This window comes from Haemaphysalis longicornis, unplaced genomic scaffold (genome assembly GCF_048455015.1).
Source record: "Haemaphysalis longicornis isolate Haplotype H1 unplaced genomic scaffold, Haemaphysalis longicornis Haplotype H1 scaffold_9, whole genome shotgun sequence".
NCBI classification, from domain to species: domain Eukaryota; kingdom Metazoa; phylum Arthropoda; class Arachnida; order Ixodida; family Ixodidae; genus Haemaphysalis; species Haemaphysalis longicornis.
In genome coordinates, this window is record NW_027526460.1 from 119,507,769 (window position 1) to 119,579,857 (window position 72,089).

A 72,089-nucleotide genomic window follows, 5' to 3' on the forward strand; every position below is an offset into this window, starting at 1 on the left:
TAGACGCTAACTTGACACTTTCTTGGCAGTGATTAAAAATTGCAATTGTAGTTCTCCAGTAATCAACAGAAGATATAAATTTTTTGTTGGTTGGCTTGAAAGAGGGACTGGCGCATAGGAGAATCGCGCCCATCACCTAGCGATAGTCATCAGAGGCGTCACGTGTGGTGCGGCTGAGCCCGCATTTTGAAATGCTACAAAACGTAAGAGTGAAATATGCTTTAGGCGGTATCCGAGGTAGGTTGCAATTAGTGTGCTTGATATGGAGAAGGAGAAAGAGGGGAAGAGTAGGAATAAACGTGTATCTAAAGTTGTCAGCCCTGAGGAGAAAGGGTCATCATTTTAGGATCCCTTGAGTTCATCCAGCTTCTTAAGCTCACTTCACCAGCCAAAGCACCGGTAGCGGCCGAGCATTAATTCGGCGAGCAGTGTCTAGCTCGGACCCTGCTCGTTATGGCCACAGAGTGCTACAAACGGGTATATCTCTAGTAGTGAAAAATAATTGTGGGTTTCTAATAAATTTGTATATTAAGTGCGAATGCACTTTATGAGCGACCCCAAACCATCCACCGCCGGCTGCGTTGGCGTCCGCAGTGCTCCTCTATATTTGAAAAAGAAACAGCATCCGGCGCCAGGTTTCGATCCGAGGACTTTGCGGCCGCAGCGCGACGCTCTACCGACCAAGCCACGTACTTTTTTTTTTTATTAACGACCAAGCCACGGACGCGACGGTGATATCAGTGTTAGACGCGCCTTATATCTTTAACGCATTCAAACTACGTCGTCAGCGGCGTGCGTTGGCGACTCAGCGGCGTTATAGCGGCTTGATAACTGCGTGGTGTACACGTGATACTACAAACCCGATGGAAGAGATGGAAGAGAAGGCGGCGAGGCGGTGGGCTGCGGGGGCCGAGCGCAAGCGCCGCAAGCGGGCCGACAACCGTGCATTCGCACTTTCACATTCTCCCCCTCGGGGAAATGCGGGGGAATTTTTTTTGGCTCTTAATGTCCACTTTGCTTTTACCAATCGTGTTCGCCCCTAATCATTGTTCAGAATTGATACTCGGCCGCTACAGGTTACAAAGGTAACACCCCTGCTTGGGATACAAGGTGTTCTTTCTGCAACTTCCATGTTTTCAACAAATACTTCCTTGTTTCCTTGTGTGTTTACTTTTTCGTCTTATTGAAGCAAGTTTGCTAGAAGGCTTCTAATCAATGAGTGCGAAAGTTCATTTGTAATGCCTTGTTTTTGTAATTGCCTGCAATAATACTTAACTTTGCCCCCCCCCTCCCTCCTACCGCCGTGTGGGAAGGACGACCTGGAGAGCAATTCGCATAACTCCACTAAAATGAAGACATAGGGATGGCTTGGTTTTTAAGTGCTCAAGGGCCTTGGTGTATTTAAGCTTTACTAAGTTGAAAGTGATTGGTGGAGAGGTCTTCTTTGTAGCGATTTCACTGCGAGTTCACGGGAGACCCACAACGAACGCCTCAAGCTATGGCTTACTATGTGCAAATGAAGCTATGGCATCCTATGCCACAACGACAAAAGAGCGCGTTTTCGCTCTTTTGTCGTTATGCGCTTTAGTAGCAGGCTCATTTTCCAGTATACCGCAGAAACTTAGGACCGTCAATTTGAAGTCATTGCGGTGCGCGAAGACACTCCAAGGCTGGCCTTATAGGTAAGGACGTATTTTAGCTCTGCGCCCACCCAGACTTCCAGTAATTCATGTAAGAGGACAAATAGGGCTAATGATCAACTCAGAGCAACAATGCAGCCGTAACGTTTACTCCGATGATCGCCCTGTAGGCCGTATTGGTTCTACCAGGAATGTCACATTTGTCGGTCAGACGCTTCCCTACGAATCGTTCCGGCAGTGACAAAGTTGCTATGAGCGCCTGGAAAAAGCCCCTGGATGATTTCAAGGTGGGCATTCTTTACCGTGCGTAACGTACAGGCATTCTCGCCTACCCCTGTGGGGGGTAATTTATGATATGTGGCTATATTTATAGCTGTCGCAGAAACCTCCGCGCTCTCCCAAGGAGGTAGAAAAACTACAAGGGGCTTCATAGAAGAAAAGAACCATGGGCTAAAGGTGTTTCTATACTACAAAAATGTGTTCTCATAATATGGCTGCGGAGAACATCTAGGAGAGAAGTGGGTTTGAGTTCGATATTGCCTGAGGGGTGCATGTCTGCTGTGGCTTTAAAGGGGCCATGAAGAAAAAGCACAACTTTTTTCATTCGAACGATTCTAGGTTTTATATTGCCCAAAAGGTTTGTCTCGAACCAAACGGTGCTTTATTCACTGATAAATTGCACGATTTGAGCCGAAAGTTCAATTCCCTCGCTATATCGTGGGTATTATGAGGTGAGCTTTGACGTACTCAGGGAAGGTATTTTAAACGACTATTAAGTATGGTGCACCAGAGGCTTAACGTCTTTTGGCATTTCGTTTGCTGTCCTTCCTCTATATGGCGTTACAGTACCGGTGAGGCCTACTGAACGCACTCGCTTTGTTTCTGACCGGATTTGCACTTGACCTATTTTTTGTTACCGTTGATAGTAGCCGTTTCGGGAAACAGTGGTTATGCTGTAGAGACAGGGTCACATGAGACCATATTGCTTGCGTGAACTGGACAGTGTCGTTGGACAACCCTAGAACGCCGGACTGGTGTGCAGCTACATCAAGCATAGTGCGAGGAGTACGCACTGTTACTTCTACGTTCCCGTGACCGTTTGTAACTTGCATTTTTCACACCACCATTCTCCATCATCATTACCATCAACAATCTATATATGTTCACTGCAGGACAAAAGCCTCTTCCACAGAACTCCACCCACTTCGGTCTTGCACTGCCCAAGTCCATTGCTTGCCTCCGATATAAACAATTTCATCTTCCATCCACGTAATGGCCTTCCCCTTCTTGTAGTCTCGTCTCTTGATCTCCATTTAAAGTGCGAATGCACTTCTTAAGCGACCCTGAATCACGCGTCCACCGCCGTCCGTCCATCCCCACCAAAACCCACTTAGGGCGATTGGCCTAGAAGAGTTCCTAATTTCTTTAGCACATACTCACTAAGGGCGATTGGCCTAGTCCTCCAGCGCGCCACCGCGCCCGCCGCCCCGCCCCGAGCCTGCCCCCAGGCCACCGACGCCATCGACGACTGCTGCTTCGCCAGGAGCGGAAGTCGGGGCGAGTACTGCGGCGTCTACCTCGTCGGTCACGTCTACGCGAACCTCGTGTCGCACGCCGTGTCCACCTCGTCGGTCAGGGACGAGTCGCCGTACAGTGCCGTCTACACCGACGCGTACTCGGGAGACGGAATCGTGGTCGTCACCCTCTACCTCGCGCCAAACATCTCGCGCGACGACGTCGTCGAGTACGTGGACGCGGCGATGGAGAGTGTGGCCAGGCGCGTAAAGCCCTCGGACCCGGTCGTGGTTGTTGGGGACTTTAACGTGGACGTGCGAAAGGGCGGCGAGTGGTTGATGGAATACATGCTCGCCAACCACTCCTTGACGTGCCTACCGCTAGAGGCTCCCACCACCATCAACGGCAGGTACATCGACCTGGCCTTTGCGAGGAACTGTCTGATACGCGCGGTCTTGCAACAACTCTTGACCGTACATTTCAGTGACCACAAGGCGGTCATAATGACCGTCAACTACAACGACAACCCCAACAAGTGCTGAATAAAGAATACTGTCGTTTCACTTTACTTGCGTGTGTGCGTGATCTCCTCGAACATACACTTTAATTCACCAAGATTTCCAGACAACGACTAACGGGGTGTGTGAATCCCCACTTGATCACGCGGGGGTGTTAAATGCAACTAACGGGCGAATGCCAACACAGTTCAACATAACTCCCCCTCATAGCATCACCCGTGCATTCGCACTTCCCCATGCTCCCCTTCGGGGAAATGCGGGTGAATTTTTTTGTTTCCCTCGCGGCCACTTGTTGAAAATTCGTCGTACTACATGGCCAGCCCAAGTACATTTCTTTTTCTTAATTTGAACTATTACTGCTTCTATTAGAGCTTGCTGCCAAAATCTAGGTTGTTAGTTTTCTGTACCTCAAGGTTACCCCAATAATCACTCGCTCATTGATGCGGTACGTGGATCTAATATTTCTTTGCAGTTTTTAAGTTAGGCGCCAAGTTTTCGTTCCGTATGTCATCACCAGCACGATTTAGTCATTTATTACCGTCGTGTTCAGGGGTTGAGGCAGCCTATTTTTCCACATACCCAGCTTTCTCGCTCAAATGTACAACCTCTCGGGAACCTAGAAAAACCACTTTAGGAAAATTATATTTGGCATAAAGCTAGAAGTAAACGTGAAGAATAAAACGCTAAAAGAAGATTTTAGGTTTATGAATATTTTTCTGTGTAATTCGCTCTCAAATCTCATTCCCCATGCATTTCTATGGGATAGTTCCCATGGCTCAGGAACTCAGTCGCGCAATGTGCGCGACTTGAAACTGTGCAAAAAGCAAGTATTCACCCCAAATATTAGCTGTGCAAAAGAAGTTTTCATTTCGCCAAAAAATTGCAGAGTAATCACTGTTGAAAGAACTGCCATGAGCGGGAAAGCTGCACATGATTAGTTGCGAGTGCTTGCCGAGTGCACCGCAACCCATTTCTATTCTGCTCCGGATTTCTGTCCCGTTGCTGATAGCAGCACTGACCATGTTGCCAAAGTACTGATGTTCTTCCATGCGTTCCCGTGTTTCGTTACCTAGGCTGGAACAGACGCGTTCAGCACATTTATTTATGTATACTTTAGATTTGTGCATATTGTCGCGAAGACAAGGACGATGCAGTTGTCTTGAATGAGAAACACGTTTATTGGAGCGAACTTGTGCTCCCCTAACAACTCAAAAGAATACAGAGGCGGCGAAGAAGCGGTCAACAAAGTGGCTTGCACAGGCGAGTGTCGTCGAATCGAATGCCCCGGCGTCCGCACTGCAGGTTTTTATCTTTCGGCGCGCGTGGTTCTCGAAACGTCGATTCACATCGAGAACATAGTAGATCCAAGAAGATTATTCTGGGCTGTTCACGTAAGATCGGAATGCTCTCCCTAATCACGACAGATAACACATGCGGCACAGAAAGAAAGAATGGAACACGGGCTTCCCTTGGCGCAGAGATAACACAGACCGGCGCAGCCGGGCGGTAAAAGCAATCAACAAATAAACAAACCCAATGTATGGTTCGCGGCATTACCCCCCCTCTAAGAGTGCATCGACCCGATGCTAACATAAGCGACAGTCCGAAAATAAAAATAAAATTCTTTATCGACCGTAGAAAGGTTTTAAGCGAACCACGTGGACGACTTCGGGCCGCGTGCGTCGGCGTGATGTTCCGGAATTACCATCGGGGATCACCTCGTAGGTAAGTTGGCCGACACGTCGTAGAATCTGGTAGGGTCCGAAATACCGTCGCAGGAGCTTCTCACTGAGTCCGCGTCGTCGGATGGGAGTCCAAACCCACACACGATCCCCTGGTTGGTACTCGGCGTCTCGGCGTCGGAGGTTGTAGCGGCCCGCATCCACCAGCCGCTGGTCCGTTATACGAACTCGAGCGAGCTGGCGGGCCTCCTCCGCACGTTGAAGATATCCGTGGACGTCGGCGTTGAGGTCGTCGTCTTCTACATGCGGAAGCATGGCGTCGAGCATCGTAGTCGGCCTTCTACCGTAGACAAGCTCGAACGGCGTCAGCTGCGTCGTCTCCTGGATAGCCGTGTTGTACGCAAACGTGACATACGGGAGCACTTCGTCCCAAGTCTTATGTTCAACGTCAACGTACATTGACAGCATATCTGCGATTGTCTTGTTCAGACGTTCTGTTAGTCCGTTCGTTTGGGGGTGGTACGCCGTCGTTCTTCGGTGATCCGTGTTGCTGTAGCGTAATACTCCTTGCATCAGCTCCGCAGTAAATGCCGTTCCGCGATCGGTGATTAGGACTTCCGGGGCTCCATGTCGCAGCACAACTTGGCTTATAAAGAACTTTGCCACTTCTTGTGCAGTCCCCCTCGGAAGAGCGGCGGTCTCTGCGTAGCGCGTCATGTAGTCTGTCGCTACGACAATCCATTTGTTCTGTGATCGTGACGTAGGGAACGGGCCTAAAAGGTCCATTCCAATCTGTTGAAATGGTCTCGAAGGGACGGCGATCGGTTGCAGAAGTCCGGCGGGTCTTGTCGGCGGCGTTTTTCGTCGCTGGCAGTCACGGCAGCTCCGGACGTAGTGGGTGACGTCAGAGGTAAGGCCGGGCCAGTAGTACCTCGCCTTGATTTTTCCAATAGTGCGGGCTGTGCCGAGATGTCCGGAAGACGGGTCGTCGTGGCAAGCTTCCAAAATTTCGTCACGAAGGTCCGCGGGGATGACGAGAAGGTAATTCGCTCTTGTTCCGGGGCTGAAATTCTTCTTCACGAGGACGGAGTTTCTGAGGCTGAATGCTGGTAAGCTGCGTTTGAAGGTCCTAGGAACGGCAACGTTGCATCCCTCGAGGTACTCGATTATGACGCGTAAATCGGGGTCGGCACGCTGCTGGGCGGCTAGGTCGCTCTCCGTCACGATCCCGAAGAACGCGTTGTCTTCATCAGCGTCTTGTGGTGGTGGGTAGACGGGGGCGCGAGACAGGCAGTCGGCGTCGGAGTGTGTCCTGCCGGATTTATAAACGACTGTAACGTAGAACTCCTGCAAGCAAGCTCCACCGCCCAAGACGGCCAGAGGGGTCCTTCAAATTGGCGAGCCAACACAGCGCATGGTGGTCTGTTACAACCTTGAATGGCCTTCCATACACGTATGGGCGAAATTTTGAAATCGCCCATATAATAGCCAGGCACTCTTTCTCAGAGGCGAATAGTTTTTCTCCTCCTTCGACAGACCACGGCTGGCATAGGCGATTACCCTTTCGCAGCCGCTTTGCTTTTGGACAAGGACGGCACAGAAGCCTACATCACTGGCGTCCGTGTGCATTTCCGTTTCGGCATTTTCGTCGAAATGAGCGAGCACGGGCGGGCTTTGCAGGCGTTTTTGCAGCTCGCAGAATGCTTTTTCTTGGTCGTTTTTCCAGCTGAAAGAGGTGCTATCTTTCGTCAAGCGCGTGAGTGGCTCTGCAATGCGTGCGAAGTTTGCGACGAAGCGCCGGTAGTATGCGCACAGCCCGAGAAATCTTCGCACGCCCTTCTTGTCTTTCGGCCTTGGGAAGTTCGCAATGGCTGAAGTTTTTGCCGGGTCAGGTAGGACTCCCGCGGCGTTGACGACGTGGCCCAAGAACTTGAGTTCCCCGTATGCGAAACGGCACTTTTCAGGCTTCAGCGTGAACCCCGACGTACGAATGGCCTCGAGTACAGACTCCAACCTTGCAAGGTGTTCGTCGAAAGTCCGGGCGAATACCACTACGTCGTCGAGGTATACGAGGCAGGTGTGCCACTTAGGGCCAGCTAGCACAGTGTCCATGACTCTTTGAAACGTCGCTGGTGCTGTGCACAGCCCAAACGGCATCACCTTGAACTCGTATAGGCCGTCTGGGGTTATAAATGCAGTCTTCTCTCGGTCTCTCTCGTCCACTTCAATTTGCCAGTAGCCGGTCTTCAGGTCCATCGATGAGAAGTACTTCGCGTGGCAGAGGTGGTCGAGGGCGTCGTGGATTCGGGGGAGAGGGTACACGTCCTTTTTCGTGATTTTGTTCAGTCGCCGGTAGTCAACACAAAACCTTAATGTGCCGTCTTTTTTCTTTACGAGTACGACGGGCGCAGCCCAGGGGCTTTTCGATGGCTGTATAATGTCGTCGCTGAGCATGTCGTCGACTTCAGTCCGGATGGCTTCCCGTTCGTGTGAAGAGACGCGGTACGGTGACTGTCGGGTAGGTTGGGCTCCATCTTCGGTTATTATTCAGTGCTTCGCTAGAGGGGTCTGACCTAGTTTTGCGCTCGACGAAAAACATTCGCTATAGCGACGCAGCAAAGCCAATAATTTGTTCCGTTGTTCTTGCGGTAGCGCCGGATTCACGTCGAAGGGCTGCGGGAGCTTGAAGGTTTCTACGGGTGTGCGTTCAAAGTCGGCGACCGCGATCACGTCACTTGCTTCTTGCGCTTCTTCGAGGAATGCAATTGCCGCGCCCTTGTTTAAATGCTGGTACTCCTCGGTCAAATTAGTAACCAAAATGTGGGATTGGTGTTCCTTGAAGCGCGCAATGCCTCTTGCGACCGACACACCACGGTCGAGAAGCACCCTTTGATCAGTGTCTACGATAGCGTCGACGTCAGGAGCAGCATCTTCACAGTAGACTGCGACCATCAAACTTGCGCGGGGTGGCAGGGTGACATGATCATCGGCAATCCTTACAACAGCCCGTCGTTCGGGGTTCGGTTCTGGCGTCATGGAGTGATTGGGGGAAAAAGTTATTGACTTGGTCTGCAGATCGATTATTGCACCGTTGTCCATCAAAAAGTCCATTCCAAGAATTACGTCGCGGGAGCAGTTAGGCAGAATGACGAACGCCGCAGGGTACGTTGTGCCGTCTATGGTGACGCGCGATGTGCACGTTCCACTTGGCGTCACGAGGTGGCCTCCTGCTGTGCGTATGTGCGGACCGTCCCATCTGGTCATAACTTTCTTCAGTTTAGACGCAAATGGTTCGCTCATTACCGAATAGTCAGTTCCCGTGTCTACGAGGGCGACTACGTCGTAGCCGTCGATGGACACCTTGACGTCAGATGCAGTCTTCCTCGAGTTCCGGGTTTGTCGGGGCGTCGTATCTCTGCTTGTACGTGTTGACGGTCGGGCAGTGTGCATCGTCGTTGTCGTCGTCTTCTCAACGGACGTCTCGTCAGGTCGGGTACGCGTCGCGCCGTGTAGCTGTCGTCGTGTTCAGGAGTCTCGTTAGGGCTAGGTCGGGTCGTCGGGATGAGGGCATGTCGTGAATGATGGTCTTCAGCGAGTCGCTGCGTCGTTGGAGGGTTTTCATTTTTCGGCCATTGTGCAACTTTACCTCCCGAAGTTGCTGCTTTAGTTTCCCCCGCGTGGGCTGGGGGACCTTCCACGTGAGAAGTCAGCAGTGCTGCGGCGGTTCGGTGACTGAGACGGGTAGGGCGACGGTGAACGGTTGAAGCGGGCTGGTCCTCGGTTGGTGTTGGAGAGGTATTCTTCGATCTCGGCAGGGCGCTGGCCGTATCGGGGGCGTGGGGCGTCGACGGAGAACCCTCGCAAACCGAGCCTCTTGTAGGGACAGCGACGGTAGATGTGGTCGGCCTCTCCGCAGTGGTAGCACAGCGGGCGATTATCGGGCGTTCGCCACACGTCGGTCTTCCTTGGCGTCTGGTATTGGTCTACAGGGCGTCGGGCGGGCGGCATTGGACGGCGGTATGGCTCGGCGTCTTGACGACGGGTTGGAGCAGGGAGGGGTTGACGAACAGCCGAGGAGTAGGTCATGGCTTGTGGTTCGCGGGGTGCTTCCGACGGCGTAGAAGTTCCCAGTGCGTTTTGGACTTCTTCTCGGATTACATCGGTCAGGGAAGCCACTTGAGGTTGCGGCGTCGTTGGAAAAAGCTTCCGAAGCTCCTCCCTGACCACTGCTCGGATGGTCTCTCGCAATGTATCGGAGCTTCCATTTGCGGCACCGATGGTCTCCGAGAACAGCGCGTTGACAGGGTGGTCGTACTGCCTCGTTCGAATTTCTAGCGTCTACTCCATCGCGGCCGCCTCAGACGCGAATTCCGCCACTGTCTTCGGAGGGTTACGGACTAGACAAGCAAAAAGCTCTTGCTTCACTCCTCGCAGTAGAAACCTGAGCTTCTTTTCCTCGGTCATTTCAGGGTCCGCACGACGAAAAAGTCGCTTCATCTCCTCAACGAAATCACGACTCCTTCGTTGGGGTGCTGCGTTCGAGTTTCAAGCAAAAGCGCAGCTCGTTCTTTTCTCACCACGGTAGTGAAGGTCTTAAGGAACTCCCTCTTGAATTGAGTCCAGTCGGTCAAAGGGCTTTCATGGTTCTCGAACCAAGTTCGAGCAGCATCTTCTAAGTAAAAGAAGACATGCCGGAAAGTTTCTTCGTCGTCCCACCTGTTGAAGATGCGGACGCGCTCCAGCTTCTCCAACCATTCTTCGGGGTCTTCAGCGGGGGCTCCCCGGAACGATGGCGGTTCTCGGGGCTGCTGCAGGATGATTGGCGACGTTGTTTCTTGCACCATGGTGTTGCTTGCAGCGTTCCTTCTCTTGGGCCCTTCTGGCAGAAGACCGAACTCGGGTAGTAATCCTTGCAGTCGGGGGCTTTCTCTGGTTGGACTGGCTTGGCGGCTTCGAGATGTCGTAGAGAGCATAAAGGCTTAGTACCCAGCACCTCCACCAGATGTCGCGAAGACAAGGACGATGCAGTTGTCTTGAATGAGAAACACGTTTATTGGAGCGAACTTGTGCTCCCCTAACAACTCAAAAGAATACAGAGGCGGCGAAGCAGGGGTCAACAAAGTGACTTGCACAGGCGAGTGTCGTCGAATCGAATGCCCCGGCGTCCGCACTGCAGGCGTTTTATCTTTCGGCGCGCGTGGTTCTCGAAACGTCGATTCACATCGAGAACAAAATAGATCCAAGAAGATTATTCTGGGCTGTTCACGTAAGATCGGAATGCTCTCCCTATCACGACAGATAACACATGCGGCACAGAAAGAAAGAATGAAACACGCGCTTCCCTTGGCGCAGAGATAACACAGACCGGCGCAGCCTGGCGGTAAAAGCAATCAACAAATAAACAAACCCAATGTATGGTTCGCGGCAATATTTTTCTTTAGCCCTACGGCGAGGATTTCTGATTGTAATTCTTCAATCATTTTTCTCAGTTGTTTTGGGGATTCACTGAGCAAGACCGTCGTCTTCAAACCTCAAATGGCTACAGTATTACCAGTTTATCTGTAAACCTACGCTTTCAAAGTCAAGCTTCCTGAATACCTTCTCCAAACACGCTGTGAAAAATCTTGGCCATATGATATCTCCTTGTCGCGCCCCTTTCGGGTCACGAAATTTTCGCTTTGTTCACGAATGATTATCCTGCTCACGCATCCCTCATATATGTTGTGTTGGAGTCTTAGGTCGGCGTACTTTATTCCTTTGTACTGTAGGGCGTCCGTAACTGCGGCGGTGTTTATGGAATCAAACGCTTCTTGATAGTATTTAAATATCATATAGCGCGGTTTACTGTACTCTGCGCATTTTTTTAACTTGGTTGATGACACGAATATTATCTATTGTTGAGATATCTTTATTTAAACCCAGCCTGTTCCCTGGGTTGCTGAAAATTGAGGCTGTCGTTGGCACTGTTAAATATTACTTTGGAAAACAGCCTGCATACCAAAGACAGTTGGCTGATGGGTCTGTAATTTTGTAATCTTCACATAAGCAGTCCTCTTGTGTTTTTTTCATTTTGAAGCCTTTGTAATTATTTAATATGCTGGCTGAAAGTTGTTTTAAAACTGTAAATGAATTCTCAATTATCCTTCAAGGAATTGACGGTATAACAAAAAGAGTGTCCCGTTTTAGATAATATTAAAGGCACTTCTGGAAGTGTTTTGGTTGAAACCATTTGAATAAAAACAAACTATTGAAACATAACGGGCCTAAAAACGTCGAGGTGTACGGCGGATGCTAGGGTGCCGTTCCTTATCGAGTGAACAGGGGGCACGTCGCATCGTAGTTATGTAGTGAAGAATATGAGGTTTTCTTTCCAGTCGAATATATGCATATATGTCGGATATTACGAGTGGCATTGGGACCTTGCATGATCCCCCCTTTGACGTAGTCGTTCGTCATACATCGAAGCTGTTTGCTCCTACGCCCTGTATATATGGCCGCTTGGGTTATTAAGCAAGCTTCCGTAGAGGCAAATATTATCGAAACAACACGTGCAATTGTAGCAAACTAGTTAAAGCAAGGGTACGGGCTCGGAAATGCTAAAGACTGTGTTTTCTGCGCTGTAATATAAAGGAGACACTCAAAGAAAGTTTCTAAAATCGGCTTTAAAAAAACACTGCACCAATTTTTTCGCTTGTTGTTCTAGACACTAAACTCATTCAGAACGTCGTCAACACACACATGCAGCACCTAGAATAGGTGGTCACAAATTACCTCAGCCAAAAATTACTGCTCTACGCCAACAGAATATCTTCTATATTTGTTCCAGAAAAGTTTTTCTTTGCCGGTCTTGGTGTTGTTGGAGCAGTCTAATTATGCAATTAAAGCGGCGTAGCGCCTATTGGCAGGCTTTCTTTTACTTGCAGCAATAAACGCATTTGATAGCCACGTTAAAAAAATTAGGCCTAACTTACACTAGGACGGTGAGGCTGGCGAAACAGCAGAGCTTGCGGCCCCTTTCCCTTCGTCAGACACCCGGCTGTTGCACCTCGCATGAATTTCTGAACTTTCCACCGAAAGTTTACTGTGACTGGCAGGTCAGGGGCTTTTTAAGAAGTGCGCAAGCTTTCACATTTCTACCAAATTGGATCGCCTTACCACGCGCTAGAACCCGCGGCAACCGGCTTCGCGAATACGGCGCCTGCAGCCCGAATTCGGCGTCTCTGCTCCCGACATTCCCAGGAACACACGTGAGCAGAATAAGAGAACAGCAAGCGAATAATAACACTGCGAACACTGGGCACAGTGTTCTCGAAGGTCGAGCTGGCTGACGGCGGGCTCTCCTCACGAGGAGAAAACTCACTGCTCCCCAAAGGGTCACAGAAGAGGCCGCACCACGATTCTTGTACGAGACAATGAGTGAATTAAAAATGTTTTTTGTTTATTAGCAAACCAAACGTGTCACGATCAATAACCGTTCAGAAACGGGATATACTCAAAACGTCTGAACATGCGAAGCCGCCCTGTAAGCCACGATGTCGCCTGTGACGCGACAACAAAAGGTGACGATGACGCGAATCAGATCAATGGTATCGAGGGGGCGTGCAGCGACAACGAATGAAAAACAAAGTGCCAAGTGGCTCTACGGCACCGCAGCCAGCGTTGGACACGACAGCAATCATTCAAGCAGCGGTAAAGCAGCCGTGATTCAAGCGATCAATGGTATGGCGCTACTTCAAACGCAATGGACGTGTGCACGCCCGTTACGCCTGCGGCAGAGACGTCGCGCCTAGTCCCACCGTTCGACCCCCTTTCTTCAGCACGCTCCACTGTCGACGCGTGGATGGGGAAAGTCTCAGACGTCTACGATTAGTCGGACAAGCTGACCTCCTGCAACGCACTACACAGGGTGGAAAGCCCGGCAAAAATTTGGCACGATTGTAATGTCATGGGTAATGTCACGATTGTAATGTCATGTCAAGAGGAACTAAAACGCGCAATTCGGTCGATATAAGGAATGCGACGCCTGCACCATGAGATGGAAGCGCGTTGACACAAGCAAGGCTTGCCTGTGCAACACCAGCGACAAAGGGTGCGTCGAGTACACCATCACCGGCGTGAACGATCCACAATTCGAGTAGACTAGTGATCGTACGCACGTACATATCGCCCGAAGTATGGCTTTTCTACGTCAAGCGCCTAGAAGACCTCCTAGGAAACGTGGTTTCGCCGTTTTCCGCCAAAACGCCAAGCACTCCGCAACCATTCAAATGGGGCCCTTCGATGCGGCCGAACATCTTACCAAGGCAACCGGCGCCAACATGCCATACGAACGTCGAGACTCGCTGTTATTCCTGTTACGTAGACACAGGAAAAATGCGGAAAGGGAGCCTCTGTGTTTCAACTGGAACGACTACGGCCATGTGCCTCGCAATGGACCCTCTTCACAACGTAAACACTATGCTGCGCTTGCGGACGTGTGGGCCACGAAACAAGAAACCGCAAAGCGACGAAACACGAGAGCCGCGTGTGGGTCAAAACACCGTGAAATCCGTCTTCCTAGCTACCGATGCAGTCGACGAGAAGTATTTTATGCCAGCGAAACTTAACGGACATGAAATACGTGCCTGCATAGATTTGGGGGCTAGTGCGTTACCTTACGCCAGGAAGAAGCCCAACCGTTGGGTAGCGCATCCCCTACATAAAACGTAGGCAACCCCTCTCTATTGGAGGGTATGTATGGTGACGCGTGACACCTTGCGGCGAAGCAATCGTAGCGCTTTCTCCGCCGCAAGGTGTCACTCGTCGCGATACATCTTACGGTCATTTATTCTGTTATCAAGGTCATCACGGTCGGCCAAGCGTAAGCCGATGTGGTAAAACAAATCGCTGTCCATATAATAATTTGTTGGGCAGCCGTTCATGGAACAGCCTCATGTAGAGATTGTAAAGCGGTGACAAAGAGTCACAATTTTTGATGAACCCGAAAACGACCAAGAAAACGCCGGCACGCTGTGATCAATTTGAGATACCCGTTATGCCCCAGCGTTCAGTCTACCGATGGGCCAATGAGTCGACCGTTGTTTTACCGAAGTATATTTGATTCGTCAAGCTCTACGCCACTTGTTGCATTCCCAGCACAGATATAGGTCGACGCAAAATGTAGATGCCAAAAAGGACGTGAGGACAGCGTACCACGATGCTTCGTAACCGTCGAGGAGGCGTACGATACACGCCTGTCCACATGAATATGTGAAACATAATTTGCACATCAAGGAAAAGGAATAGGTAAGTTGTGCGGTAATCTGCTATCCAAACAAAATGCTGGAACAACCCCATGTCCACGCCACTCAGCAATACCGATGCCACGCGAAGGGATAAAAACGGGACCAGGAGTCACTCCGCAGTAGGGTCATTTCAGAAAAGATTGAACAATGAGTAGCTGGTTGGCCTCTTCAGTTTGCTTGCTATTTATCTGTCGTTCCCTGATCTTTCTATAGTCTCGATCCACCAATATTTTCTCTGAAAATGTATTGCGTAATTAGAAAATAGTTTTGAACGTGACAAAGCGCACCCCCGCCGCTACCTGCATACCCGCCTTGGACAACTTTAGCGAAGTATATTTACGACAATATTGCCACGATGACATGGCCTTGAGGAGGCACAAACTTTCAGCAAGCTGCTGCTGCCGCCAAGCTGCTGTTTGGTTTGGTGAGAGAGAGGCTTGGCCAGCTTGCTCTGTTTCCTTCTTCTTCTCTCCTTGTTTCGGCGGCCGGCTGTTATAATCACCGCTCTTCACTCATTAAAACTCCCTTCCAGTTTCAACCGGCTTTGTGTCGTGGCATTTTGGTGGAGCGTGCTAAATAACTGTACATGCAATTTTATCGGGAAGATTTCTACGCTGCTGGTTCGGGCTAAGGTGGACACAACCCCTGTCTACAAGACCAGCCGCCGCCTGCGGGGCCTTCACTCTGAGTTCTGCCATCATTCAACGCCAAGCAGGGTCGTGATTTCTTCAACGTGGAGCCACGGAAGTCTGCAAGCCTCGCCCATAGTGCTCCATGCCCCGCGCACCCCAGGCAATTTTACGGTGACAGGTTTGAAGACGCCGAAGATTGGCTGGACAACTTCGACCGTTTCGCGGAGTTCAGTGAGTGGGGTCCACCGCGGTGGCTCAGTGGCTAAGGCATTATGCTGCTGAGAATGAAGACGCGGGTTTGATTCCCGGCCCCGGCGCCACTTTTCTGATGAAAGCGAAAACCAAAAACCCCCGTGTAGACGAAATTTCGGCGCACGTTGAAGACCCCAAGTGGTCAAAATTTATCCGTGGCCCTCCACTACGATGTGTGGCTCTACTCAGGTCCAGCGAGTGAGCCATGGCGACAAGGCAAGCTCCTAAAATTGTCAGCATTTAAAAGATGACTCGTTGCCATGGCTCATCTGTGCTCACGTGTGGCGCTACTCAGCCCAATGAGTTGGCTTCGGCGACCGCTGGCGTGGCCGTTTTAAAGACGCTGGTCTTTCTTGGGCTACTTTAATGGGAACATTTTTGTCTGCCTGTCTGCCTGTAACTTTATTCAGCCAGCTTGACAAAGTGAAACAGATGCTCCGGAATAGTCTTGTATACTCACCGCCAAATCTAAAGGTCTACGTCTGGTGTTTATGTTCATACTTTCCAACATTGTTGGACAATTATAACTATAAAATCAATAGATGAGCTATATGTGCAATGTTCCTTTATTAAAAATGTACGTATGCTTGCTTTTTGCGATAATAAACAAAGCACTACAGCAACGGCAAAAAATCATCAGCTGCATAAAACCGTCGCCTGCTGTTGCCTGCGCTACCTGGCGGAATCCGAAAAACATGGAATGGCAACAGCAACGAAAGGTTCCACTAGATATGTTCCGCGCTTGGAATGCTCGTGGAGTAGGGCAACGTGGTTCTAAAAACGTTGTACTGAGGTGCCTCAATTCACGTGCGCCTCCGCCGTACGGTAACGCTGGAATCGAGCCACCAGACTTGGAGCAGTGGACAGCGCTAAATTTAAATTGACAGGAGCAAACCTGTATCGTGTTATCTTGGAAGGAACGAGACGGGAGAGGAACAGCTTGACGGGTGAGCTGGAAAGCGAAGGGATGCATTTATTTGCCAGGGGCGCCTGTCGACTATCGTCTTGCGTCGACATTAGCAGCGAAAGGAGCAGATACGCGGCCAATTTGTTCTACTTGACGCGTAACACGAAAACGCCCGTCTCGAATTTGACACCCGTTATAAATGGTGAAAAATGACATCTAAATGCTCTGCTACCGCTGCCTGAGGACGAAGGTGTAGGTTTGGGGCTTAAAACACCCAAATTGTTTTCTGTTAACAGAGGACGGTACGGGACTATCCCCCGTATTCTGAGTTCCTCCTCCACTCTAGCCTCTGCTCGAGAAGACCCTTGACAGCAAGTTTTGGTTTCATAAACTAACCTCTACTCGAGTGTCTACTCCAACGGAGGAGCCGCTCGGCGATTCGGAGGAGCCACTTCAAGGTGTCGTCTGTGCTACCTTGAAGCAGCCCTCCAGTACTATTTTCAAGATGGCCGTCTGCGCTCCTCTCGGTTCGACCCGGCTCTGCTCGCTCGCCTCTTTCGCGGAGTTCGAAGAGCATGTATCCCGCACTGACGAGGCATTTAATGAAGGTTTAGGGGATTTACGCACCGGGAATTTGTCATGTCAGCGCGTAAGGTACTGGCTGAATGCGCTTGAGCACTTCAGCAAGGGCGAATTCGTGTCCCGGTGCCGCTTTACCGAATCGATCACTGCTGAAGCGGCCGAGGTGACTACCCTTCAAGCAAAACGCCAGCAACAGCGGCCACCCACTGCTCCCTGCATTCCGGCTGCTGGCTACGTTGCGATGTTAGGGCGCCGGGACATTTCAAGTTGTGATGGGTGCATTCGGCAACGTTTCGCCGCCGACAAGCCGCGTCGCGCTGGTTGTAACTCCTAATTCGAAGCGTCGTGACGTTTTCTGCGACGGCGGGCAAGCTCAGAGATATCTGTGCCGACTTGTCTTTATCCTCGCAATGACAAGGTTGTCGCTGTCATGTGCCGCAAGTCATCACTATATATTAAAGGTGTGACACTAACATACGACACAGCTACCGTAATCTGCTTACAGTACGTATGAAGCAGACGATCGCCGTAGCGAAGCGAGCGAGCGTCTCGTCTGCTCAAAGCGGAGTTTTCTTTTTTTATTATTTCTTCGCGTCGCCCGCGGTGCGAGGCTCCGCCCCGTCCAAGTGCCCGTCGCTTCTTGCTCGTCTGCTGCCTCGCGCTTGTGTGCTGCCGGACGCAAACATTTCTACCGGGTTTACCGTGGAGCCATCCAAATTACAAACGCAATCCTTGGTAATCTGAACATTATCGTCTTTGAGCTGCCAATAGTGGCGTGAACAGCAAAGAACAATTAAGCCCTCACTGTGTCGGCAATTCCGGGCGACGATATGCGCTGGTCACGCATGAAAGCAAACCGCCCTACACCTCCATCCCTGCCGCTGACAAGTCGTTATTTTAGCTGTCATCCGGAGTGGGCGCCCTGAAAGTTATAGTAATCGATAAGATCAGAAAGAAACGGACACCACGGGATACGTGGAGCAGCGTACACAAAAACAATAGATTATCGTCTGCTACCGAAGTGTGTGTAGCGTGGCCAGACAAGAAAGCAGTTATCTCTAGTTGTCACCACCTAGTTCATGTTATTTTCGTGCTCCTCTCACTCATAGAAACCAATATTTAGTAAAATACCTGTATAATAACTAAACGAAAAATAAAAACTATAAAATGTTATATTTCTTAGGCGTACTTTCATGTCTCGAATAAAAAAATTCACAGCCCTTTCACCCCGTGAAGAGGGATGGCCAGCAAAGCTGCGGTGCCGAGCCTCCACGTGAGGTTTGACTGGGTCGTAGTCCAAGGGGTGCACGAAGCAAAAACACGTCTTTTAAACGCGGAGCGTTTCTTAGTCGCACGATGTCCCTCGACCGTCGGCGGCGGCGTCCACACGCTCACTGCGCATGCGCGTCGTGGCGAGGCGCAGGTGCGCGTCTCTCCCCCGTACCCTCCTCGCTCTCAACAACAGGTGCAGCGTTGTTGTCCATCCGCACCCCTCCCCCTACACTATATAAAAAAATTAATAGTTATCGGCGCCTGGTTTCGATCCCACGACACTGTGGGCGGAACGCGAGGTACATGGTGCTCTTCCCACTGCGCCACAAAAGCGACACAGAATCAAAGGCTACGAACGCGCCCTATATCCTTGACTCATTCAAACTGCGTCAAGAAGCTGCTGACACACGGCAGCAGTTGCATCGATCTCGTCTTCACCAGTCACTGCAACGCACGACCACTGCTTAAAGACCCCTTAACAGTACACTTTAGCGACCACAAAGCCGTCGTTCTCAGCGTCCAATACAACGACAACAGCAACAAATAAATACATAACGACTTACAACAACCTACTTCTTGCCTTCACTTCTTGCATCACAAAAAAAAAGAAAAATTGGGCCCATCTCTCCACGAGGGTTACTCGAGTCGAAAAATCACGAAAGTAATAATTAATATATGAAAGAAATAATCATAATTAATAGTAATAAGCAATAATAGTTAACACATTCACTACCACCCCACCACCACCCCCCAAACACTAACGTTAACGCAATACACCCACCCCCTACGCGACGCATTTACTCGAGTCCCCCCTCGTGGGGAGATGGGCCCAATTTTGTTGTAATTTGCTATTGAGCATTGTTCCTGGTTATTAACTGAAAGTCCATTCCTGTCCAGTCACTGCTCCTTGCGCACGCTCAACACGCATCTTCACGAGCCACGTGAAACGGCTATCAAGCGGCTATCGTCTGCTGCGGCTATGACGCAACACAATCCAACACAATCCACTTTATTCCAATGCAATCCAATCCAAGCCAGGCGAAGCCATGCCAAGCCAAGTTAAGCCAAGCCAATCGAATCAAATCCAATGCGATGCCCCTCGCCCTTGCGGAGAACGGCCCTTCAAGGCATACGCGAATCTGCTCAACCTCGGCCAGTGTAGCTTACGCTACAAAACACGCAGCAATCGTGGGTAGAAATTTACTATAGCGGGGGTATGGTAATCACGGCGCATGCTCCATGAAGGCCTTAGGACCTTTTATTTTGTTAATTTTGTATGATTTTTTTCATGCCCCGGGGTGTGTGGCGCGCAGTTTTACGATTCCGGGGATTTGAGTGGGCTCCGCAACGTGTGGCGCTAAGCTCGCTAATGATTCCTGTCCACGTCGCTGTGGGACCGGAGACGATCTGCTGGATCCTAGCCATTTACAGCTTTGCTGTAAAAATTACGCCCACCTCCCCTCGCGGGAACCCTGGTGTGATGCGACGCTGAGGGGTGTTCAAGCGCAAGCGGAGAGCAACCGTCGACCGAAACGCCGCCGGAGAGTGGCACACTGGTTGTGTGCGCAACGCGCCCGTAGGAGAGGAGACCCCGGAGAGAGAGAGTACTGCACATGCGCAACACCGCGTACAGCGCCGCTTACCGGCGGAGTGAGAACACGCTGGGCCGCACACCAGCAGATGTTGAGAGAGTCTGTTCGCTCTCACCTGGGCACGCGCCGGCGCCAGTGCGTCTGCCGCGGCTATGACGCAACACAATCCAACACCATCCACTTTAATCCAGTCCAATCCAAATCCAATCCAATCCAATCCAAGTCAAGCCAAGCCAAGCCAATGCCCCTCGCGAGAGAGTGTTCGCTATCGGAGAGGAGAGGGGGAGAGTAGAAAGGCTGCGGACAACAACAGACGCACGCAGGAAGGACAGGGCCGCCGACAAGAGATGCTCTCAGCGTCGCATCTAAAATTTGCAATAACCTCGCCCACAGATGCCTTTCGCTGCTCCTTTGAAACTGCCATCTCGAGGGTCCCACCAAACGTAGGATTTCCTCGGAGGGACGGCATCACCACTTTAATGAAATGCGTGGAGACCTCGAGTGGAGGTGTTGCCGTATCCTCCGCTCGACGGAGTGGAGGAAGCACTTTGAGTGGAGGAGGGATTCAGAATACGAGGGTATGTGTTCGGAGCTTGGTTGAGGACGGGTTGGCTTGAAAAGCTGGAACAATCCCTCACGTCGGTGCGCTAGAGCTCGAACTTTCGTCACAAAGCTTTCGTCTAGGGGCAAAATAGAGGTCGCGTGTCAATCTGCAGGTGGACGTAACAATAAAATTAGCGTAATACAAGGTTCCTGAGCTGTAGAAGAGGCTAGGCGTGTTGCTGCTGTAGACATAGGAGCGGAACGTTAGGGCACCCCTGTCATTTCTGGTGTTCAAGGAAGGAACTGAGTTGTATTTTATTCGGTTTCTGGAATAACCAGCGCTGCTTCGCCGAAAAACAGTGCTCGCATCTGTCCTCATTTCTTGATCCGTCTTGATGAGACACACACAGTTTTTGTCTGCTTCACATCTTCGGAGTTAATGCCGTAAATATACACTTTCTATAAAAAAACAATAAATATTTCCTGCAGCTTTCGTGCTAGGCAGCAAAACCGTATGAAATGTCTGCTCTTGTTTATGTATTAGGCTTTCACGTAAATTATTTTGCCGGTTGGTTTTATGGTCTGAATTTAAGCCTTCTGTTTATAAAGTCCTCGCTTATAATTTTGTTATATTTATTATTTAAAATTAGAATATGGCTCCTCTACAAAAAAACATCGCTCAATACAGCTGGCAACAATAGGGCGGCGGGGCTTCAATTTCGTGTGCGCTTGTTTCAAGTTATTTTGTTTTTTCGTCTTGTCTAAGCAGCAAAAAACGGTTGTGCATTTATCGCTAAATCTTATCCCCAGTAACAACCCGACTTTGTTGTTGACAGCTACAGCGGCTGCCCCAACCAAGTACTCCAAATATGGTAAGTCAGCGCTCGTTTACTAAGCACGTCAAGTAGTTGCTGCCCCCAATTCATGTCACAGTTTAAGGTATGCTTTTAGATATAACGTCATGAACCGACACCTATTGGGTAGGGTGGTCGTTGTACGCATTTTGATTGGTGCTGCGCGCGCAGATTGGTCTTGTTCGACTTCAAATCCTGAAGTTAAGCCTAAACTTCTTATCCCAGCATATGCCCGACAGTAGCTGCCATTTGTATTTCAAAATTGTATTTTACCACAGACTAGCGCACACGCATAATGCTACATCGAGCTACGCTTTCTAAGCAGGCACGAATCGCTGCTTTCGCACATTAATCTGTATTGGGGAAGTCAGGCCATCACTCAGACTTTTCAATTTTCTAGGCTCCATACATGCGTGCTAGGGGAGCTGATTTGCTGTCATAAGCTAGCACAGATACATTCGCGTTTGTGTGGACGGCTTTCCTGGTTGTAAAGAACATCATTACCTTTAAAGTATTATGCGTGTCTCGTATAATGTTACTCCTGCTCATTTGTAAAGCAGCTTTGCCTGGCGGATGCAGGAAGGTGGGATGGAAGGGCGAAACCGCAGCCAAATGATGGTAGGATAATATAGAAAGGCTCTTTGCATATAATAATGGCCTACACTATATTGACAAACCAAAATGGGTAATAAACCTCTCAGTCACAATGGTATTTTCTTTTCCCTAAAATCGATGGACGGCTTTGTAAACGAGGTATAAGCGAAAACGTATCTCCCGATACTAATAGAAGAGCAGTTTGAACAAAAGGATGTGTAAGCCTAAAGTTTGTTGTAATAAAATGTTTCTTGCTTTATACAACCCGTGCCTAATTTATTGCTTGCATCACTGTTTATACCAGGCAAAATAAAGTTGGCGGAGCACGCACTAGCGGCGTAATGCTAAAGAAACAGGAGAGCTGGCGGCCCATCTCCCTTCGAAGGAGACTCGGCTACTGTATCATCATCATCATTATCATCATCATAAACAACAACAACATCCAAAACAACAACAACAACAGCCGACAAAGACGACCGCCGGACGAAGGCCTCTGCAATCGACCGCCAACGGCTCCTGCCCCACGCCGCTGAAATCCATTCTTTGCCCCGGAATTTGTTTATTGACTTCCTCCATCGAGTAATTGGCCTCCGTATTTTCTATACCCGTTTCTCAGTGTACACTCTGTCACCCTGGTAATCTATCGATTATAAATTACCCTAATTACCCGTTAGCCCGAGTCTATTTCTTTACCCTTAGTTCAACTACAATATCTTCTATACAAGTTTGTTTTCTCATCTAGGAAGCATGTTTGCTTTCTCTAAGCATTATTTTGATCAATGTTCGTCCCATGACCCGTTGAGGAGACCTCAGTTTGCTTTCAAGGTCTCTAGAGAGGCGCCCAATTTGCGCTCCATATGTTATAACCTCACATTTTACAATAAACGTCTGTTCTTTAATTGATTCGTTTATTTATTTCCCAACTTCACTCAGAGTTCTTCACGACATGCAGGTCCATATAATTTCGTCCGCAAGCTTTCAAATCTGTCCCAAGCGGACTGCGTTAGCACGCACTAGAACCTGCAGGCAGGTCCAAAGCCAACGCCCACGCAACGAAAACAAAGGAAATGGTACGCGCCGGAGATGCGGTTCATATCTTGCGATTTCTTCCTTTACGGTGTAACCGGGTAATTAATCGGTTCATGCGTTCAATGATAGTGGCCAACGAGCCAGTTTCTTCAGAAAGTTTACTCAGTTTTTGATATGCGTCCGTGCTGTTGTGTTCATGGGTGACTTTAATTGCGTCTATAAACCGTGTGATTGCGCCTTGCGTCATTCATATACGGTTAAGAGCGCGGAATGATTGTTGTCTGTCATTGCGGCTTCTGACGTAGTGGACACTGGTTACCATTTCCCCTCTTTGGCTTGACAGCATTTACATATCCTCTGCGCTCCTTTCCGACCGTAGTGTATGTGATGCCAAAGCCATTTCCTTTTCGGATCACTGTATTGTCATTGTTAGCCTCGGCGGAGGTGATCTCAGTACTTTCTGACCCTTCTGGGCGCTATGGAACCTAATTCAGCTCTATTACGGGATGATACCTTTTGTTTCCGTGTTCGGGACACAATTCCAGCATGCCTTTCCATGAAGTTGCCTTTACGTGCAGCATGGGAGGTGTTCAAGTAGGAAGTTTGGGCATATCAATTGAGTGTGGTTAGATAAATGCTTTCTACAAGCATTAGCAGGAAAAATCCCTGCATAAGATCCTTTATAAACTCTACGAAATTGAGAGCGAAATGCCGGGCAATTGCGTGGAAGAAATTGGTACCGTAAAATGTCAGCTTCACTAGTTTGATGCCCGCCAGTATCGATGTGCACGTGTTTGGTCCCGGAACAATCGTGCTATGCACTCTGAGAATTCAACACGCCAGGCTTTACTTGACAAGCGCAACCACGCTGCCACTGAGTGTATCGGGGATATACATTGAAATGGTGTTCTTTTGACTAGCGCGCAAATGACTACATCTGACTTTGCAAATTAATTAAAGGAACTATTCAGCGGCGACTTTGATTCCATTGATACTGACCTATGGGGACATTTTATATCTCTTGTAGAGCCATTGACCGATGAAGCCAGTTCTATTATAAGTGGCCCTATTACGCTAGATGGCTAAGGCGTTGCGCTGCTGAGCACGAGGTCGCGGGTTCGATTCCCGGCCGCGGCGGCCGCTTTTGTGATGGAGGCGAAAAGCAAAAACACCCGTGTCTACGAGATTTCGGCGCACGATAAAGATCCCCAGGTGGTCAAAATTAATCCGGAGCCCTCCACTACGGCGCGCCTCATCGCCTGCGTTGCGTCGGCGCGTTAAACCCCACAATCAATCAATCATTCTATTACGCTAGGCGAGATAGAGGCTGTAGTCGATCATATCCCGGTCTCCAGAAACCACTGGCCCCGATGGACTTCAAGGGGAGTTTTATACGACTTTTGATTCTTTTTCATGTATACTAGTTTTTGGAGTTGTTGAATCCTGTATGGAGGTGAATTCTCTGCCGCCGTCACTCACGAAAAGCCATACCCTAATAAATCCCAGAAGTAAAGAGCGTTAAAAATTATGGTCTATGGGCCGCTACAGGCCAATCACTCTGACATATGTTGATTACAAAATTTTTGCGATGAATATTATCTGATCGTCTATAGTTTGCCATGTCAATACTTAAGGGCCAGCGTGTGGACTGCGCGACTGACCAGCACAGACACATCACTCGAACAGCACTTCAGGGGCGCTATTCAAGAAGGCCAGACATAGCTCGCTCCCGAGTTTCCAGCTGCTCTAGTTAACAAAGTAGTGATTGTACAGCATCAGATAAACCTTAAGTGACCCTGGCGCAATCGCGCGGTGCACGCTTGGCGTTATCGGCGCACCCAGTTGAGGCCGCTCACGTTCAAGAAGCACGGCTTGTGCGAACATCCGTAAGCAGCGCCATCTAGAAACAATTGCAACATGCACTCCGTTGCGTAATGTATTCTCTTCTTTTAAAACTCCGGCCTGGCCCAGCCGTCTTTTAAAGCTGTGCCCTTTAAAAGCGGCGCAGGGTGGATCCGGTTTTTCTCCGTGTTCTGTTCTTCCACTAAAATGGGCTTGCTACGCGTTTTGAGGGTGGCTCCAGTGGAGCTCAGCGCAAGCCTAAACTAATTAGGACAAGCAGTTCAATCTAGCGAAAGAAACACGCCCTTCTCCCGACTGCTAAACGTCACCGGCTTTGTTTACGTGCCGACGGCGGGCGTGGTATCCGATATAGGCCCAATTTTGCATGTCAGGAGCGTGTTTCTACATTTTACGAGTGCGTTTTAAATGTTGAAGGTGTGTAAGTGACTTCGTGGCTACGACACTAACCCACAGGCAAAGTGTACGCGATGGCAGTCATGGTTGAGTGGGGCTTTGGTGGCTACGCCGGGCACACAAATGTGCTGGGTGTGTAATTGCCATTAGAACTCGGAGGAAACTATAGGTATTGCGCCCCCAAGTTGAACTCGTGACGCTAGTGGTTGCGGCTGCTGCGGCGTGGTTCATTGTTCATGGTCGCCGTAGCAGGCGTATACAGTGGAACCCCAATAATACGACTTTCAAGAGACCTCTAGAAAGTGTCATATTACCGGGGTGTCATACGACCGGGCTGCAGGTTAATGCCGGCCTACTAGAGGGTCTCACGTGACAGGTGGGCTGCGAACTTACTTAAACTACTATATTTAGCGCGTTCTTGCGTGATTTGCGAACCTTTAGCTGAAATCACAAGTTTAAAAAATTTAGGGACGTTCTACACGGTGAAGAACGATGACCAGCAAAGCTGCGGTGCCGAGCCTCAACGTGAGCTTTGACTGGGTCGTAGTCCAAAGGGTTCACGAAACAAAACACCTTTGTTTTTAATTTGCCATTGAGCATAGTTCCTGGTTAATTAACTGAATGAACTTTTGACGAACTAGAGTTTTGTTTCGTTGGAGGAACATGGGGCTCTCCGTTTCTCTCCCGTAGAATCCAGTATGTGCTGACAGCGGACGAGAATTCCGCAATATTTACAACTTCACTGTGGACCATGTAATTTTGAAAACTACATAAAACCCGGCGTTGTGTTAGAGTCGTCTTATGAGCTAATTGTCATATAATTTCTTTCGGTTGAGTTTCAATAAAACATGCGTTAGAGCCACTTTCTCTATTGGTATTCCCTCCGAAGATTGACGCGATTCACTGGGCAACATTCGATGTGGGAAAGCCACCTTACAAAGATCAAGCTTGCAACGATTGCCTTAAAGTCTGCTTCACCTCCTAACACAAATGAACTGCTGGGAAGACATTTTAGGGCGCAGCCTTCTGGCGCCCGTCTCTGGGCTCAACCGCTTCGGCGTCGTCGTGACTGAGTGAACGATGGGAAGACCGACGAGTGAAAGAAATCAAAGCAGGAGAATGTCGCGAAATTGGGCGGGGAGGGCGGGTCGCCGTGGCGGCACGAGCCAGCGCTCTCCGGAAGTGTGCGGGGGCGGGGGGCCGGAAGATGGAAATGGCAGTTGGCTGTGCCCGCACGAGGAGCTCGACGCTTGGCAAAAACGTGAAGGGGCGTTCTCGTGACAATGATGTTGATGTGCATTCGCTAATGTTCAGACTACCAACTTAACAGCCGTATCGTGGGCTACGGATGTAGAAAAGCAGCGTTTCATGCAGTTCGGCTGGCTGTGCGCTACGGACGTAAAAAAACGGTGTTTCACGCAGTTCGGTCGGCTGAGACGTCACATGACGTCATTATTTCAAGATATTGCGACAGTTGCGACAATAGTCTGAACCCTGACTAGGACGAAGTTCGCGGTCGCTTCCTGAGACGCACTTCGCGACGCCGCCGCAGAGGCTCCCCGTCTAGGCATCGCCGCCTGTATTAACATTGCCTGACGCGTCGCGCGCTTTTCAATTGGAAGGGTAGGGACGCTTAGTTCAGGCACTGATCCGCTACGTGGCGCGTGCCGGCGGACATCTCGCCTTACGTCAGTGCTCGCGAGTGGCGAACGCTGCACCCACTTCTACGACGTGTGTCTGTCAGCTTGCCTGTTGGGCTTCAAGAGCCGTTTCGCTTGCATCTTAGCCGCGACGGGGCGCTATTTCTGTGGCGCACTGGGGGATCTCGTTCAACGTGTCGCTCGCTTCATACTTGCTGCATTTGTCCAAAGATAAAGACAGAGGTGGACTGAAATAGTGTGAGAACATACTGATTGTCGGGTAGACATATAGCTAACAGAAAAACGATATTTTCGGATGGGGCAGCCATTATTTTACTGATATGTTTCTTTCTGGAGTATTTAGAGAAGAAAAAATTGCGTGCACGTTTTTTGTTCAGGCGCTCACTTCTACGATTACTTTCCAATAATATCACGTGCTTGTAAACTTTAGAAAATTATAGGAAACGAAAGGATAAGCAGCTGGGATCCCGCCACGCTGTCCGGGCGCTTCTACAGTATAGTCCTCAATTTTAGAAGTGCGTACCGATGCGGAGTACGAACAGCGGGGTCAAAACAATACCTAAATGCGGAGGGGATAGAGGTGGGATGCCACACTCAGAAAATTTCAGGGCCTGTGATCCGAGTAGATAAGCGCGCAAAGCCGGCATCAGCCTGCGGCAGCGCAAGGGATTTTGCTTCGTGACAAAGGAAGTTTTATCAGTGACAGACCAAGACAGACAGGCATGGTGAAAAACAAGAAGGCGTAGGAGCGCCGCCTCGAGAACGCTAAACAAACTTTCCACTATTTTGCATAGTTTCCGAGAAGCGGCGCTGGCTGGCGGACACAAAAGCACGCTGGAAGGCTACGGAGCGGGGAAGGGTAGGAGAGAGCAACAGGAGAGTGGCTGTTCGGCCATTTTTCGCTCACGCGTTAGGCAGTGTTTATACAGGCGGCGTTGGTCTAGGAAACCCACGACTGAGTGCTGCCCCAGTGCACTGCAGCCATTAGGAATGAGTGCTGAAGTGCGAGTGATGCAACCGGTCGTCCGCATCTGCAGCGGGTGTTGTTGAACGCGCACATGCGCTCTCAGCCCGTTCTTACTGAGCAATGAGCGACGCAAATGGTGAAACTGGGTCGTCTGCTGCTGCTTCTAAACGAGCTGCCCCAACAGCTGCGCCTAAATATCGCATTAGGAAGTATCGTAATCGCCAGCCAATTTTTTAAACGAAATATAAGCCGTCTTGTATAAAAATATAAAGGCCCTGGGACCTTTCCAATTTTCAATGATTTTTTCCATGCTCCGGGTGTGTGGCGCGCAGTTTTACAATCCCGGGGATTTGAGTGCGCTCCGCAACGTGGCGCTACGCTCGCCAGCGATTCTGGTCTACATCACTCTGTTACCGGAGACGATCTGCTCAATCCTAGCCATAGACAAGTCTTCTGTAAAAAAGCAACGCCTATGATATGGACACCTCCCCTCAATGGCGTACAGCTTGGACGCCAGCCAGGCGTAGCGCGCTACGCGAAACCGATGCCGTCCCACGCTATTTCCAGCCCGCCAGCACCAAGCCTTGCGCGCGCGAGATGAGGCTAACGTGGTCCAGCAAGTTGACTGGGGGAAAAGCGAGCGTGAAACTGCCAAGGCCAAGTGAAACAAACGATAGTACAAGGCGGAGATGAACGAAAAAAACCTTACGTTCAGGGACGGCGGACGAGCCCTAGTGCACATGCGCTAACTACACATCAAAAAACAAAGAATGCTATTTTTTTGCCTGATGTGACGTCATGGTTTAAGAAAAATTGCAGCTGTAGTCTTGTTTTCTTCGCTGCCCTTCTCATCGAGGTTTTCCTTTGCCTTTGCAGCGGTGATTACGGGCTTTGTGTATAGGGGTTGGGCTTGCGATTTTCGTGATGGCGCTCCCGAAGAGCTTCTGGAGAGTACTTACGAAGGTGTGCAGCGTATGATGGGAGCGCCGCGTGTGTGCGGATGCCAAAATTGCGGGCAGTACGTTACGACGCTGACCACGGGTAGTTCACTGTACCACGGCCGTTCTGCATGAGCTGTTCCGCCCCGGATTGTGAGAGTGCGCTCCCGACGAACTTGTGCGCTGCGTATTATTAGAGTGACGTGATGAGGCCGCTTGGCATTTCGTCGCCTTCGTGCAATGGCGAGAGGCAGCAACGCCGGTCACACGAGGACATGTGAGAGCGCATGACCACTTCCATCGTAACCAAGCTGGCCACTGCGAACGATTCTACGCGTATAACTGATTTCGCACCCAACAGCTACGTTGACCAGAGTGCTATGTTTCCGTACCTGTGCAACGTAAGGTATAATTGTGTTTGCGGAGTCGTGAGGTAGGCAGGTAATCTTCACCATTGCGAAGGCGTAACTATTGTGATCCCCAGGGGGTCAAAATTGATCTGTAGCCCTCTACTACGACGCGCCTCTTCAACCATTTTGCGCGGCGAGTTAAACCCCACAATTAATCAATCAGATTGGTAACTATCATGTTGAATAATCTCTCCGCTCATCACTTCATTGGTCAGGAACCTTAAGCCAGCTGATAATAGGACACGCAGCCCGGTGGGTGGGCGAGCTGCGTGCATCACAAAGGTTTTCAGAAGAACTGCGAGCTGGGCGTGTTCTCACCATGAACAAAGGTTTTGTTTATGCTGTTACCTGCTTAGGATCCAAGCCTTAACCATACACATCGAGGCCTGAAGTAGTGAATGAGAAAATACTATCTATTTCCACTTAGCCCTGCTACCAAGCATCCATCATTATATGGGTCCTCTAAAGTTACTGTTTTTATAATTGTTATCTGTTCTGGCGGCACGTTCAAGCTGGTATATGGGCATGCACTCAACAGATGCTGAACATTTCACCCAATATGCCTTGACGTGTGCTGTCGCACGCCATAGAACAATATTGTACTCCAGGTGGTCCTTTTAGCAACAGATCTTACGATGTGCAATGCTTTGAAGTCCATTTGTTTGCAGCAGTCTTAGAGCTAGTAAGTTATTGCTTGTCAAGCAGCTCAAATGTACCACTACAATTTAAAACTGAAATTAGTCAGGGATGAGGTTTTCCATGTCAGTTTTCTCTATTCAGCAGTGATGACATTGGCAGCTGAGGGTTTTATGTCAGTACAAAGACAACTTACCTTTTATATGTATATATATATATATATATATCTATAATATATATATATTATCCAAGTGCCAAGGAACTCCCATCGTTATAACGGATAATTGTTATAAGCGATTTCCGAAATAAAAAGACGGAACAGAGCTCAAAAGATTTTGTTCGCATGACAGCAAGGACGTACTACTACTAATTTGCGGATAAAAAGCCACAGTCGGTCACCTTTGTTTGCCGGGTGTGAAGCTTGCGCAAATATGTTCGACGAGCACTTATAGGTGCTTCACCTAGCTGAGGTAAATGCCCTTGATGAAACAAAGTCCCCGAGGGACTGTCACGCCTTGGGCCTCCTACGAAGACACTACCTGAGCAGGCTGCGCAGCCGCGTCATTAGAGTCGTCACTGTTGCATTTTTGGTTCACAGTAAAGCAGGATTAAATCGTTATATCCGATATATTGTTATAAACGATATAGTTATAATTGGACGACTCTCTCTCTCTCTCTCTCTCTCTCTCTCTCTCTCTCTATATATATATATATATATATATATATATATATATATATATATATATATATATATATATATATATACATAGAAGTGTGAGTATCAACTTTGTGTTTGTGAAAGTTAAACTTGGCTGCCAATTGAATAAACTATTTTTGTAAACACATTATAAAAACTGTCTCCAAATGGAATGTTTTAAAATCCGACAATCTTTGTTTTCGTGTTTATAGTTATAAAACATGATTTCCTAAAAAAAAGATCGCTTAGGCAGTCAGAACTAGATACATCTCTGTTCAGGTACTAGTGCTTGATATGCAAAATATTTAATGTAACAGATGAAATAAAAAGGCGTGTCAAAGCAGATAAACAATAGTTTTGCATACGTTGCTACGGAGAAATGCGGGCTCCTGAAAATACTGTGGATACAGATAGTATAATGAGGTACATTTAATATGACGGGAAGAAGACCCCCCAACATTGAAAGGAGGCTGGGCATGTTAGTTGCTGGTAAGACCTTACCAGAGTCCTCCGAGCATTGAAGGACTCTGACTTTACCAACGAGCCAGCAATAGCACCTGTTTTTGCACTGGTGCCATAAAATTCACAGGGCGCCTATTTTCAGGTGTAATTTTTCTCTCGCAGTGTTGCACTTGATCTAACATACAATACAGTTAGCAAACACTTCTTTGGTGCAAGGCTTCTGCGAATCAAGCTTTTGGCACGCTTCCGGTGTCATGCGAAAAAACGAACCCGTATGGCCTACCATGCAGTGAAGCTTGAAAGTTTGCAAGTCTTGCGGCAGAGCAAACATTCTTTGCTCTACTATTTGTAAAATTCAAATATTTACAACAGCGCTGCAAATCGAATGCCAAAAACTATTCGCAAAGTATTGGGTGTCGAGTGCTCACACACCTTTAATTATACTGCCTAGTCACTTAAGTACAAGTGTGTTATAAATTTGGACAAACATTTTCCATAATAAAAGTTAAAAAGGCCTTTTGAGGTGTTCATTACGTAAGTTTAAGACGTTTATTTGAAATCACTACTAAGCGTTAGGTGGAGTTGATTAGATGGTTAAGCTAGCTTTCTTCCGTGTACTATCTCCTTCATTCCTTTAAAGTATGGGCATTCGAAGGGGCTCGTGTATGGTAATTTGTTGTATTGTAGTATGTGTGGGTTTGTAGGCGTCTTTAGAATGGCTTTGGAGTTAGTTCGGTCAAGGAATCAAGTGAATCTTTTCTGTTTTCTATGAGTCCCTGGGTAGTGCATTTGTGGGCAGCAGTGCGTGCCGCCTCATTCCCTGGTAGCCTAGCAAGGCGTGATGTCCTGATGATGTAGATGATCGCTAGCTTTTTTATGCGTTTTAGTGTATTTGAAGTGTGATGCATCCTTTTCAATACAGGAAACGTGCTTGCTGACAGTCAGTGGGGATGATGGTGGAAGCTGTCGTGGCTATGTTTGCATAAGGTTTTTTGTAACGTTGTGGAGGTGGTAGTGGCGAGTGGCAGGCATCAAGGGTTTCTTACAAATCATTAATTGCAGACGTCCCAGGGTTATGTGCTGAAATATACATTAAAACAGTGAAGTTAATGAAGATAGCTATGCAGGCTAGCTGGCACTTCATGGTGGAAAGTTTGGTTAAATGTCAAGCTTCACTCAAGAAAAGGGTGGAGAGAAGAAGAGCACTATTAACAAAGCTTTATTTTCCTCTGAGAGTGATTACAAAGCACACAAATGCCTTATGTGACACTGGCTTAACACCACGTGTAAAACGCAATTACAGCTGCTGTATAATTCACACTAACTAATCGGTAATTTATTATGCATTTGTCTCTCCTCTTTATCACATAGCCCTGTCGTCATATCAAATTCTGGCATGCAGACGCCTGGTCTTCATTGAGTCTTCGAGTGCAGCACCAAATCGTTTTCCCTTTCCAGTTGTCAGCAATGCAGCATGTCCCACTACCGCCTGTTAGGGCAGTGCCTTGTCTGTTCTTGGAGCCGTCAAGATGCATTGAAATACGAACAACAAAGCACGTAAATGTCATTACATGCTGTGCATCATGGTGATGGACTGCGTAATAACAGTGGGAACAAGTTACAAGAATTAGTGTCCAACGGGGACATGGAAATAGCATTTGAAAATGTTGATTGATCTTGATTCGAACTTGGGACTACCACTTACCGGAGCCGTCGCTCTACCGACACAGCATCGGGACCACCGGTTCTGCGGTGGTGCTGGGTTCAATTCCTGGACCAGGACGAAGTTTTCTTCAACTGTGAAGTTTCCAAGAAAGCTGTACAGCTTTTCCTCGTAGCCGTCTGGCTTCATTGAGGTGGATATCAAAGTTTCCTTCATAGGAACTTACTCCACCTTGAAGATTTACGCTAAATCTGGTAAATTAACATCTCTCTACAGCTTCGAGTTGATCAATTCGCTCACGCGCTACGAACTGCTTGCCTCCTGGTTAGCTGTTGGTAAAGTGACTCCTCCGGTGAAACGGTGATCCTGGGTTCGAATCCTGGACCACTACAAAACTTTTTTCAACTGCGAAGTTTCTGATAAAGCTGTACAGCATTGGTTTGTAGCCTTACGGCTGCATTGAGGTGGGTGTTAAACTTTACTTCGATGTCAATGTCGCGTACGGCAACTGGCCTGTGTAGGGTGAGACAATCCCAAAGCGCCAGACTGCTATGAAGCTCTACCAAGCATAGTGCGCACACTACCAAAAAGAGTACACAGCGGTACTTCTAAGTACACTTCCGCAATTTCCAATGTTTGCCCTAACATTCTTATTCCTATTAAATAAATATGCATAACATTTAATTGAAAAGAGCTCCTACTGCAACCTCTGCCTATCTCATGTTTGCTTGCGGCCGGCTCGGCCACTCGCACGGCTGTGCATATTATATCATAGGTTGTAGTGCGGCAACTGAGCTAGGGAGTCACATGGCCATTCCCTTTTCCCATAATTACATATTTTATTTGAGGAAGCTTACGTCAAGAGTAGTGTCAGTATGCATTTTACCAGGCAATATTTTGAATGAACCAAACTTGTGTTTTGTCTGTAGGGCCCCTTTTAACACCACTGCGCAGCTTGCAGACATCTCGTGTCAACTGGACAAGTGTCCATTGACTGCAATATGACAGCGCCTGCCGTTGCCCGGGTACACTTCCCGTGGGCCATCTCCGATGAAAGTTTAGACCAGGAGAAGAGCCCCCCCCCCCCCCCCCCCCACACTCAACGGCTTTATGGACACCCTCTTGCACTATGGACATGAACAGTATCACCAGTCCCCCACCCCCCCCCCCCCCCAACCTCACCTTTCCCGAGCCGAAACGGCCACACTCTGCCGGCTGCAGACCAACTCCCACCCCCACCCAACCCTCATCCACCATATGTGCCGCACTCATTGCAGCATCTGCAACTTTTGACCACAGCTTAGCACCCTGTATCATGCCAACACTATACATCCATCAGACCCAATCTCCATCTGACGGACGAGCAGTGGGAATACCGGCTCTCCAGCTCAGATCCCTTGACCCAGCACATACTGATAGAGAGGGAACGAGCAGCCAGCAAGGACCAGGGCATTCCGGGCTAGCGGGCGCCCCACACATTTCCGGTGCTCCCGCTATCCTGCAGTAATGAATCCACAAATAAAGATGTTTATTCTCTTTCTTTCCATAGCAAGGGTGGACACTAACTCTTGTAAATTATTCCTATATTCCATAAACAGGTCATCACCAGGATGTACAGGATATACTGAAAATCACACGCTCTGTTGTTTTTATTTAAGTGTATCTTGATAATACATTCACCCACACGTCAATGGAATTTTATAAAATATGTTTAAAACACGAGGAATGAAGCGGCGTGCTTTTCTATGCACAGAGGAAGCCTAGGCCCAGACCCGTTTACTACTCAGTAAAAGCATAGAGCTTGTCTTGTGCACTGAACAAATACCACGCACTTACTGGCATTGGCATCCTCTACACTTTTCTTGATACCATGTGAGATGCCATGTAGGTATGCAAGGACGGCAATTGTCCTGCATAGCCTGTGTTGGCTTCCAAACGATAACGTTGAAAGGAAGCTGACACTAAAGTACAGAACTGCAAATTGGCGCTCAGAAGGCAGGTATTCCACTCGCGGAGCAGCAGCGGTGGTGTAGTAGTATGGAAAAGATCAAACGTGGGGTACTGCCGCAACATAAGTTTTCTTTTTGTACCATAACATTTCACATCACTGCGGTTCAATGACCAAACAGAACTAGTAAAGCTCGCTTTGTGAAAAGAAGAGTTAGGGTATGGAAAAAACAGATATGCAAAAACAACACGCAAATTTAAAGACAAGCATTCGAAAAAAAGTTGTTCTGCAAGCGAACACTACAAGAGACACCATGTGACTGCCGCAGGATTCAAACTTCGGCCAAATTTTTTGTATTGGTGCACAAGGGAGCCAAAATGTTCCTGCAAATGGAAACGAGAAATTATCCTCCTTTGACATATTCAGCATGTCGAAGTGCAGAGGCCAGCAGCAAAATCGGCAAGTTCAGGGCAAACAACTGCATGTACACAGAAAAAAACAATGTGGTGTTTGTAACAACAGAAAATAAGAAAATATTTAAGCCTGCTGTTTAATATTCTACCCATTAAACGAGCTATATCCAAGTTACAGGTCAATCCGTCCTCAACAGTGGCCACTGATTTTATTAAAATAATGTGGTGTTCACAAATGTATTTCGTGTACGAGGACGTACAGAAACAGGTATCACCTGTGGAAGATACCTCTCTCACTTGTACAAAACCCAACGTGAGAAGCTGCAGGAATAATGAACAGATATTAGATGTGGCGTTGGGCGACATAGTGTGAGTAACGAACCAACGCCTCGCCTTTTTAGAAGCGTCGTAGGACCGACGTCTGCCGTCGCCTGAGAGCTGAACGTCATGTAACAAGCCATATATAGGCACGAATTACACAGTAGGCAGTAAAGCCAGTGGAGAGCGTCGTTTGGTGTGTGTTTTGCCTTGAAAGGGGCATGCATCTGCTCGACGGGGCGAATGCTGCAAACAGTCAAGAGTGCATTAGCAACTCGTCAGGAAAGCAACGCTGTCGAGACCAGCGAAACTAACGTGCATAATTGAAAACATTTTATTTCTTCGCGCGAAGAGCCCTCTGGAATTATTTAACAGGAATACGCATAGACATCCTGAATATAATGCTCAGGAGGTTATGACAGCACGCAGTGAGTACTAGACACAGGGTTCGACGAACCAAAGGGATGCGCAGGAATCACCTTCGTAGGACGTCATAGTCTTGTCATGTTACTTCCGCGTCAACGACCGTGTGCTGTGCGACATGGGTTTCTTGCGAACGATCGTTTGCAGTTGGCCACGATAGCAGCGCGCTTTGAAGTCGAAGGCATACGCGTAGGCAACCAAGCGCGAAGCGGCTTCAACACAGCACTCGCATAATACGAAGCGCTGAAGTTCGCCTGAAGCGCGCTCGTCACTTTCGCAAACGAGGCGGCAGAGGTGATGCATAACGCCAGTGGTCACTGTCGTAACGTACACCTTGCTATTTAGGAGGGCACACACACGCGGCGTTCCAGTCATACGCTGCACAGTACCATAAGGTATCTCTGGAAATCCTTCGGGAGCGCCCTCACCACAATTGCAACCTAAACACATATGCACCGCTGCAACGACAGACAAACAATACGACGAGAAGATCGCAGCAAAGTAACCAGGCCACAACAGCCATCTTCTTTCACACCTTTACTTCATACCCGGAAAAAAGAAAAAATCGCTTTGTTTTTTTTGAAGTCCAGTTGACGCATGCGCAGTAGGGATCATGCAGCGTTCCTGAACGTCAGGTCAAAAAACGGCATTGCCGTACATGGTGGAGACCACCTTTGAACTGCCCTCGCCACTGAGGCATAGTGGTCAACACATAGGTAGTTTCCCACAAGACCCAGCAAGGCTAAATAGAAAATATGATTCAAACTTTGCGAGTAAACGGTATAGTGCCGAAAAATATGTCTTGGTCTGGCAACACTGAATTGCTGCGGCTGCCAGTGAGTGACCCAACATGGTGGTGCTAACGGGTGCGTGTCTCCACCCTTGCGGCGGACGCGCGTGCATTGAGGCAATATAACCAAGAATAGACAGTAGTTACAACGCGGCTTTTGAAGGCACTGATAAGCAGAGAGCAGAGATACAGGGACAAAGATCGTCGCGAAAGAAAGAAAATTGCACCCACCTCCCCGCGAGGGGAACCCTGTGTACATGCGACGCATCGTGGGGTTCACTTGGTGTTTCCGTTGGATTGATTCTGAAATAGCGTGAAACGTGTCGGGAACGCGTATGATTATTATGTTTTATGATTATCATTATGTTTTATTGGCCAATCTTGGTCAATCTCTCTAAGTGGTACGCTTGGGGCTTCGCTGTGGCAACGACCTTTACTCCATCATTGTTGCTGTAAGTGGGAGCTTCTTTTCTTTTATTGCAAGTGTTAATCATTCCCCCATCATGCGTTGTATCAGTAGCTTCTTGACGTAGTTCGAATGAGTCAAGCATATAAGGCGCGTTCGGAGCATTTGATTCTGTCTCGGTTTTGTGGCGCAGTGGGAAGAGCACCATGTACCTCTCGTTCCGCCCACGGGGTACTGGGATCGAAACCGGGCCCCCCTAACTATTTTTTTATAGTGTAGGGGGAGGGGTGTGGACGGACAAAAACGCCGTATGGAGGGACAAGGCGAGTGAATGAGATGCAGTCGCATCTAAAACTTCGATCAAGCTGGCGGGGAAAGTGCCTGTTCGGTCATCGCAGTGAAGTTTCGTCGTATGTGTTTTCGCGTTCGTCGGGGCCTCTACGCGTCCTGAAATGTACGTTCGGCCTGCCACCCGAACTTCCATTTCTCGAGTTTCGTGCGTTAGCGTACTGCTTCCGCATGGGGCCATCTAAGGTTAACACCCGCTCTTTCCTTGCTTGCGTGTGTTCAGTAAGTGGTCCGCCCGTCTGCGGAGCTTTGCATATCAAGCAGCGTCGGACGGGCGTTAAGAATAAAGAATGTCGGGACAAGGCGGCGAAGCGGTGTAAAATATGAAAAAATCGCCGGTTTATTCGCGCCAGGGTACGTCGTATGAAGCGGACCTCGTGCACCCGAGCGCCATGTCACCAGAGGTTTTAACGCGTTATTTTTATGGTCAGTTTGCCGGGACCGCGGTGATTCGATCCTTTGTAAGAAGCGGGTCGTATGTTCGCGGGATGTATCAGCGGAGTTCCATTGTATCAATTCCGATAAATTCTTTTTTCTTTAACGGAGGAGGAATTTATGCATTGGCTTTGCAGCCATCTGGCGCCCGACTGCCTTTGCGACGACTTTGATGCGGCTTTCACTCCATAACTGACGTTGAAGAAGTGTTGCGCGCGCTGCGTTTTAACGCGACGGACACCTTCCACGCGAGCTTCTGTAGCGACCGCAGAAGCGACCGCCTCAATCGATAGTCAGTCGGTGTGTGCTCAATAGAAGTTCTGCAGACATGAACACCTGGGTGGCTCAGTGGCTAAGGCGTTGCGCTGCTGAGCACGAGGTCGCGGGTTCAATTCCCGGCCGCGGCGGCCGCTTTTCTGAGGGAGGCGAAAAGCAAAAACGCCCCTGCGTACGAGATTTCGCCGCACGTCAAAGATCCCCAGGTGGTAAAAATTAATCCGGAGCCCTCCACTACAGCGCGCCTCACCGCCTGCGTTGCGTCGGCGTGTTAAACCCTACAATCAATCAATCAGCTCTGGAGACCTGTTTTTCGCCTTTTTAAGGTTGTTCGCCGGGCATGGCTTACACAGGTTCTACAATGCGTTTATCCGTCTCTCTCTCTTAATCGCTCTGCGTAGTACACAGGGTTATCAAAATTAGGTCGACAGGTTTTCTTAAAATTAGGCGCTTAGATTTACGCGAAGGCCACCTTCACAGTGAGGTTATGCAGCCAGGCGATACATGATTAGGTGGTAATTATTGATGCCGGTGGCTTAATTAACTGAAATCGAATAATTAACTTTTTAGTGGCTCCAGGAAGCAGGCCTGTTTGTAATGAAAAGTTCGACGCAATCGCGTTTCTAAGCAGTTTCAATTAGCAGAATTCTTTTAGCGCATCTGTACTCCGAGATATCAACTGCGAAGTTTAATTGCCATTCGCATGTTTACGCATGCTAGACAGCGAGGGCCAGCGCAAGGCTCCTCCCTTGTTTTCTGTGTTTCGATAGCGGTTCCGAGTACTGGATATTGCGGTAACGCCAGCCCAGAATAGACGGGTACCAGTTATCACTTTTGCCTATACTTACACCCCGTTGTCCAACGTAACACCTTACACAGCAGGCACGTGATAAAAAGGAGGAGCTTTGCGCCAGTCTTGGCTGTTCAGAATGCGTAATCATCAGGACGGCAATTAAACTTCGCTGTTCGAGATCTAGGAGTACGGATGCGCTAGAATAATTCTCCCAATTGAACTTCTTAGAAACACGATTGCGTCGAAATTTTAATACAAACATGCCTGCTTACTGGAGCCACTAAAAAGTTAATTATTCAATTTCAGTTCATTAAGCCACCGATATCAATAATTAACATCCTATTATGTGTCCTCCTGGCCGCATAACCTCACTGTGAAGGCTGGCTTCATGTAAATCTAAGCGCCTAATTAAAAAAAAACCTGTCGACTTAATTTTGATCACGCTGTATACAAAATGCGAATGCTAAATAGGCACGCTGAGCCTCCGGCTTCTTCGATATTACACTTCTGCCAAATGATGATTAATATTAAAGATGTCTACAAACAAAATGGTTCTCAGCCTGACTGATATCTCATGCTGATTAGTTATTCACTGTTGACCACGTTTTAAACACATTCACATAATTGCTCACTGTTTTTAGTTTCGTTCTTCATTTTGAAATCATCCTTTATATGCGTACGTTCAGGATGAAAACGGCGCAAGGAAAAACGAAGACAGAGATAGCGTAACCATGAGCGCAGTGCTGTTAACCCTATCTCCGTCTTCATTTTTCCTTGCGCCGTTTTCATCATGAACGTACACCAGTTTTCCCAGTCGGCCGCACTCCTTCGTATGTGTTCATAGTTGTAAATATGTCTTGTAAATATCATTTATTACATTGACCTTTAGTGCAATATATACCATGTAAAAACCAATAAAAAGCGATGACCGCTCAATCGGATAGGACCCGGTGGCCCGGATAGGACCCGGTCACTGTTCGTATACCGTGCTAACACTTCAACATAACGTAAAATACTTGGGGTTATATTTTGACGACACATTTAATTGTAGCCTTCACATTGAATACGTTGCCAAACGTCTTAGAGCAGTGTGCTCTTCCTTGTACGCGCTGCGCTCTATTTGCAGCACTTCAGTTAAAAAGCCTGTATATAAAAGTTTAGCATAGTCCATTATCAAATACGGAATTACCATATACGGCCTCGCATCATCTTATAAGCTCAATATTCTGAACACCATCCTCCATAAAATGTCTACTACTTCGCTTATAGTAATAAGCACCATGGTGAACCAATGGAAGATGTTATGAAACAATATCATGTTTTACCTGTTCAAAAGCAATTTATGTTTGATGCTTTGTGCAAGCATTTTTATCAGAATGAATTCGAAGTGTTGAATGTTAAAGCTGGGCCTTCGAGAAACGTTGACGTGTTTTATTGCCACGTGTGCACATTTATTACGGTAGAAGAACCCGTGCCTTTTATGTCCTACATTTATTTAACAGAATTGAAACTGAGCCAGGGGTTAATAATATGTAGCAGGTAAAAACATTTTGATGTCATTTATTGCAGACATTGAATGAATGCATTGCGCTGTTGGGATGTACCTAAAAAAACATTGCAACAATTCGATGTTCGACTGACTGCAAATGCATTTTTTTGTATGCAGGAAAACGTACCTTGGCGTTTTTTTTTATTTCTCTGGGCACGGCAGTTGCTCAGACATTTTCCTTGCGATTGTTGGGCTCTTTGAGCTTTCTATTCCCATTGTGTCCCAATTCGCGCCCTCCTGTGACTGCCCAGTGGCGCACACAAGCCATGCGGCTTATGCGGGCTGGATAATGTTCTGTATTTTCAAGTGTGAATAAACAATATTATTGTTTATTCGCCAGGGACACAGGTTTCATTCCGACCAATGGAAGCTTTTTTTTCTTTCTGACTGGGTGCACAATTTATTGTTTCCCGCATTTGCTAACCTGTACCCTTCGGGCTTTTGGGGTGGCCCAGTGGTTAGGTTCCCCGTTTCATGCCGTAACGATCCAGGGATAAATTTTCGGGACCTTCCTGCCCCGTTTATTTCTTGAGGATTCTCGGTTTTTTGGTGGGACGGACGAATTTGTGGTGGCCTAAACAGCTGTGCTGTCAATGTTAACACGAGGCACCGACAGGCGATAACAAACTATATGGTTATGGGGGGAATGGCCACAGGTTAAACGAACGGGGATTGTGCGACGAGTTCTCGTGGAGGAAGAGGACGAGGTGTGATGGTTGTGCTTCCCTCGGTATGTACCAGCGGCACCCAGTCTCTTGCGTTTTGAGTATTGCAAATACATTTTTCTACGGCATCCTCGCCTCCTAACACCTTGTGGTGGGTGTGCTGGACCCTCTGAGAAGACGGAGCTTCGCAACGGTCGGCAAATTTCGTTCACCGAGCTTTGCTCGGACGACCCAGCGGCTACTGCAGCCATGACAACCCCGCTTCGCAACGAGGCCCCCGCGGCTACTGCCCTTTGAAAAGCCCCCACATCATTTTGTCGCACCACCGGGACCCTCCCTTCTTCTATGGCAGGGCTGACGAGGATGTGGAAGACTGGATCATGATGTACGAGCGTGTCAGTGGCCACAACCGCTGGGATCAGACCATCATGCTCGCCAACTTGTCTTTCTGCATCAATGGTACGGCCCAAACATGGTTTCTCATGAACGAGCACGCCTCACCAGCTGGGACGTTGTCAAAAAAGACCTCAAAGCCATTTTCGGGACGTCAGCTAGTGGGCAGCTCACAGCGAAAACCAATCTCGCATCTCGCGTGCAGAGCCCCACTGAGTCCTACGTCGCGTACATCCTCGACGTACTGGCCCTTTGTCAGAAAGTTGACCGACAAATGTCCGAGGAAGACAAAGTGTGACACGTTTTGAAGGGGATAGTGGAAGACGCGTTCAACCTCCTGGTTTTTAAGAACTGTGACAAAGTAGACGGTGTTATCGCCGAATGTCGCCGCTTTGAGTAGGCGAAAAGCCGTCGCATCGTTCAACATTTCACACGACTTCCGAACACGGCTGCGACCTCGTCGTGCTCTGACAACGTATTGCCAACACCAGCTCAGTTGCCTTCCACAGGGGCAGCACCGACTTCTGAAAATGTGACCAGAATTGTGCGTCGTGAACTTGATGCCATGGCTCCAGCCGGGATTCATCCTAACCAACAACCCTCCAATGTGCCTGCTGTATCTTTGATACAAGCGTTGTACGCGACGAACTCATTCATCTCGCATTGCAGCCTATTTGCGCCGTCATTCATCCAGATGATCGCCCTGTTCCTTCCTTTCAAGCGCCTCGATGCGACAATATACCGCCGCGCTTCCGGTACCGCAACCCACATGAATGGAGGACGCCCGATGACCCGCCAATTTGCTTCAACTGCTGCCGAGCCGGCCATGTCGCCCACTACTGCCATAACCACTCTTTCCAATCGCCCCCGACCAACTTCTCCCGGTACACCGACGAGGGAAATCGACGCTTCTACACCAGCCGCCAGACGCCACCACCCAACTTGCCGAATTCTACCGACAGTCGCTGGTCCAATCGCTCACCGTCACCGCTGACCCGTAAGTCCCGTTCGCCCCGCCGCTCTTCCTCGCCATACCCACGCTCCAACCACGAAAACTAGACGATGCAGCGCCCAGAGGTACCTCTGCATTTTCCCGACGACCCCAAAATCCTCTAACAACGCTGCCTGCCGAAAAGAACTTGTTAGACGTTAAAGTTGACGGTGTCCCTGTGAGTGCGCTAAAAGACACAGGGGCGGAGGTGTCCGTGATGAGTGCGCAACTTCGCTCCCGCCTGCGCAAAGGTTTGACGCCAGCCACTTCTTGTCTTCTAGTCGCTGACGGCGGAACTGCTGCCATCGCGGGCATGTGCACTGCACGCGTCAAGATTGCTGATCATGATACCACGGTCCTGTTCACCGTTTTAGAGCATTGTACCCATGACCTTATCCTCGGCCAAGATTTTCTGTCGGACCATTCTGCGCTGATCGATTGTTCTCTCGGGCTCCTCCACCTTCACCTACCCCTGTCGCCAATCACAGTCGATGAACCCTTGCCCCGTCTGTGCTGTCTCGAAGACAACCGTTTGCCACATCAAGCTCTTTCTTACGTACCACTGTGTGTATCTCCCTCTGTTCCTGACGGCGATTACGTCACTTCTCCAATACCAGCCGTTTTACTGGAGCGAAATGTGACCCTCCCCCACACAGTCACCACGGTCACGCAAAATCGAAAATCTCGTCCCTTCCTAAATTTCAGTTTTTCTACCCAACTTCTGCCGCAAGCCATAACTCTGGGCCTCCTCTCCGCTTCAGAGGAATGCCATGTTTCTGCATTGGCCGTCGATTGCCAACGAAATACTGGCCCTCACGTTCCGGACACGACTGCCCCGACTGAACCTTTTGCGAAAATGCTGGCCCCAGAGTTGCTGCCTGCCCAAGCCGATCAATTCCGCTGCCTCCTGGCTTCCTTTTGGGGCATTTTTTACCTGAACAATCGCCCTTTAGGGAAAGCCTCGCCGGTCACCCACCGGATCAACACCGGCAGCGCAAGCCCCTTTCACAAACGCCCTTACAGAGTCTCTGGTGCAGAGTGGCGAATTATCCAGCACGACGTGCATAAGATGCTAGCGAATGACGTCATTGAAAGTTCTTGCAGTCCATTTGCCTCTCCAGTAGGGCTGGTGAAGAAAAAAGATGGCACATGGTGGTTTTGCGGAGATTATCGGCATCTCAATGCAGTCACAAACAAGGACGTGTATCCCCTCCCAAGGATAGACGAAGCCCTTGACTGCCTTCACGGCGCTAAGTATTTTTCATCCATTGACCTTCGGTCTGGATATTCACAAATCACCGTAGATGAAATGGACCGTGAAAAAACCGTCTTCATAACAGCCGATGGTCTGTACCAGTTCAAAGTGACGCCATTCGGCCTTTTCAACGCTCCAGCCACATTCGAGCGCATAATGGATTAGCTGCTCCAGGGCTTCAAATGGTCCATTTGCCTCTGTTACCTGGATGACGTTATCGTATTTTCTCCCACATTTACTACCCACGTCGAACACGTCTCGGAAATTCTAAACCTTTTTCGACACGCCGGTCTTCAGCTGAATTCCTCCAAATGCCATTTCGGACGTCAGCAAATCACAATCCTCGGACCCCTCGTCGACGCGAAGGGGGTTTGTCCCGACCCTGATAAAATTCGCGCAGTTCAGAACTTTCCAGCACCGCGGTCAACGAAAAACGTTCGAAGCTTTCTCGGACTTTGTTCGTATTTTCGACGTTTTATCAAGAACATTGCGGATATTGCTAGACCCCTCACCAACCTCTTGAAGAAAAACGTTCCGTTTTCGTGGAGCTCCGAGTACGCTTCCGCTTTTACCACCCTTATCTCCGTACTCACGCTCTCTCCGCTTTTGGCTCACTTTGATCCTTATGCACCCACCGAAGTACGCACAGATGCCAGTGGGCACGGAATCGGAGCTGTCTTGGCGCAACGACAGGATGGTCTTGAACGAGTTATTGCCAATGCCAGCCGCCTCCTTTCCACCCCAGAGCGCAACTACTCCATTAGGGAACGAGAATGCCTCCCCTTCGTGTGGTCTGTCGCCAAGTTTTGCCCTTATCTGCATGGCCGCTCATTCACAGTCATAACAGACCACCACGCGCTGTGCTGGCTCTCATCGCTAACAGATCCGGTAGGCAGGTTAAGTCGATGAGCATTGCGCCTACAGGAATATACATTCGACGTAAAATACAAATCTGGACGCTTGCATCAAGATGCTGATTGCTTGTCTCGCCATCCGGTCGATCCACCAGACGCTGCTGATGATGACGACGCAGTCTTTCTGTGTGCTGTATCTCGACTCCTCCACATTCTGGAAGAACAGCGCCGTGACCCAGCATTACGATCGATCATCGACAACATTACCTCTGCCTCACCTGACGCATCGACGGGAATGTTCGTGCTGCGCGATAACATTTTGTATCGCCGCAATACCCGTCGTGACGGGTCGGCACTTTTGCTCGCTGTCCCTGCGCACTTGCGCTCCACTGTCCTCCAGCAGCTTCACGACATGCCTACTGCTGGTTACTTCGGAATGCGTACGCCAGCGTTTTTTAAATGCAGAGCATTTCTTTACCTCACGATGTCACCCGTTCTAGGCGTCCGTAGTAGTCCGCATCGATCGCAGGTGCGCCCTTTCGGCGCGATCATGGCGTGATAAAGGCGGGTGTCGGCGAGGCTGGAACGCACTCATCGCCGCGCTCTCTCGTCAGCCCCGCTCCTCCTCTGCTACTCTCCGCTCGCATCGCGCGCTCTCTCCGCGGCCGGTTCGCGCCCAACCAACACCACCTAGACTTTCAAGGCCTGCGGAGTGCCGCCGTGACGTCACACGGCAGGGGCGGCCGCGCGCCGCCCGCAGAGCACGAAAGCGGAGGTACTGATCAGGTTTAGTGCCGTGTCACTGCAAAAATTGTGGAGTCGTAGTATTCTGTTTCTGTTCCTATGCTTGGACATGACCCCACAGTTTCCCGACCATGTAACGCCAGGCTGTGTTGTTTGAGTAAACATAATCGGTGGCCACAAAAATCGTTTGCACTGTTGCTCGCGAATACTTTCTTGTGTAACCATTAACCGCACTAACTATAAATTCATCAGATAATAGGAGCCTCCTCATTCATTAAATTGTAGTGTATATATGGGAATTAAAAATGTGCTGCACTTGCAACTAACTCTAACGTTTTTCAGCTGCAATCGCAAACGAGAAGTTAGATAGTTTTAAGTGAAGTTATAAGCACAAAACATTAACACACGAAGCACACGCGCTCGTTTTGGATAGTTTTTGGGCAGTACAATGCAATACATGCTGAAAGACTGAACGTAAAGCTAAATTTGAACTTTACCTATTCTTATTTTAAATATGTTCTTTTTGTCACGTACGAACAGCATCATTACGAATATTTTGTTGTAACATGCACACCATATTCAAGTTCACTGCCATGGGCCAAAAAGCGCTGTGAGAGCGTAATCCAAAGCAAGACGGAAAAATAGGATTATTATATGACTAACTGGCTGATCATTCGTGGACGCCATTATAAAGATAATGAAAAATGTTATATTGTGCGCGGAGGTGTCTGCAGCCGATGCCTGTAAAAAGAGTGAGTTGGTAAGAAAAATTTTCACCTCAATAACGACTTTTAATTTTTTTTTAATCCGTTAGAAGCAGTCCTTCACACACTACGCTGAAACTCGAAGGGGCAGGACTATTTGTCATATTTCGCAGGAAACGATGCGACCATGTTGAACTATTGCGCTTATCCTAAATTGTAGGGCATGTCGCTCCACATTCAGATAAAAGTATCACCACAAAATTACTCGAATTTTTTTTTATGAACCCGTTCACGTCAATCCTGAGCCATTTACTTTTTGCTACCGCGCGTAAAGTATTTTTGGGGGAATTAATACGTCTTGATTAGGGAAACATGTGTTATTAGGCCTGTCTTCGTGACTTCTCCGCAAGCAACCTTTTTTTTTTTTGCAGCGAAACATTCTAATGATGCCAGCTATCTTTTAAAAGCATGGAGACAGAACACTACAAATGCATTTACGATGACTTTAAACAGATTTATTGCACTAAAAGAACACCAGTGCTGCTGTGAACAAAGTGACTCACTTGCTCAGCGTTTGAATCTTTTTTTCTTTTGTTTTTGCGCTAGCGTCCGCGATCTTGTCATTCAGTCGGCAACAGAAGTTCTTAAGCAGAATATTTGTACTGCACCACAGCACATGCTTCAGCAGGAGCTCACCCTGGAGTTCAGTGTAGGTTGAAAGTCTTCTCGGCGTACCGCACGTATCCATTTTCGTCGCAACTCGTCTTCTTGAGGAAACCGCAACACCGGCACTTTACACTCGGGTGTGTAATTTCCGCGACACCACGGAACTGATCACTTGCACGGCATCACAAATTTAGCGCGCACCATCCCGACAGAATGACAAAAATGGCACGAATGGCACAAAAAAGAAGCACGGTCAGGATCATGCGCGCAGTACCATGCACGTGGGTGCAGTGAGAAAAAAAAGCTGCCTGAGAACACAGCAGTTTGTTTACAGGCGCCGTCGAAAATAGTGCGGGGTAGGTATCATTGAACCTCCGTCGAACTTGCTTGCAAATAAAGGCTGTAAATTATAAACATAATATTGCGTTATCTTTGTCCACAATTTACCGAACAATCTGTTCTCATTCTACCGCAAAATATACATCGATATTTGTTGTCACTGCGCGAACTGACACAAACACGGGCATGCTGTGTGGCACTACTTGAACATCTTTACCCTAAAGGAAACTTGTTGTGAGGGGTGGCTATGAAAATTCTGGTAAGTTGTGGTTAGTGAACCCTGCCGCCCAGACACTACAAAGGATAAGCCGGGAAGTTATGCTGCTGGGCGCGCCTTTTCTTTTGGTCCCCTTCTCGTTGGGCTTTTGTGGGCCCCATCGGGAGGCAATTAGGGTGTCTCGCGACAATGGTCGTCTTTCTGCTCCGGGACGGGGGACAGTGGAAGGGGTGGCAGGGCCCCCGGAAAAGCTCGCAAGTGAAGCCAGCAGAAAAGTATTTGGGCGTTGCAGGGAAGACGACCCTGTGCTTTGCCAAGAAGCCGACTTTTTCAATTAGCCCCCGCCCGCCCCAGCCCCATGACGTAGGCCGCGTCGCGCAAAAGAGAATTCCGGCTTTATAGTCTAGGTGGTGTTGGCCCAACAGGTGGGGACGCGCGCGTCGCGGGATCAACAACATCTGTGGCGTGATCGTGACGTCAGCATCGCGCGCGCGTGGCGCGATCGTGGCGTGATAAAGGCGGGTGTCGGCGAGGCTGGAACGCACTCATCGCCGCGCTCTCTCGTCAGCATTTGCCACAAGTGCAACAACATTAACGTTAACGTAACGCAAACTACTTAACGTCGTGCGCCCCCGGAAATGCTCTGCATTTGATCGTGCCCCTCGCGAGGGGGATGTTTCTTAGCCCGTACAACGATTTGCGCTTGCTTTAATTTCGTATGCTGGAGCTACTTCGCGGCATTTCGAACGCGCCATAATTTTTTGTCCCAATATTAGAAGAAGGAAAGGACTCTTCTTTAGCGGCCAGCTATGCCAATTTCATTACGAGCTGCTTGTGTAAGCGTTTAGAAAAGATGATAAACAAGCCCTTATTTATTTTTTCTGGCCCGGCCTGTACCATTCCGTCCGCCGCTACGCCAGTTCTTGCGATCTGTGTCAGCGCCGCAAAACACCAACATCGCTTCCTGCAGGAAGACTACGGGCACTCGACATCCCGGTAGAACCTTTTTTCCGGGTTGCCCTGGACTTGCTTTGCCGGTTTCCCCACTCGACATCGGGAAACAAGTGGATTGCTGTCGCTACGGATTACGTCACACGCTACGCCATCACGCGTGCTTTGCCGAGGAACTGCGCTACTGATGTGGCAGATTTCCTTCTTCACGACGTCATTCTCCAGCATGGGGCTCCACGTCAGTTGCTCACCGACCATGACTCTTGCTTTCTCTCACAAGTCGTTGACGACATACTCCGAGCCTATTCTACTAAACATAAGATAACTACAGCGTACCATCCCCAGAAAAACGGACTTACTGAACGCTTAAATCGTACCTTGACCGATATGCTTTGCTGTTACGTTTCGGCTGATCACTGCGACTGGGACGTATCGCTGCCGTAGGTGACGTTTGCATATAATTCGTCGCGGCATGATACGGCTGGGTATTCGCCGTTCTACCTCCTTTATGGCCGTGAGCCCACCCTACCACTGGACACCCTCATGCCTATGTCGGCAGACCAACCCTCAGTGCGATCGGAGCACGCCTGGGACGCTATTGCTCGCGCTGACAATGCTAGGCATATTGCCCGAAACCGCCTTTATTCCTCCCAAGATGACCAGAAAACGATTTATGACCGAAGACATGGGGTGGCGCACATCACTCCGGGATCCCTTGTTCTCCTGTGAAAACCTACCCGCCGTATCGGCCTTTCTGAAAAACGTCTGCCCCCGTGGTCCCTTTCGCGTCTTGCGCCAAGTTACCGACGTAACGTACGAGATCTCCCCTGTGGCGTCGACACCGTCCAGTCACGCTACTTCTACAGCCATTGTACATGTACGATTGAAGCCATATTTTCCGCCCGACGCTGTAACCCCATAGCGCCGCGACGGCGCTCGTTTTGCCGGGGATTAATGGCACGAGGCACCGACAGGCGATAAAAACTATGTGGTTATGGGGGGATTCGCCACAGGTTAAACGAACGGGGATTGTGCGACGAGTTCCCGTGGAAGAAGAGAGAGAGAGAGAGAGAGTTTATTTGCCGTTCAAGAGAGGTACAATTCTTAAAATATACAGACGAGGGTCCCAAAGTCCTATGACTGCCACGGGACCCTCGATGAGCAGTTACAAATCATGACTTTTAAAGAAACAGCATTGAAAAGTTTATGCAATAGCAAAGGTAAAATAATTATCAGATCATCATTATACAGTAGGTAGAAACCTTGTACAAAGATACAATAGCTATACACACACAAACACACACATGCTAAACACTAAGAAGTTCAGGATGCATAATAGTTCGTGCAATAAAGACAGCACTTGTCCGAAAAAAAAATAAAAGTAATCTTAATGAGGTGATAAGATTAAAACACAGTGTGATGAGACATATTGAAGATTTACTTTTAAACCGGGGTAAATGAACTGCAAAGAAAGATACTAGTTCTGCAAACGGAAGAGGACGAGGTATGATGGTTGTGCTTCCCTCCGTGTGTACCAGCGGCACCCAGCCTCTTGCGTTTTGAGTATTGCAAATACATTTTTCTACGGCATCCTGGCCTCGTAACAATATTATAAAGTCATGTCACATCGCAATAACGTTATGAGCAATTGTCCTGCTGGTCTCGATCAACTCACGCCCGGCGCGTGCTATGCTGTCCCTGAGTCGACCGCGATATGCTAATGGTCGGCAGCTCCCTGTTTACTTGTGCAGGGCGAGTTGCTTTGAAGCTTTCGTGTCCAGATCTTAACATAAAACTATTTGAGTACGATAGCGGGCGCGTTTCTGTATTTCTTTTTGGGATTTGCTTAGATCCGTCCTAAATGTTGCAATTAGATTCACGTGTGCTTATACGCATCCCCCTTCACCAAGGGTGTCGCGTCGCTCCCTCGCTGAGGTTCTACATTCCGCCTACAGGAACCTTTATCGCCTCTCGCTTCCCAGTCTTAGCTGGCTGCACAGTCTAATTTTGCCATCTCCACCTACGGAGCAATAATTCTTAACAGTATATTTCCTCACTTTTAATGCCAAGTTGATATCGCGAATTTTAAGGTGTTTTGACTGACGATGTAAAGCATGGTGTGTTTTCTTCAGGTTTGTTGTGGGGGTGATATTTTTGCTGATGTTTTCGCCTCGCCAAATCGCGGAGTCGGATATTAGGCATTCTTACTAACAAGATTTCCTGTAGCTTGTGGCAGAAACAAAGCGAGTGGGTAACACCCGGCGCAAAACCTATGCAACGGTATTGTAAGATGTTTAATCTGATTACTTGTTTGCGATATCGGCTGCGTGTAGCCAACGCCTTTGATTTATATTGAATGAAGGCAAGTTATGGTTCTGTTCTCGTAAAATTCCTCTAGAGGGAAAAATATACAGTAGGGATTTGTGTTGCTTTCAAAAATGTTGTACTATTTCTTACTTCTCATTACTGGGATCGGTAATATTTCACAGTAAGAAAACAGATAACAAAGAAAACGCCGAGGCACTGATTCATTACTAATGGGATTAAAAGAAATATTGGGGAGTTTAGAAAAAAATAATAATCACACGAAGCAGAAAAACAAATTCACCTGCACTTAACATAACAATGTTGTAGTGCCCTACATATTTCCTGAGTTTCCCAAATTGTGCGAACTTATCCTACATTAATGGTCCCGTATTGGTGACCCACCCAAAGCGGACATTCAACATTCACGCTGTTCCCTGCATCAAAACTTTGCTAGCGACCGCCACAAAAAAAGAAAAACAGACTAGAGATAACAAGCGGACTAATTAACATAATTAGCAGAATCTAGCAACGAAAAATCTATGGAGCCTCTTTAAGTTTCTAATTACCAGGCGAAGCTCAGTTAAATTTAATAGCCTTCACAAAAAATTAAATAACATACGTGATGCCAAGAAAAAACATTTTTTTTTCTCACATTCGTAAGTCCTCATTGCGCTCAAAACATTTTACCAATTTGTACCATTTTTCTAACTTACCATAACACAATGTTACCTTGACTGCTACAGAAAAGCCTTACCAGTACATGCGCGATTAACAAAACTCTTGCTGAACATCCGAGAGGAACATAGTCAACATTGGCCTACAAAATGTGGTTTTATAAACAAACTGTGCGTAATTTTCGAATGCTGTAGCTGGGATTTTGTATATATGAAAACGCTCTGGGGAAAACATAGACTGAAGTAGCATTGTAATAAATGGCGTTTTTCTAATGCCGTGTATAAATGCACTTGCCGAATGGGTTCTCAGTATAGGAAAGGTTGCACAAAAATGCTGAAAAATATTGACATGTTTCACCATTGTTTTCCTCAGTGAAGGCCGGTCACGGGCAAACTATTTGTCTGCAGGAGCTACAAAATATTCTGGGGCAGCACGATGAATTCCGTATGCGGAAATGCTTTTTATTATTCCATTGTCAGTATTCCACACGTTCCCCGTTCCCTACGGCCGGTAGCACAAATTAGGGGCGAAGCTCCTCTTGCTCGGGCCTGCCCCGGCCGTACAATGCACATAGATTATGATTGTGGCAGGATCCCCCTAGGGATTGGCCAACCAAAGATTGGTCCAAAAGGTCAAAACGTTCAACGCGCTCGTTGCTACCCAACAAGAAGGAGGGGAAGAAGAAGAGGTTGTCCTTCGTCGCTTGCGAGCTCAAGACACTTTTTTTTTCTTTATTGCCTGCTTGGCGACAACACACAACGTACTGCACAGTACACAAATTAGTAGCTCCAGCCACCAATCGGCTGATGGGGGGGGGGGGGGTTAAAACATCTTAAACTGCGCTAGAACATCCAGAATGGGTAACCACTCAGGTTTTTCCGACATGACTCTATACACTTCTCTTATATAAACAACGCTTTCGATGAAGTACTCCCGCACCGTGCGAGCATCCTCTCCAGCATTCTGAACTGCCACTCGAGTTTTCCACATAGAATGCATACTAAGTGCCATGAACATATCATAGGGCACGCCTCCATCATTGTTTACGGGCAAAAAGCGAATGCCATAAGGCGTTAAGGGCAAGTCTTTTTTCAGGGTTCGTTGGAGGATGTCCCAGTGAAACACCGCATCCCAACAGTCCAGAAAGATGTGCTCAATTGTTTCCAGCTTTTGGCATAGTCTACAGTTAAGTGTCCATGGGTGTACATATGGTCCTTTTTCCTGCAGCCAGGGTTTTACGGGAAGCGTGCCGCTATGAAGTTTAAAGAAGAAAGATTTAACAGATGAACGTACTGGCATTCGCTTCACTCTTTTTAGAACATCTTTTTCCTGAACACACTGCATACAACTGACGATAAACCGGTACAGGTAGACACACATCAATCATATCTTTGTATAAACTTTTCCGTGGTACACTACTCAAATACTCCGAGGAAAACCTAACCCTCAAAATCTTAAAAGCATCCACGACTTCGCGCAAGAACCCACGCACGCGTACACATCGGATTTCAGAAGTTGAAACTACATAGTCTGGAATAGCATCACGTAGTCGGACTTGCACCCCAGTACGTAGAAAGCAATCTCTCTGCTCTCTCCGAAACATCAACCGGGAAACTATTTGTCGGATAAAAAAATCTGCCAGTCCCAATCCACCACTTTTAACAGAGCGAAACAAATTAGTTCGACTCATGCGCTCCCAACTTGAGCCCCACAAAAACACCGCGAACACTCTGTGCAGCTTTTGTATGTTCCTTCTTGACATGCAAATCGCCTGAAGGACGTACCATACCTTGGCAACGGCAAACACATTACATACTGATGCACGGGCAAACATTGACAGATTCCTTCCCCCCATTGTGTTAATTTCTCTCTAACTCTATCAGTTTCTCTGTCCCAGTACTCGCTAGCGTCCTGATAGTTTACAAGCGGGATGCCCAGGTACCTGGTCGGAGTTGTCGTCCAAAGGCATGTTCTCGAAAAACGCTGGCCTACTTTGCCAGTCACCGTGCCAAAACCCTATGCACTTGTTCCAGTTAACTGCACTGGCAGACAACTCGCAAAATCGCTTTAGATCATTTACCACCTCACTCACACTTTTCTTATCACTACAGAAAACCGCGATGTCATCGGCATATGACAAAATTTTAACTTCACTGTAGTGCAAACGGAATCCGTGTATATTCTCATTTTGAAGAATCTTTAAACAAAAGGGCTCAAGATAAATCGCAAACAACAAGGGGCTCAAGGGGCACCCTTGCCTCACCGACGACAGTATATTAAAATTTTCTCCCACTTTGTCGTTTAAAATAACACTAGCTGAGCACTGAGCGTACGACATGTTTACACCTTCGAGGATGACGGATCCTAAATTAACGTGTTCTAACACTGAGAAAAAAATGTTATGCGCAACACGATCAATCTGCAAATCAATTTGAATCATCGCCACGTGGCCCCCTAGTGCGTCGCAACACTGTAATACACTTCTTGCGACATGAATATTGGTAAAAATAGATCGTTCCTGAATTCCACATGTTTGATGAGTTCCAACAATTGTTTTTATGACTCCTTGCAATCTGCTAGCCAAGACCTTCATGAAAATTTTGTAATCAAATTCGTTAAGGTGATTGGCCGATACGACTCTACCGCCAACAGCTTTTCCGGATAATCAGTTTTAGGAATTAACACAATAAGGCTTTTCCGGAACGAAGGCGGTGTTCTCTTGGATTCATACGCTTCCATTATTACCCCGTACAAAATTACTGCTATGTCTTCTTTGAAGAACTTGTAAAACTCGGCTCCCAATCCATCTGGCCCTGGCGACTTTCCTACGCTTAATTCGTCGATGACCTTATTTACCTCCTGCAAACTGATCGGCGCGTCCATGCTTGCTCTGTCATCATCATTTAACTTTGGCATTTACGGCAAGAAAGTTTCCTTGTAATCCTTACTACCTTGCTTTTTACTTCCCAGCAGTTCCTTATAATGTTCAGAAAATGCGCGCTCGATGACTTCAGAGTCCCTAGAAACCACTTTATTGTATGGAATAGCTTTAATCTCATTCTTCTGCGCATAGCCCTTTTCGTCACTCAGGGAACGTTTGGTTGGCGTTTCGCCCAACCAGAGTCGCTCTGCGCGTGCGCGCACTATGGCGCCCCCGTACTTCTCGACATCGATGACCTCCAGCTTATTTTAAATGCGGAGCATTTCTTAGGCTCGCCTGGTCCTGCGTCGTTGATTGCTGCGCCGTCCACACACTCACTGCGCATGCGCAACTCCCCTCCTTAAACCCACAGCTCCGCGATACTACACTATAAAAAAAAAAAGAAATAGTTGGCGGCGCCCGGTTTCGATCCCCCGATTCTCTGGCCGAAACAGGAGGTACGCGGTGCTCTTCCCACTACGCTACAAATTTTTTTTTTATGGCCGGGTTTGGACATCAACTAAAATAAAAAGACATGAACAGCAAGCGTAAACCGCTAACGCTATGGTCGCTAGCGTAGCTCAAATTAAAAACGCGGCATGTTGAATACTTTTTCCACCTCCAAAATCCAGTCCGGTACACACGGCTGGACCTTCCACACTTCTACTATCCGTCTGACGTTCTCGCAGAAGTACTGCCTCGCTGGCCTGGCATCGATATCACTGTTGCGGAAAGCCATGCGAGACCTCCATATGCCGTGCAAGACCAAAAGCATTAACAAATCATAAGGTACACCATTACAGTCTTCTACACACAGGAACCGTATACCGTGACAATCAAGAGGGAAATCCTTTTATAGGGTACGCTGTAGCACGTCCCAAAGAAAGACCGCGTCCCAGCAATCCAGGAACACATGTTCGATTGTTTCGGGCTTCTTACACAGCGTACAGTCCACACCCCACGGGACAAATAGGCCCTTCTCCTGCATTCATGTTTTCACAGGTAAAACACTGGCGTGAAATTTAAAGAAAAAGGATTTGACACCAGGTGGAACCGCCATTGCTTTGACCCGTTTCAGTACATCTTGGCCAGTTCCTGCACGGTACAACGTTCTATACAGTGGAACTGGCAAACAAACATCAAGGAGATCTCTATACAACTTTTTCTTCTGTACATTGCACAAGTATTCCATGGAAAATCGTACGCACAAAAATTCACGCAAATAACCATGAATACCGCCGGTAATGGTTGGGTTGAACTAACAACAAACTGTGGTAAGACCCTGCCCAAGCGTACCTGAATAACGGTGCGTAAGAAAGGATCTTGCACCTTGCGCAGAAAAAAAAAAGGCGGTTTACAACTTGACGCAGAAAAAAGATGTGCCAGTGACAGACCCCCGGAGCGGACCCGTCGAAACAAGTTCGTGCGAATCATCCGCTCCCAAGTAGACCCCCAAATAAATACGGCAAAAACGCGGTGCAACCTTTGCACATTTGCTCGCGCACAGTGGAGCACTTGCATCACGTACCACACTTTAGCCGCGAAAAACAGATTACACGCTGTCGCGCGAGCGAACATTGACAGCATTTTTCCTATCCCTTCCCACTTTTCCGTCCTATCGCTCAGCTCTGTCACCTGCCTTCGCCAGTAAGGATCGATATCGCGGTAGTTTTCTAGTGGCACACCGAGATACTTCGGAGGCGTCTGTTCCCAGCTTATACCTTCGTATATGCTCGGTGTCGCATCCCAGTTACCATGCCACAGGCCGAAGCATTTTTTCCAGTTGACAGAGCTTCCGGTGCAATAACAGAATCTTTTAAGTATCTTAACGGCCTCCCCTATGCTACTTCTGTCTTCGAAAAAAAGAGCGATGTCATCGGCGTACGCAAGCACGCGCACTTCGCATGACTGCAACCGGAAACCGCGTATACTGACACTGTTGTTAATGCTCAAACAGAAGGACTCTATAAATAAACAGAAAAGTAAGGGCGAAAGAGGGCACCCTTGACGTACCGAACGTGACACTTTGATTGGAGTGCTGAGTGCCTTGTTTATTACAAGACTTGTGGTGCACTCCTTATACTTCATACGCACTCCATCAGTAATAACCTTTCCAACGTTGACGCGCTCTAGAATAGCAAGCAACAGTTCATGTGAGACCTGGTCAAAAGCTTTTTCCAGGTCGATCTGAAGGAGGGCCACAGCGGACTGCATGCAATCGCAGCATTCTAAAATGCTTCGGGTTACATGGATGTTGGTTGTAATTGAGCGACCTTTTATTCCACAGGTTTGGTGTTGCCCTACCAAGTCTTTCATCACAGTCTGTAGTCTTTTAGCGAGTACCTTCATTAATATCTTGTAGTCTACATTTGTTAAAGTTATGGGTCTATACGCGTTTACGCTGATCAACTCCCTTGCATCCTCCGTTTTTGGGATGAGCACAGTATGAGATTTCGAAAAGGATGGGGGCAAAGTTTTAAGTTCGTAGGCCTCGGCATATAATGCACAAAGGATGGGGCTGAGTTCACCTACGAAAGCCTTGTAAAAGGCTCCACACAAACCATCAGGGCCTGGGGTTTTACCCGGGCTCAGAGTCAGAAATCGCTTGCTTTACCTCATCGATTGAAATAGAGGCCTCAAGATATGTCCTCATTTCATCTTCTACAACAGGCAGTAACGTCATGAAATCCTCCTTAAAAACATTCGGGTCTATGGGATGACGTGCAAACAAGTTATTATAGAACTCGAAAAACGCGCGCTTAATTACTTGCTGGTCCTTAGACACCGCACCCTTATATTCAATATCAGTTATCGTGTTTCTGTTAGCATATCGTTTCTCCTAACTGATGGCCCTCTTAGTGGGGGCTTCACCCAACAGCAATTTCTCCGCCCTCGCTCGCACTAATGCGCCATGATACCTTTCTTCTTCCATGGCCTCCAACTGAGCTTTCAGTGATTTAATGTCCTCTTTTAAAAGCCCTGGTGATTCGCACTCCAATTCTGTAAGCTTTTTTAATTTTTCACGAATCACCTTTTCGTTTTTCATTTTATTATTTCTGAGGACACTAGACCTTTCTAGTGCCGTTATCTTAACGTTCTGCTTGAACATTTCCCACTGGAAAGTCAAGCTTGTCTCACTCCCATCTATTTTTTCCATCATCCCTTTTACATCTGCTACAAATTGTTCATCCTGTACTAGCTTACTATTCATCTTCCACAAATCCCAGTTAAACTTTGACGCTTTCTTCTCGGGCCTGCCGAGTGAAAACGAAACAAGGCAATGATCGCTAAAGGATATAGGAAGGACAGCGTACTGGCAGCACTCAGGCACAAGTTCTAGCGAGACGTATGCCCTATCCAGCCGGGCATGGCTGGCACCCTGGAAGTGCGTAAACTGCACCTGATGTGCGCCACTAAATAAGTTCCTCACATCCTCCAAGCCAAAATCAGCCATAATTTCATCCGGTACTACAGTACTTCCGTCACGAAAGGGGGTGGTGCTCGATTTATCGCGATCGGCACACACACAATTGAAATCTCCCAGCACAATAAGAGCACGTTCTGTGCTGAGCCAAGCACGACACTCTTCAAAAAACCCTTTTCGTTCATCGACCCCTTATCGGCGCATACACGCAAATGACCCGCCATTCTTTCGACGCAAAAACATGATCACACACCACCATCCGCCCCCTCGTATCGGATGTGACGGCTTGAACCGCCGCCCCAATAATCTGGCGAATTAACAAGAGGCACCCAGCTGAGAAGCCCACTGCATGGCTTACACAAACTTGATAACGTGCACAAAAACTACGTACCATGCGCTCCGTATTTTCTTCGCTTTCAACTTTCGTTTCTTGCAAAGCCACTATATCAAGGTCTTGCTCATTTATAATACGGTACAGCTGACTATGTCGCTTGCGGTCGGCTAATCCACGCACGTTGAGAGTGGCAACACGCAACGTTAAGTGGGGTGTGACGGAAGACATTTTGTTCCTAAATGAAGAATATATTCAACTTACGGCGTTCACACACACACACCCACACACACACACACACACACACGCAACCACACGCAAAAAAGAAAACCTTCGACTTATAAGATACTCAAAACGGAAAAAAACCCCTCCCTCCCTCTGCCCTAAACACCCAAAAACGAAAAACCCAGCGAGCCGACGACCATCGCTAGAGCATAACCTGAACGTTTTTGTTTTAAGTGACACAAAGACTTTCCAACGGCATCTTAGCAGTCCGAAAAAAGTGGTGACAAGTAGCGTGTTCTTACGGGCTCTTTGATGCCGCTGGTCCTCTGTCGTAGGGCGTGCTCGGCTTTGGCTTGAAGCTCGAGCGCCTCGACGAAGTCCCCATTGCAGACACCATCACAGGTCCAGATCCGTACCCACCTCCCTGCACCCCCACTTTCTCCTGGCGTGGCCTTTTCGGCAAAGCTTGGTCGTCGTCGTCTCCATTTGAGAAGTCCGCTCCCTGAAGGGGAAGGAAATTTTCTGCACCGGGCACCTTGTCCTCGACGTTCACCGGGCCTCCACCTTCGGCATCACCCGTCTGGATGTCGCTCTGCTCGGGTTGCACGGCACTGGCCAAGGCGGGAAACTCGACCAGGGCCTCCACTTTTTTATCAGAGTTCTCCTTTTGTTGCGGTGCAGCTGCCACCCCAGTGTCGTTGCCGCCCCCTGCTGCCACCTCTTCTGTCTCCCCATCGTCCATAATATACTCGGTCTGTTCCGGGTCTCCTCGCGGTCCGGCCACCTTCGCGTACGTTCGCACGCACTCGCTCGCTTCATGCCCGAAACGGTGGCAGAGTGTGCAGCGCGGCACCGTACAGTCTCGCCTCATGTGCCCCGTGCCGAACAGGCGCAGGCACTGCGGGGCCCTGCCAGGTACGACAACGAGCGCCTGCTCACCTGCAACACGGAGCTGGTGCGGCAAATCGTCGGCTGTCACGCCCGAGTTCAGCCTGAGCGTCACCGACCGCGTCGTCGAGCCTTTGTCCTGCACACCCCTGACGCGCCAGCGCTCTCGGTACACGTCAATGATTCGGCCGTACGGTGCCAACGCCGCGCGAACGTCGTCATCCGGAACATTGTGAAGGAGCCAGTGTATCTTGAGGCGCACGTCTTGATTTGCGGGGTCGATGACGATACACCGGCGCTCCTTGACCCTGACTTCGTCGCACGAGAGCATCCTCTTAACCCCGGCGTCGTCCTTGAAGGTGACGGCCAACACATAATTCATCTGATACGCCCCCAAGGCAACCACCTCGGGGAGCAGAGTCAGATGAGCCAACATGTCCCGGAATTCTTCCACTCGATAAGGCCGAACACGTACGTCAGCATGAATAAAAACTGTGTTCAAAACACAACGTCCTGTCGGTAACGTAGGCACCGAAACTGGGTAATCGTCAGCGTCCTGTTCAAAAAGCCTGTTTCCGCGACCAGTCATGGTAGCACTAACAGCTCCAGCGGAGCCAAGCATCCTGCGGCCGCTCACGAGCGTAGCCGGAAGCAGAATCAATTCGGCTATCTGGGCGACTCCACTACGCTACAAATCCTGGACAGGAGCAAGTGCTTCCAACGCGCCTGATGTCCTTGACTCATTCAAACTACGTCAAGAAGCTACTGATACAACGAAGGCACGCGAAGCTGAGCGTGAACGGAAACAGCGAACTGAAAACTTTAGAGGGGGATGCTGAATTTCCCGTGGGAAAGCTGTGGCGGGAAGCGCCACGCGCCTTGCAGCTCAACCAGCCCCGTCCGCAGCGCCTCTGATGCTGATTGTGGCAGGATGCCCCTAGGGATTGGCCAACCAAAGAATCCATCACGAGATAAGTTCGCGTTCAACCACCGTCGTCATCTTCCCGTAGGGGAACCGCCGAAGAAGAAGAACGAGAAGACAAAGCTGCGAAGAGGAGGGCGTGTACATTGCTCTCAGCCGGTGCACCAATGTCAACAACCTTTACCTCACCAAAGCTGATGGAGACTACCGATTCTACCACAGAGACAACATCGACAAGAACATGATGGACGAGTTTCGGAGCCTCGAGAACCACCGCCTACTCACCGTAACACAACACCACTTGCGTGCCTTTGCCACCGGTGTGGACCCGGACGCGGAATTCCCACTGGCGCTAGTAAAAACCAGATCACTCAACATAACGGAAACCAATGGAACCACACGGAACCGCCACGATGCTTCGCATCCTCATCAGGGTTCCCCACGGGAAGATGGTGTAATTTTTTTTGACGACAGGCCCCTGACGGTAGTTGTTGCCACCTGAAGTGCTGAAAGGAGATTCGCTGCCATTCACGTTAACGAGCGTGTGGACAGGATGGTGCTTTCATACGTGCCAGGAAGAGTAGCGACCCGGTATAGTCGGCCAAATGCACTGTCTAAATATTATGGCACATGTTCTGCCATCGCCAATATCTTACGTAATCCTGCCCCCACATACACTACAGACAGCTCCACGGGTACGGGGCGTGGACTCAAAAGCAGCGCAGAAATGAACTACTGTATTACGGGCCAGGAGCCTCAAAGACACAAGGATTACGCACGCACGCAAGGATGACGCTGGCGCACTGGCGCACACCACTCGTGCATCTACGTCGGCGTCTTCGCCGGCGCCGACGCTATCGCCTTCCTGTCCGTACCGGGTGTACGCGACACAATACGGTCTGCAGAAGGCGACGGCCAAGGTGGCTAAAATGTCACACACCGAATTCACCAACTTACCCATGGAGGTTCTCATCGTCCCAAACAAGCTCTACATAATCACCACAAACATCGACGTGGTCGGCGGGCTTGTCAACGGAGCGGTGGGAAGCTTGACGTGTGGAGTCTTTATATGATGTGTGGGCGAATGTTTCATGGTTTTACCGATAAGCATTTTAGCTTCGCCTCTTCCATCTTATCATCATTCATTTCGTGCAGATGGCGGGATTTTTTTCTGGGAGTGTATTTATTTCCTAGTTGAACAGCAGCGACTGTCGGGTACCTGCTGGAAATCCAGATATTAGGTCAAAAGTCATGTTTTCATCGCCTACGATGTAAACAGGTAGACACAGTTGGAGGTACTTTGAGTTCAATGAACACATTACAAATGGGTAGCGGTTTATGAAGTTACACTGGAAAGCATGGCGTTATACCTGACATCGTGCCTTTAGCAGTAGCGTTAGGGAACCTTATTGTTCAGCACTGCGACATATCACGCAATGGCGTAGTCAATGTTCTTCAGTCATGGTGTTGGTTCACGAACGAGTCCTTAAGAGCACGTTGAGGCATTATTGGTTGGTCGTTGTATTCCTGCGTCGTGCCTTACATTTACGGCGCATCAACGTTTGCGCAAGTCAGCTAAACACTTGAAAATAACCATGGCTTTGTGCACGGTCAGTAGGCTTTTAGCAGACAATGTTGTTCAGATTGCGTGTTTTGCCTTGGGGCGCAGTGCAGATATTCGTTGGAACGTGCTTTAAAAAAAAATGTGCGCGCGTACTTTATTGCAACAGATTGCATTGTACCTAAGCTTTGAATCAGACACGAACACAACTAATGCGACTGGGCCCATCTGAACTGCGCCGCTGTACAAACCGTCGGCAAGATAATGAAGAATTGTAATTTGCTTGGTCAATATAACATGTTTGCTTTCCGCCCGCATACACTGCCTGACTTCTGTGTTTACCTCTTCATAATAAATAGGACGTAGAAAATGCCTCGATCCCGACTCCCATAAAGTTTATTTTCAGCAGCCCTCACTCCTAATTACTGAAAGTACTCAAATTACTTTTAAAGTTGACGGGGACAGTCTGCAAGTTTTATTGAGAGTATAGGATCATGTACAGCTTGGAATGAAGCAACGTAGTTTCCACTAAGCCTTGCACAAACTGCAAAAAAGGTTCCACCCACCGGTGAGCCTGAGAAGCTTCACGCTCTCGTAACCGCAGAGCAATTGCTGTATACAAAAGCCGTTCGTCGAAACGGGCTTTTAAGTTATGCCAGCTCCTGGGAGCTCCCAATCTTGGCAGCCTTGTGCAAAGTAGAAAAGCTGCCAAATGAATGCTGACCTTTTGTGCATGTGGTGCTTATAGTATTCGAAGCTCCGCTTTGGAAGGGCATGGGGCTACATACTCGTTCCTTGCTCAGGACATGTTCGGGACCGCCGTGTTCGGGACCCTTCTCTCAACACACAATCTAAGCAAAAGGGACTTTGGCCTGTATTTCGCATCTGCATTCCTGCCTAGAAAAACGCCCTAGAAATTTTGCTGTTCATATATACACTAATAGTGCTGAAAACATTGAAAAAACAAAAACCTATTGGGTTTGAGAAGCATCGCTGCATTTGTAATTGGTGATTCAAGGGGGGCAAATCTTGTCGGCTTGCTGCAGCAGTTGCTGTCACCGACATGTGAATTCGTTAAGATTGGCAGAAGGGTACCCGCCTCAACAGTGGGGGAATTTGCCTCATGAATTCAGGAAGAAATTGATTACTGCCATTCAATGGTAGCCCTAGATTACTTATCAAAATCGAAAATGACTTTGGTCACTTTCCGTCAAACCGAATGGTTGCAGAGAGGTTGTTGCTGTCAATATAAATAAATAAAAATACATAAGCAGTTCCACGTCTATGAAACTTGCTGAAACAGCGAAGCTGAATTCATCATGCTGGCGGACAACTCCCGGAGAGACGGGGGTTTCTCACAACGCTACTCGCAGCGGTATGCACGTATTCGAAGCTGACCAGCTGAAGTCTAGTAGTTTATCTGTGCATCTATATAAAATAGTGCGGCACGTTCTCCGGCACATGACTGGAGTACACGCACTGGATGGCCCCTGCGTCGTATTGCTTTGGACTGGGGTGAGTTAGTTCCTGATTGCTGGAAAACCTTCAGCTGGAACGTACGGAAACGAAGGACGATTGAGAGAAACACGAGAGATCATGAACCAACTCTCCCAATCCCAAGCAATACTACAGTTTCTTTCTATTTGTGTGGGCTGGTCAACTCTCTTTCTTCATATACGTAAAAACGAAACAGCATTCTGTCCGCGTTTTTGTCGACCGTCTTTCGTTTCCGTACGTTCCACCTGAAGGTTTTTCGTTGCATCGTAGAGAGAGCACTTGTGGGCCCGCAGTAAGGTCTGAAGGGGGCGGGCTGTAGGTGGGCGCGTATGGCCGAAGGAGTACGGTTCCTGTACGGGAAACTTTCATTTTACTATTGCAGTGCTATTTGGAGTCTTCGGCACGCTGGTGACCCCTTACCGCAGAGGCGGCGGTCGCTTGAAACTCCACACCCCGCGGCATGGACGCACTCGATGCTCCACCGCCAATGTCTGGGAATTTATCGGTGCATATAAAAAGAACGAACCTGCGCCGGGTGTCGACATTGCGCATGGCCCACCGTCGACGGGATGGCGCTATCTGCCGGTAAAGCAGGGTACTTTTGCCTGGACGGCCGCGGTACGGTAACGCCAGCTTGCGGCCCAATGAAGTACCTTCACCCTGGCGTGACCGGCATCACCTTCGCAGAGTGTGACGTGCATTATTACCAGACATTGAGAGGCCCTAAACAGCTTCGCTGTTAAAATTGGGATGTTATAAATTTCAGACCCCATGACAAGAGCAGAATCAAGTGCCCTCTTCTCAGCGATTAACTTGTCAGTTTTTCAGAACCGGGGGCTATTTCTGAAAGCCCGAGTTTAAGAGATGCTCGCGATGAAACGACCTCTGGCAGGATGCACCGAGCTCTGGCACCACCCTGAAACATCGTGGTAATAGTTAGAGGCGGGGTTAAACTTCTGTAAAAAGGAGTTTCATGCTGTCCGCTGACTATTAAAGTTACGTAACCGGTACATGGCATCACGCTCCAAGAAGGCGCAACTGGGGCGTGGCAGCATTTTCAGTGAATTCGCTCGCTCCACTGTTGCGATGGTGGCCTATCGTGAAAAAAATCAACTACTTTGCTTCATTGGGCTTTTTTCATACATATGGGTATTTCACTACGAAGTTCATTATCTGTCTATGTCAGGCACGGTTATGGACTTTTAAATAACTCACGATGTCACCCGCGTTGTCCCGTCGTAGTCCGCACCGTCGTTGCCCGCACCCCTCCTCCTACACTACATAAAAGAAAATACCATCCGGCGCCCGGTTTCGAGCCCTCGACCCTGCGGGCGGAACGCAATGTACATGGTACTCTACCCACTGCGTCACAAACCCGCCACATACCGGGACGCTACTAACGCGCCTTATATCGTTGACTCATTCAAATTACTGCTGACTAGCGCTCTCTCGTCAGCAGTTGCCACAAGTGCAACAACATTAACGTAACGCAAACTACTTAACGTCGTGCGCCCCCAGAAATGCTCTGCATTTGATCGTCCCCTCGCGAGGGGGATGTTTGACGCTACCTCTTGCAAGACCGAGTGCGGACTGGTGGCGCCATCTGTCAGCTGCGACGCGAACTACCATCAAGGGAGTCAGAAAACCGAACGCGCGAAATACAATTTTTTTTTAAAGTGTTTTGTCCTAAGCAGCCTGGCAATGCAAGCACGTGACTATGACTGACTAGCAAAACAAAATACACCATCTTCCCGTGGGGAACCCTGATCAGGATGCGAAGCATCGTGGCGGTTCCGTGTGGTTCCATTGTGTTGCCGTTATGTTGAGTGATCTGGTTTTTACTAGCGCCAGAGGGAATTCCGGGTCCGGGTCCACACCGGTGGCAAAGGCACGCAAGTGCTGTTGGGTTACGGTGAGTAGGCGGTGGTTCTCGAGGCTCCGAAACTCGTCCATCATGTTCTTGTCGATGTTGTCTCTGTGGTAGAATCGGTAGTCTCCGAGCTTTGGTGAGGTAAAGGTTGTTGACATTGGTGCACCGGCTGAGAGCAATGTACACGCCCTCCTCTTCGCAGCTTTGTCTTCTCGTTCTTCTTCTTCTTCGGCCGTTCCCCTACGGGAAGATGACGACGGTGGTTGAACGCGAACCTATCTCGTGATGGATTTTTTGGTTGGCCAATCCCTAGGGGCATCCTGCCACAATCAGCATCAGTGGCGCTGCGGACGGGGCTGGTTGAGCTGCAAGGCGCGTGGCGCTTCCCGCCACAGCTTTCCCACGGGAAATTCAGCCTCCCCCTTTGAAGTTTTCAGTTCGTCGTTTCCGTTGACGTTCAGCTTCGCGTGCCTTCGTTGTATCAGTAGCTTCTTGACGTAGTTTGAATGAGTCAAGGACATAAGGCGCGTTCGTAGCACTTGCTCCTGTCCCGGATTTTTAGCGTAGTGGGAAGAGCACCGCGTACCTCCCGTTGCGGCCAGAGTTGTGGGATCGAAACCGGGCGCCGCTATTTCTTTTTTTTATTGTGTAGTATCGCGGAGCTGTGGGTGTAAAGAGGAGAGTTGCGCATGCGCAGTGAGCGTGTGGACGGCGCCGCCATCAACGACGCAGGACCAGGCGAGCGTAAGAAATGCTCCGGATTTAAAAAGAAAGAGGGTGATGGAAACTCACCGCAATCAATATAATTGCGGCTTTGTATTAAGTTATCCTAACCAACCTGTCCGCTTCCCGATACAAAATTTCCTCGGGGCACCTGAGTCTGCTTACGTGCTTTGAAGGCGAAAGCCTGGTGATCCTTATTAACAACTTATTAATCAGGCGGCGAAGCGAAATAGCGAACCCCAGTAGAGCCGCAGGGCTTCAGGACTCAACGGACCCAAGCATTGACTTCCAAAACAATCGGCTTATATAATTCTAAACCATTCGAAACTCCTGAACCGCTGGCCCTGGTCATACATCTATCTGCCAGTTGTTTAGCGCAGGTACATCCAAGGCAAAATGTGTGTATATTGTCACGGGCTCGGTCTATTGGCTCCTTACTATAAATGAAACCAGTGGCCATTCCCCGCACTGCGGGAATGCGCCCTCTAGGATAAGTGAACCCATAGGCTGGGGAAGAAGAAGACGCTCGCTGATGTCGGTGTGGTGGTTGTGGTTTGCGACGGGAAAATGAAAGGAAAATCACTGGGTATATCTTTAGCTCGGCAGGGAGCTTACCTGCATACAACCCAGTGCAGGGGAAGGGAAGTAGAGGGGGAGTGATAGGATAAAGTAGAAAGAGAGAGAGAGGGAGAGAAAGGTATAAAGAGAGCTGTCAGTCCTAGAACGCTGTCAGTCCGGGAACACCAGTCAATCACTGCACTTCGGGCTACAGCCGCTGCTTGAGGCCGGTCGTCTCCAGGAAGTGAAGCAGATAAGTGAACACTTCCCGCTGGGTTGCCGCAGGTCCCTTCGGGAACAGAAGGTCCTCCATGTCGGCGCTGGGAAGACCTCGACGCTGGAGCGCTCGGTGGAGCTCTGCTCTCGGGCCTGCGTGGTGGGAGCAGAAGCAGAGTAGGTGCTCGAGCCTCTCCAGTTCAGAACAGTCTGCACATGTAGGGGAGTCCTTGCGGCCGTGTCGGTGCAGACGCTCCGCCACATTGCAGCAGTTCAGCCGCATGCGGAGAAGCAGGCAGCGGGCGTCCCTGCTAATGCGTGCGGGCAACGGTCTGGGCGCCAGGCCGCTCACGACCCGAGGGTCGGGGTGCATCGTCTGCACCATGCGGGCCAGAGCAGTGGGGGCCTCGTCGAACGCGGTGACGTCTTCGGAGACTGGGGTGCCCTCCTGGTGGGCCTCCCTGTCGCGGGCGTCGGCGTCTTCGTTGCCCCGTATGCCACTGTGGCCCGGCAGCCAGTGGAGCCGCAGGTCGCAGCCTCGGGAGGCCACAGTGCGCAGCTTGATTGCAAGGGAGCGCTCCGGGTAGCCGCTGCTGTTGATGGGTTGATCGGCCGCGTGCAGCCGCAGCAGGGCAGTCCTGGAGTCCGTGAGGATGACCCCCCCGGGGTGGTTATGGGGCCCCCTTTCAAGGAGGAGGTCAGCGGCCAGGTGCAGCGCTGCCAGCTCCGCCCGTGTGGAGGAAGTGGGGAAGGGCAGGCGGCAGCTCCGGCTGGCTCCCAGCTCAGGCACCACGCACGCAGCCGCCCCCTCGCACGTGCTGTGCTTGACGGAGCCGTCCGTGAAGAGATGCAGGTAGCTGCTCAGCTCGTCCTGCAGCAGGACGGCCGCCTCTTGGCGGATGGCCTGGGGTGGTGTGGTCCGCTTCTTGCGGACCCCGCGGAGGGTCGTGATGATCTGCAGGGCCTCCCCGGTGTCTGGTTGTGGCGGCTCCAGACAGGGTCGGTTCGGAACCTCGATGCCCTCCACGAAGATAGTGAGCAGCGCTCCCATGTGCGAGTTGGGCCGGCTACGGAACCTCTGCAGGAGCGGAGCCCCGTCACGTACGGCCAGCAGACGCTGGATGTGCCGCTGCCCCGTCTCCAAGGCCCGCATCTCGATGGGCCAGGTGCCCGCCTCGGTGTAAGTTCCCGCAACCGGCGACGTGGAGGGGAGGCCCAGGCAGAGGCGGATGGCACGGCGTTGGTCGATCTCCAGCTCCTGCCAGCGTCGTGGTCCCAGGTAGGCGAGTGGAAGCGCGTACAGCACAGCTGCGGAGGCCATGCCGTGGAACACGCGCTGCGCTACTTGGTGTGAGCAGCCCCTGCCTCGTGACACAAGCTGCCGCACCCCTTGGAGCACCTGTGCGCTGCGTGCCCGGAGGGCCTTGACAGCGGGCAGCCATGTGAGCTGGCAGTCAATGAGCAGCGCCAGGTACTTCACGGTTAGCCGCCAGGGAAGAGGTCGCCCGTTGAGTGTGATGGGCGGTGTTGCCTGTCGAGCCCTCCATCCTCCCGGGTGCAGCATAAGGGCCTGCGTTTTGGCCTCCGAGAGCTGCAGGCCACGGCTCTCGAGGAAGACCGCAACTGCGCCCAGAGCCTCCTGGAGGCACGCCTTGACTATATGGCAGTCTTTGGTGGGGCCATGGGTCCAGAGTGCCACGTCGTCAGCATACACCGCCACCTCTACTGGGTGTCGCATGCCTGGAGGGATGCAGTCGGGGAGAGGAGCCACACCAAGTTGAAAAGAAACGGGCTCAGCACGCTTCCCTGGGGCACCCCGGAGCGGACGTCTCGAGGACTGCTGGCCGCCCGGCCTACCTTCACCCGCAGGGTCCGGTCACGTGGGAACGCCCGGATGTAGCCTCCTAGGCGCCCCACAACGCCCATGCCGTCCAGGGACTCCAGGATGGCCCCGTGGGCAACCGTGTCGAATGCCGACCGCATGTCCAGCAGGAGCAGGAAGGCCACCTCTTGTCATGGCGGGCCTGTTCCAGCATGGAGATGACGTCCCCCAGGGAGTCAGCCGTGCAGCGGTGCTGCCTGAAGCCGCTTTGCTGCTCCCGGAAGACGCCGCTGTGGTCGGCAATCCATTTGAGACGGGCAAGGGCTGCACTCTCCATGACCTTCCCAGCAGCCGACGTCAGGGACACTGGACGGTAGGACTCTGGCTCCGTCGGGGGCTTGCCGACCTTGAGAATTGGCGAGATGAGCCCCACGAGCCAGGGTGGAGGGAGGACACCAGTCCGCCAGACCCGATTGAACAGTCGCAGAAGCGGCTCTGAGTCACGTCCAGGTTCCGCAGCATCTGGTACCTAACCCCGTCCATACCAGGAGCGCTCCGCCGCTTGGGGCATCGATTCAGGGTGGCCTGCAGCTCACGGAGCATCATCTCCGTGGAGCAGAGGGACACCACTTTCTGGTCGTGTGGGGTGGCTGGCTCTGCGTCGGGTGAGGCCGCAGGAACTGGAGGCGGGGTTTGAGCGGCCTTGGCAAACTGGTCGGCGAACAGCTCCGCCAGGGCCCCTTCAGTGATGCCCAGGTATATGGCGACCGCATGCAGGGGATGCCGACTGGTGGTGGTAGGCCCCAGCAGAGCCTTAAAGATACGCCAGGCTCTGCCCGGGTCCTTACGAGAGTCCATGAACGAACGCAGCGACTCCCAGCCCTGCCTGCGACGCTGCCGTGCCCGTCGGCGGAATTGGGCGTCCGCCCGCCGGTACTCCGTCCAATCCTCTGGGCGCTTGCTTCGCAAAGCCTTCCTGTGTAGCTGGTTGCGGCGGGCCCAAAGCCGTAGCAGCTGCATGTCCGGGAGTGGCGTGCAGAGAGGTACCTCTCCCCGTACCGTTGCCTTGTCGGCGCTCCGCACGACTGCTGCGAGGAAGTCGACTTCAGGATCCTCGGTGCATTTGGTCATTTCCTTGCGGAAGTCCACCCAGCTAGTGACTGCATAAGCCCTTGTGTCGGCTCGCTTGCGGTGGTTCCCGAGGGTGACCAGTATGGGGTAGTGGTCAGAACCCCACGTGCTGGCGGCGGTCTCCCAGGAATAGGCGCACCGCTGTGTCATCAGGGTTAGGTCGATGCATGACTGCTGGACCGTGCCACTGCGACGACATGGGCGGACGAAAGTAGGGCTGCCGGTGTTGGCCACGTGCAGTCCACAGGTGGTGATGGCGTCTAAGCTCTCGTCCCCTTCGGGTGGCTCGATGACTCCCCCAGGCAGGGTGATGTTCATTGAAGTCGCCGCACAGTACAGCGTCCGAGCCCAGGTTTGCGCACAGCCGGCACAGCGCCACGGCATCCCATGGTTTCTGCGGCCGGATGTAGACGCTGGCCACGGTAGTGTCCGTTGTCCCCATACGTACTGTCACGGCGGCACACTCCATTGGGCCGTCAGAAACTGGGGCCAGGTCAACAGGAGCACCGTTGAGGGTGGCGCGCACATAGACCGCTGCCCGCGATTTTCCCGGTGGGTGGCTGGCGTCGCGGCACGGTGTGCTGCTGCAAGACCTCAGGCGGCAGTGGCGCGCCTGGCTGCCTTCCGCTGGGCTGCAGACCGGGGCTGCAGTCGTCCCTCGGGAGTCTGTGGGCCAAGCCGTGACTGCTTCTGGGTGCTGCACCGCCTGAACATCTCGGCGTAGCTGGGCTGCGCTGATCGAACCGACGCCTCGACCTCAGCACGGGGCACTGGCTTTAGCGCCAGCCAACGACTTGTGCCGTGTTCGACGGGTCGATAGGCTCGTACGGGTATACCGCATATTTCCTCCGTTGCCAGCAGAGAAGAGAGGCACTCCGCAGTCTCGGCATCGGCGGCAACAACGTTTAAGCGAGTGTTCATTCTCACTTGGGAGACACCGGCAACAGCGGCCAATTCACGGGCGACTGCCTCCCTCGATACCGCAAGGAAAGAGGCACAGCGGTCGGTTGGACGAAATAGGCAGGTGCCGACAGCAGGCTGGTGTATCGGTCGCGTGGCAGCAAGCTTCCGCGGTTTGCGACGGTGTGCCTTTGAGATCTTCTGCGTCCACTGGCCCTCCACGTCGTCCGAAGAAGGTTCGGCGTTGGATCGCCCTTCTGTGGGGACGCCTGTGGCCGCAAAATCCATCGGCGTGACCACGCACTGCGCCGCATCACCATCTTCTTCCTCGCCAGAAGAGCGGACGCGGCCGCCGCTCTGCCACGCAGCTCTGCGGCGCGCCGTGCAAAGCGCACAAGCTCGTTGGCGAGCTCGGCGCCACTCGGCGAGGTAGCGGGGGCACCATTCGACGAGGCAGCGGGACGCTGAGGAAGCTCCCTCGAAGAAGCCGCCATCGCAACAGCAAGGGGCCGGTAATGCGCAGGAGAGCTCACGTGAGAGCGTGACCTGGCCTTTCGTGTTTTGGCGATCTGCGCAGCCTGGGACATTTTCACCCCTTGCGGAGCATCGCTGGTCTGGTTGCGGCGCTTGGGGATGGCGACGCGCGCATTGGCCGCCGTCCCTGGGTCCACTGTTGAAATGTCACCAGCTCTATCCTTGGCGTACTCTTGTTCTTCTCCCGAACCGTCGGCGGGGTCTCGGCCGCGTTTTTTTTGGCGGCGCAGAGTCCATGCTGACCACCTGGTCGTCTGCATCGGCGTTGAGAGGGCTGTGCTGCGCTTCGACGCCTGCACAGTGGTCGCCAGACGTAACCAGGGAGGGCGTGGTGGTCGATGATACAGCGCCGAGAGGGAGAGGTCTCCTGCCCCGAGCTTGCAGCAGCTCAGTGGCGCGTGCATGGCTGGTCAGGATATCGCTGCACCCGGCTGAGAGGAGTTCTAAGCTGCGTGCACAGTCGATGCTGCTGGTTCGGCGGTGCCGCGTCACTTTTCAACGTACCTCAGGTGGCACGAATGTCGTTGTTAACGGCAGGCTGTCTTGAGGCAGACTGTGGCTGGGCGGGCTTGCTCCTTGCGTGGGCATGCCGATGCACCGAAGATGAGCTTCTTTGGTGGCACGAGGGGTTTCCTTGGTGGTGAGAGCGCGTGCTTCATCTAGAGATGCATCGGCGGCACGTGCCGACAGCGGCGATCGCGCCGCTGCCATGACACCGAATTCGAACTCCTTGGTTAGGCTTGGCGAGTCCCGGGCATGACTACGCCTTCGGAGACGGGGTTCCCAACGTGTATGCGGTCAAATGCGACAAATGATGGATCAGAAGGATCCTGGAGACTTGCCGAAGAGAGTAGACCGGGTGGTTCAGGTCCCAGGGTCGATGGCCTGGAGCGATGAGCATAGATTGCAGAGCTCGGTGTTGCGCCGTCTTTCAAGCGAGCGACGCACGTGATGTCGGTGTGCGGGCAGTACGTGGTACATCGCAGCTGCCTTGTCTGTCGTTACTAGCCCGTCTATTTTTGTACCTGCAATCTCTAAATACATCCCCTCCGTTGCCACATCACGTCTTGTGGTAAGGTGCTTCTTCCCGCCCCCGTACCGCTCGCCGGGCCACTTTGAGAAACTACGGAGCTTCGAAGCGGGCGTCACGTTCACAGCTACATGATGCCGCCCCCCGGTGAGCCTTGATCTACTCCGCCGATACTCATCGCGTCTCACCCCCGTGATCCCGGTGATCTTTCTGGCACTGACAACGTCATAACGTCGACGCAGATGAATTGATCCGTATATACGAGCCCGTCAGTGTTCACAGCCGCTGGGATGAGACAATCATGCTGGCCAATGTTGCCTACCATCTGAAGAAGACGGCTGGGACTTGGTTCTTAAACAATGAAGCGAGGCTCACAAGTTGGGACGCCTTCAAAAAGGAGCTCCTGGATTCGTTCAGTGACTCAGCTGTGCGTCATTTAGCCGCAAACAAAGATCTTTCTTCACGCACTCAGTCCTGTACTGCGTCCTATG